General features: G+C 40.6%; 1 protein-coding gene across 1 annotated transcript; it reads right to left on the reverse strand.

The window, feature by feature from the left end:
• Window positions 1-16,999: 16,999 nt before the first annotated feature.
• timm10b (translocase of inner mitochondrial membrane 10 homolog B (yeast)) lies at window positions 17,000-41,003 on the reverse strand. The gene is made up of 3 exons (XM_039744934.1): window positions 40,680-41,003; window positions 38,353-38,448; window positions 17,000-17,378 (listed from the first exon to the last, which is right to left on the reverse strand). The coding sequence occupies exons 1-3, from the start codon at window positions 40,704-40,706 to the stop codon at window positions 17,190-17,192; spliced, it is 312 nt and encodes a 103-aa protein (XP_039600868.1). The 5' UTR covers window positions 40,707-41,003; the 3' UTR covers window positions 17,000-17,189.
• Window positions 41,004-72,089: the final 31,086 nt, after the last annotated feature.

Here is a 72,089-nt window from a genome sequence, read left to right on the forward strand (position 1 = left end):
TGTTGTCTTGCATGGACGTCCAGGTCTTTTTGCGTTGCTGAGTTCACCAGTGCTTTCTTTCTTTCTCAGGATGTAACAAACTGTAGATTTTGCCACTCGTAATATTGTAGCAATTTCTCGGTTCTGGTTTTGTAGCTTAAGGACCGCATGTTGTCTGTTCACAGCAAAATCCTCCACATGCAAGCACCATACCTCAAATCAACTCCAGGCCTTTAATCTGCTTAATTGATAATGACATAACGACAGACTTGCCCACACCTGTCCATGAAATAGCCTTTGAGTCAATTGTCCAATTACTTTTGAGCCCTTGTAATGAAGGGATTGTGTTAAAAAAATGCTTTAGTTGCCTCACATTTTTATGCAATCTTTTTGTTCAATCCACTGAATTAAAGCTGAAAGTCTGCACTTCAATTGCATCTGAGTTGTTTCATTTTGGCCGCTTTCTTCAGCCCCACCAAGTGTCGGCCAAACACTCCTCTGCATAGGTTCATCTCCCAGCTGCTTGCCTTTGCTCCATCGAATCTGCTCTCTCTCTCCTGCACTGACTTTCCTCTACCTGCTTCCTCCTCCATTAACCTCCTGTTCTTTCCTGTTCTCCCCCTAGCTGCCTCACGCTTCTATTTATCACGTGGATCAGATGTAGCAATTAGCAGTTCCCAGGAACAATTACGGATGCAGACGACTCCTCACCTGTGCACCTAAGCTAGGATCGTCCACATTACGAATTCCCCGGGAACTGATCGACCACACATACCATGCCCCTTCGCTAAGCCGCAAGTAAGATGATTATTTATTTAAAAAGTGTCCTTTTTGACTTGAGCTGTGGACCCGCTACACCACACTGTACGAGAAAAAAAACCAGTGTGCAAATTCGTGGATGAAGCATTGTGGATATGGTTTCTTCAGGAACGTCGAAGAGGTACAGTACATACCTTAGAAATATTTTTCTACATGAAAATAGGTATGCATCAGATTAACTGGCCAAAACGGTAAGCTGGCCATGGGTCCAGTCTTGAGGATGCCGGTTAAGAGTGATTGTACTGTAATCTGTCCTCTTAAGAAAGCCTTCAGGATTTCCCAGAGTATTCATGCAGAAACCTCTGAGGGTCTCTAAAAAATCGATTTGTTTGGATATAAATTCTGTACTGTTCTTTTCTGCTAATAAAAGTGGGTTAAGACGCCATCTGCGAGATGAGTATGTGGGGCATAATTATTTTAGCTCCAAGATCAAAGGGGCGTGGTCAGTCCCCAACCATTATAATTTTATGAGTGTTCACATTGGGAATGGATGCAAATAAATTTTGTATAAATTCCTTATCATCCACATTGGGTGCATAGATATTTATCAAAATCAGTTTACAATTAAATAAATTACCCATGACAATCACATAAAACATTAATTTTATTTTAATTCTTTTCATTTTTATTACTATTTAATTTAATATTGTTTCTTTGTATCAGTATACTGCTGCTGGATTATGTGAATTTCCCCTTGGGATTAATAAAGTCTATCTATCTATCTATCTATCTATCTATCTATCTATCTATCTATCTATCTATCTATCTATCTATCTATCTATCTATCTATCTATCTATCTATCTATCTATCTATCTAATTCTCTTCAGGATCAGATATTACATCTGATACTACAAATGAGACTGTTCTATGTATAAGAATTCCCACACCTCTAGTTTTCTTTGTAAAGCTGGAATGGAATATTTGGCCAGACCAGTCTCTGTGCAGCTGAAACTGATCCCTGCTTAAAAGGCTTGATTCTCTGGGGTTGAAAATGGCAGGAGAACATAGACTAATGCAAGCATTTTTAAATGAAAGCACAGTACTATGGAGGGGACCATGGGGGCTATGGGAATAATACCTTTCAAAAGTCCCAGGGTTGAACAGGACAGCTGTTGTGCTGCTCCTGTATGTCTAGGGATAAATGATTGTGAGGATCTTTTCCAAGTGCAATTGTGATGGTAATGCTTTTTTGTAACGTTAAGATAATATTGCTTTAATACATTAAAATAACCAGTCTCTAACTAGGAGCTTCACCCACCTCTTGCTTGTAATCTCTGGAAACAAAGAACTTCCCTCCAGCATGGTAATGAAAACAAAAAGCAAGAATGGATAAGAAAAAAGGAAAAACAGGCAAAGTAACACCATAATGAAATGCAAATACCAATCTCACTGGTAATACTTCTATTAATAATAATAATATTACAGAAATAAAATACATATTGTGTATGAACCCATAACATTTGCTCAGCAGGTTATATATAAATGATAAAAAACTCATTATTTATTGAACTGGAATGCTGATTTCCTTCATATTTTTCAGCTCTTTTTCATTACGTACAGAAGTTTATAGACTCCTTTTTGGTGGATAAAGCCCCATGAAGTATTTGAGGCTTCTTCCTGAATGTTTCTAAAGAGATCTGAAAGTTCAAATCTTTGAAAAGACTGAAATCTGGCGGTTTATAAAAATCTTTACAGCCATTAGATAGATAGATAGATAGATAGATAGATAGATAGATACTTTATTAATCCCAAGGGGAAATTCACATAATCCAGCAGCAGTATACTGATACAAAGAAACAATATTAAATTAAATAGTAATAAAATTTAAAAAAATAAAAATAAAATTAATGTTAGCATTTACTCCCCCGGGTGGAATTGAAGAGTCGCATAGTGTTGGGGAGGAACGATCTCCTCAGTCTGTCAGTGGAGCAGGACAGTGACAAAAGTCTGTCATTGAAGCTACTCCTCTGCCTGGAGATGATCCTGTTAAGTGGATGCAGTGGATTCTTCATGATTGACAGGAGTTTGCTTAGTGCCCGTCGCTCTGCCACAGATGTTAAACTGTCCAACTTTAATCCTACAATAGAGCCTGCCTTCTTAACAAGTTTGTCCAGGCGTGAGGCGTCTTTCATCTTTATGCTGCCACCCCAGCACACCACCACGTAGAAGAGGGCACTCGCCACAACCGTCTGGTAGAACATCTGCAGCATCTTACTGCAGATGTTGAAGGATGCCAACCTTCTCAGAAAGTATAGTCTGCTCTGACCTTTCTTACATAGAGCATCAGTATTAGCAGTCCAGTCCAATTTGTCATCCAGCTGCACTCCCAGATATTTATAGGTCTGCACCCTCTGCACACAGTCACCTCTGATGATCACAGGGTCCATGAGGGCCTGGGCCTCCTAAAATCCACCACCAGCTCCTTGGTCTTGCTGGTGTTAAGGTGTAAGTGGTTTGAGTCGCACCATTTAACAAAGTCTTTGATTAACTTTCTGTACTCCTCCTCCTGCCCACTCCTGATGCAGCCCACAATAGCAGTGTCATCAGCGAACTTTTGCACGTGGCAGGACTCCGAGTCATATTGGAAGTCTGATGTATATAGATTGAACAGGACCGAGAAAGTACAGTCCCTCGCGCGCCCTGTATTGCTGCACACAATGTCAGACCTGCAGTTCCCAAGACGCACATATTGAGGTCTGTCTGTAAAAAAGTCCACAATCCATGCCACCAGGTGTGAGTCTACTTCCATCTCAGTCAGCTTGTCTCTAAGGAGCAGAGGTTGGATGGTGTTGAAGGCGCTAGAGAAGTCCAAAAACATAATTCTTACAGCACCACTGCCTCCAGGTGGGAGAGGGATCGGTGAAGCATATAGATGATGGCATCCTCCGCTCCCACCTTCAGTCATTAGCTAAACAGACTAGTGCAGGAATCACACAAGCGCTTGCTGATCATCCATCCATCCATCTTCTTCCACTTATCCAAGATCGGGTCATGGGGACAGCAGCTTGAACAGAGATGCCCAGACTTCCCTCTCCCCGGCCACTTCTTCCAGCTCTTCCAGGGGAATCCCTAGACGTTCCTAGGCCAGCCGGGAGTCATAGTCCCTCCAGCATTTCCTGGGTCTTCCCAACGGTCTCTCCTCCCGCGTAGACGTGCCTGGAACACCTCACCAGGGAGGCGTCCAGGAGGCATCCTGATCAGATGCCTGAGCCACCTCATCTGACTCCTCTCAATGCGGAGGAGTAGTGGCTCTACTCTGAGCTCCTCCTGGATGACCGAGCTTCTCACCCTATCTTTAAGGGAAAGCCCAGGCACCCTGTAGAGGAAACTCATTTCAGCCGCTTGTATTTGCAATCTCATTCTTTTGGTCACTACCCATAGCTCATGACCATAGGTGAGGGTAGGAACGTAGATCGACTGGTAAATTGAGAGCTTTTCCTAATGGCTGAGCTCCTTTTTCACCACGACAGACCGATGCAGAGCCCGCATCACTGCAGACGCCGCACCAATCCACCTGTCGATCTCACGCTCCATTCTTCCCTCACTCGTGAACAAGACCCCGAAATACTTGAACTCCTCCACTTGGGACAGGATCTCTCCCCCTACCCTGAGAGGGCACTCCACCCTTTTCCGTCTGAGCAACATGGTCTCGGATTTGGAGGTGCTGATTTTCATCCCAGCCACTTCACACTCAGCTGCGAATTGATCCAGTGAAAGCTGAAGATCACGGCCTGAAGAAGCAAACAGGACAAAATCATCTGCAAAAAGCAGTGACCCAATCCTGAGCCCACCAAATTGGACCCCCTCGATGTCCAGGCTGCACCTAGAAATTCTGTCCATAAAAGTTATGAACAGAATCTGTGACAAAGGGCAGCCCTGGCAGAGTCCAACTCTCACCGGAAACAGGTTTGACTTACTGCCGGCAATGCAGAGCAAGCTCTGACACTAGTTGTAATGGGCCCGAACAGCCCTTATCAGGGGGTCCGGTACCCCATACTTCCGGCGCACCCCCACAGGATTCCCCGAAGGACACGGTCGAACACCTTTTCCATGTCCACAAAACACTTGTAGACTAGTTGGGCAAACACCCCTGCATCCTCCAGGACCCTGCCAAGGGCGTAGAGCTGGCACTCTGTTGGCGACTCATCCCCAGGCTGATGCAGTTTATTTGTGTCATTACAATAGTGATGTAAACAAGTATCCATCACCGGCATGATGCTACAATATATTATAAGCCACCACTGATTCATAATTATTTCACAGTGTTTTTCAAGTCAGGATCTTGCTGTGAGGCAATGTTAAAGATTTATATTTTTCCATCAGTGTTTGGGAAATAACTGTACTAAGGTGCAAGGAGAATCTTAACAGGGCTTAGAGAATATGCTTGTGGAAATTGGCACCTATAAGGGCTTTTAGAGGATGTGCCTATAGTAATTTAGCATATTAATGGCACATTGTAAGTTCTTGGACATAAGGATAGTATAGTAATATAGTATATTTTATAATATAAATATATATAATATATAATATAGATAATATAGTATATTTACATTTATTGTTTGTCACAAATGAGCGCATGGGAGGCAGTTGATGGGCTTGACTAAATGTGGTGTTGGGGTTGACTGAGTACTGTGTTTTGTCTTGGTAGAGTAATATTTTACTCTACTTTCCCATTTTGGATTATTAATTTGTAGCCATTGTCAGAATGCCTCAAATCTCACAGGCTTAACACTGTTTATAAGGTTATTGTACCATTCAGTCATATGAAAAAGTTTGGGAACCCCTCTTAATTCTTTGGATTTTTGTTGATCATTGGCTGAGCTTTCAAAGTAGCAACTTCCATTTAATATATGACATGCCTTATGAAAACAGTAGTATTTCAGCAGTGTATGCAATATACATCATAATAAAATTAGACAGGTGCATAAATTTGGGCACCCCAACAGAGATATTGCATCAATACTTAATTGAGCCTCCTTTTGCAAATATAACAGCCTCTAGATGCCTCCTATAACCTTTAATGAGTGATTCCGGATGACTAAATTTCTTTTGACCATTCTTCCATACAAAATCTCTCCAGTTTAGTTAAATTTGATGACGGCTGAACATGGACAGCCTGCTTCAAATCAATCCATCCATCCATCCATCCATCCATTATCCAACCTGCTATATCCTAACTACAGGATTACGGGGGTCTGCTGGAGCCAATCCCAGCCAACACAGGGCGCAAGGCAGGAACAAATCCCCGGGCAGGGCGCCAGCCCACCGCAGCCTGCTTCAAATCATCCCATAGATTTTCGATGATATTCAAGTCAGGGGACTGTGATGGCCACTCCAGAACATTGTACTTCTCCCTCTGCATGAATGCCTTTATAGATTTCGAATTGTGTTTTGGGTCATTGTCTTGTTGGAATATCCAACCCCTGCGTAACTTCAACTTTGTGACTGATACTTGAACATTATCCTGAAGAATGTCTTGATACTGGGTTGAATTCATCCGACCCTCGACTTTAACAAGAGCCCCAGTCCCTGAACTAACCACACAGCCCCACAGCTTGATGGAAACTCCACCAAATTTGACAGCAGGTAGAAGGTGTTTTTCTTGGAATGCAGTGTTCTTCCAACCATGCAAAACATTTTCTGTCATGACCAAATAACTCAATTTTTGTCACATCAGTCCACTTTGTTCTAACATGAATCTGGCTTGTCTAAATGAGCATTTGCATACAACAAGTAACTCTGTTTGTGGCGTGAGTGCTTCTTTCTCACCATCTCATCACGCTGCCATACAGATGTTCATTGTGCAAATTGTAGAACGATGCACAGATACACCATCTGCAGCAAGATGTTCTTGCAGGTCTTTGGAGGCGATCTGTGGGTTGTCTGTAACCATTCTCACAATCCTGCGCATATGCCGCTCCTTTATTTTTCTTGGCCTGCCAGACCTGAGTTTAACAGCAACTGTGCCTGTGGCCTTCCATTTCCTGATTACATTCTTTACAGTTGAAACTAACAGTTTAAACCTCTGAGATAGCTTTTTGTAGCCTTCCCCTAAACCATGATACTAAACAATCTTTGTTTTCAGATCTTTTGAGAGTTGCTTTGAGGATCCCATGCTGTCACTCTTCCGAGGAGAGTCAAAGGGATGCACAACTTGCAATTGACCACCTGAAATACGTTTTCTCATGATTGTACACACCTGTCTATGAAGTTGAAGGCTTAATGAGCTAATCCAACGAATTTGGTGTTGCAAGTAATCAGTATTGAGCAGTTACATGCATTCAAATGAGCAAAATTACAAGGGGGTACCCACATTTTTGCACAGCCAGTTTTTCACATTTGATTTAATTTCATACGAGTAAATACTGCTTCACTAAAAATCTTTGTTCGGTAAACATCCCAGTACTCAGATATTCCTAAGAAATGAAAGACATACCACTGTTATCTTTTTTGTTGTAAGTAGAATAAATTATTATGCAGACTGAGAGGGGTTCCCAAACATTTTCATATGATTGTATAACATCTCCTCACCTTCCCTTCTACATCTATAACCTCAGGCAATTAGGTGTAGTAAAAGACAAGCAGGAGTTAAGTTACACTTTAAATAATGTATTATTAGTAATATTAATAAATAATAACAAAGTGCAAGTGAACACTGGCAACCATACAACCTGATAAATGCTGATGTGTAGTTTTAGTCGGCACACAGACTTGTTAGTTACTTAAAATGTCTCTGGTTAAGGCATCATTTGTGGTCAGCTTTCTTCAGAACAGGCCGCATGCCTTTCTCAGTATGGCTGCTGAGCTGTGCTCTTTATTGTTTTATCCTCTTCAGCTCATGGTGTTTGAGATAGTCTTTCATCAGATGTTTGTGTTTGGGTAAAGCAAGCAAATTTATAGATTCTCTGGCCAAATCCTATATCCAATAGGGTGTCGTGGTACTTAAAGGCTTCTGATACAAGCCAATTCCAAACAGCCATACTTCAGACCAATGGAGGTACACAATAACATTCATACCTGCCCCCAAAACCATCTGCTAATGAAGCTTGCCAGCTAGATATTTGGCCTCCATGCAGGGGCTGACTGAGAGGGTCCTGCAGAGAATCACTTGCCAAACTTGTTTGAGGCACTTCCCCCAACCCTGTCGTAAAAATGAACTTTCCTGACATAGTCTAGGGTTAAACATGAATGCCTCTCACTAATGAAATACTACTATTACATTGCTTTGCCAAAGTTACAAATAAAGACATACAAAGTATTTATCAACTTGTATGCAAAATTTCACATCACAACATACCCTAATGTCTTTTTCCCTATCCGCAGATGTCTGAAGGAAAGCCTGCCTAAAACCAGCACTCACATAGATTCTACTTCTGGTTCCAGTCCCCACCCTACTCCTGACCTCACTTCCATCTGCGACCTGCTGGACACACCTCTTCCTCCTCTGTCCCTATAAAACCAGCCTACTCCCTTTTGTCAGTTAGTCCCATCTTGGACTTAGTGCTGTGGTATAGCGGGTCACCAGTTCAGACAAAAGGCCACTTTTTAAACGAATAATCGCCACACTTGCGGTTTAGAGAGGGGGTGTGGTAGTGTGGCCGGAGCGGTTCACGGGTGAATTTGTGATGTGGATGGTCCTCGCTGAGGAGTTGTGCGCATCCGTAATTGTTGCCGGGAGCTGCTGATTGCCACACCTGATCCACATCCCCGGAGCATATAGCAGAAGCACAAGGCAGACATGAGGGGGAGAAAAAAAAAAGAAAAAAGGAATGGAGGTTAGAAGTGAGAAGTAGGCGGCAGGAAGTAGAAAGCCGGTGCAGGAGAGTGAGAGCGAGAGCAAGCTCATTGAAAGTTTAATGCAGATGGTAGAAGAGCCCCGAATGAATGTTTGGCCAACTTTCGGAGGGGGCAGATTGAAGCGGTTGCTCCAGCTGAGCAATTTTGAGGAGCTGGAGTGACCGACAGAGGATTTGACTGGCTGTTGAAGGAAGCAGAGTTGTGGAGGCTTTGGGCATGTTGAGCCCCGGCATGAGCGCCCTGGTCGCTGGGGAAGGAACGCAAGTCTAGGTCCGGCTGGAGCACGACATAACCGGGGATCAGAGGGCTACCAGAGCAGAATTAAATTTTGTTGGTAGGATGACTAACCTGATGTGGGACCCATTAGGGTGAGAGGCAGGGGAGCCGCCAGTAAGGGAGAAGAAAGCATCAGAGTTTTAAGAAAAGACTGCTTCCAGCCATTGTTTTTAACCTCATTTTAAAAGGATTTTTCTATCGTGTTTCGGATTCACCTGTTTTATTGGATTATTTATTTAATGACTTATTTGAAGCACTGCACTATTTATTTGGACACTTTGTTTTTGATTTTGCTGTTTTTAATAAAAGCACTTAGCAATTTTTACACCATCCTCTTACTTCATGGTTGATGTCTTCACTGCCTAGCTCATTGGTGACATTATCGATGGTGTCGGGTTCAAGGGCTCCCAGAAGTAAGATGGGAGCATGGAGCAGAACCTGCATCGTCATAAGTGCTTTGTGGCTATTCTGCTGCTAAGTTCAATCCATTCTTATGGTAATATTAAGAATATACAGGGTGAAACCCCAAACATTATTCTTGTCTTTTCAGTTCTTTTCATATGTTGGAAAACAAGTTCCACACTTCTGGGCCCCATATTTAATTTAATATCATAGGGTAGTTTCACATCCCCCATTTTACAGAATGTGGGACAGTGGAAAACTTCGAAGCAAGTAGGAGTGTTTCTGGTGTTTCATGTGTTCTAGGTGTTCTTGGTTTCATGTGGTAACAAAGCTACATTATAAGCTTTGATATACTCTTTTGACACATTTCATTCTGTACATTTCATTAAAGTGATACAAACTTTGAAGCTTTGGATTCAGAGGTCCCTTCCCTTTCCTCCTCCTTTCAGACATAGTGTTCCTCTATGATTGGTGCTGAACTCAGTTCTCCCTTCTCTATACACGTTCAAAGGCACAATATCAGTTTATGTTGACAACACCACATTTATCAGCCAATCCAAGTGCAGTGTCAGACGTTTTCTGTATTAGAGAAGTGACAGGGTTGATGAATGGAAATTATTTGTAAATAACTTTACTAAGTGGTTGGTGGGAAAATAGTAAAGGAAATTTAAATTTGAAAGACAAGCTCTAGCTTAGGTAAATGCGTCCAAAGCTGTAGTTTTTATCTTTGGCACAAATTTCTAGCATTTCAAAAATTTTCTTTATTTCTGGCTTAGAAATATAAAGCAAATCTTTAGATTTGTATCAAATTGATTGTTGTTAATGTTTCATAGTTATTCTGTACAGACAATTTCCTTACTGCTCTTGAATTAATTAAAAGGATTGTAACTTATATAGCTAGCAACTGAGACCAGTCCATATAATGCCATCTCTGGCCTCCAGATCCTCTTAATGGCTGTGTTCCGGGATGTTCACTGAGATTTTAATGAAGTAATGTCTTTAAAATTTAAAGAAATTACATACTTTTCTCAGGTTTAATTCCCCAAGCTTGTCAGAGCAGGACAGCCCCTTTATTCCTGAGGGCTCCCTTGGCCACTCTCCTTTGCACAGTTTCTACTGCTGTTGTTTTCATTGCAGTGTGGTGAGCAGAGCTGGGCAGAGTACACCAATGCGGTCTCATTAAGCCTACTTGAATTAAATAAAACATTTTTACAATGAAACCTAATATTGTTTTGCCTTTTCGATTGCTTCTGCACTTTCATGATAATAATGTTGAATCAATCTAAAGCCCTCAATCCCTTTCATTTGTTCCCACCTTTGGGGGTTCACAGTCACTGATCTTGTATTTAATGTTTCCTCTGCCTAAAGTACATTTTTAATGTACACATGTAACTGTGTTTTCCTGTTTCTTTGCTAGGTTCTCATGACAGTCCAAGGGCATCATGTATAACGTCGTGCGTAGAGTTCACACTATAACATGGCGTAAGCACAAAAGCCAAAGTGTGCTTACGCACAGAAAAATCCAGATGCAGGAATCTGTGCGCATCTAACTTCCACGCTCTTCCGCTACATAAATCCCGATCAGCGTGAAAACTAACGCTCGTGCACACGCTTTATGTAACGCCCCAACTCCTCCCAGAATTACGCCGCTTTGAATATGCAAATGAATATAAATCGCCCTTAAGCTTAGCCTTCTGTGAAAAGACAATGGGAAAAGCACGGAGGAAAATATAAGAATTTCAGCGAATACCAAGTGGCAGCAAAGGAAAAACATACTATTTGTTTAAATAAACCGTGGTATAATCAACAAAAGGAAGTTGATCAAGTGACATAGCGTGTTGGAGAATCTTGAAAGCTCACGTTCACAAAATCGCACAGTGCCGGAAATAAAAAAGAAGTCACATATCAAAATCGCCGTGAAAAGGCGAGTTGTAGCCCACTGTCTGAGTGTCATATGAAAGCTTATTAGGGTACAGAGAATAAAGGCACACGGTGGGGAAAAAGCACGAAATGTCAACTTCAATCTTGACATTTCCACTTTAATCATGTAGTTTATTTTGTCATTTAGTAGAACATTATAAACTTCATCTTAAAATCGTTTAATTAACCAGTTTCTCAAATCACATCATAGTTAAAGTAGCACGTTAAATGCTTTGTTTTGTATTTGATCTTCTACTCGTATGTGATCTATGTGTGTGAATCACTACTTGCTTCTTAAACTGGCTCTCTTCCTTCAACTGGACACAGAATCAATTACATTCGTAATATTACAGTTCTCTGAATAACTAAAATACTGAGATGTATACTGTACGTGATATCATTTTCATGATGATAGGAGTTAAAGCACGTTATTAAACATGAGTTTCACGGCACAATGATTGTGTGCGACTTTCGATGAAATAATTTATTGCAGCAGTACTCAAGGGAGGCACTAGGCTTGTGGTGGCACTGGGCAGAGGAAGAATCGGTGGCTCCTTCATCCGCCAATGTCAATATGGTAGCTTATGCACGGTGGATGGTCACGTCCGTTGCGGACACTGCATAGCCGCCTCGTGCTCATGACACAAGCATTTAACTTTTGCAGAAATTTGTCGCTGCGTTTTAGCTGTGTTGTTATTTTCTCTTTCTGTTTTATATTCAATATATATTAGCGTAGCCGCTACTGCCATTCTTGCTTTTCTTTCTCCAAATACCCAATCACCACACAATCAGCTCTGTAATAGAAGTTAAGCCATCTGTAAGTTTAGAGTGCCGATTCTTCAAAACGTTTAAGGAACATTGAAATATCTTCGTAGTACTTGTTTAATTATTCTATCCTTCACAACACTCCCAGTGAAGAATATAGATTATTTAAATGAAGTTAAAGTTTTATCTGTATAATATAATAAACATATTTTGCTGCATTTCACCTTAAAAATGATGTCGTCATCATATGTAAATACGCTTTATAAAGTGGCTCAGGTTGTGCGATATTATAACTGTAGTGCAAGTTTACAGTGGGGTGATTGTACTTATAAGTCCAAACAGTTCTACAAGGAGCAATTGATTGATTGAGTGTGTTTATAGTTCTTGGGATGAAACTGTTTCTGAACCGCGAGGTCAGGAAAGGCTTTGAAACGTTTTGCAGTGGCTGAGACAGCGTGTCCTTGAAACTGTATACCGATAATTCTCTTTCCGATCAGCTGCTGCTGTGATTCACACTCAGATACAGTGATATAAATACTCCGAGTGCTGCAGTGAGAGTAATATGGAAAAAGATGATCCGCTGTGGCAACTCTTAACGGGAGCAGCTGAAAGAAGAAGGTGCAGTGAGAGTAACAATGCTAAAGCAGTTATGGTATTTGGAATACTATGGCTATTCCCTGGACCATTATATTGTTACAAGTTAATTACAATCAGATGCATTACACTAATCAACAATATGCAGTTAGTTTCAGTGTATTTAGCGGAAAACTTGCGTACGACAAGCCATGAGGTACCGTGGAAAAGTGTGTGGCTTTACGCCAAGTGTAGGTTTTATACATCGCGATTTGAACTTGGAAAAGTTCTTATGCAATATTTCTGTGCATACACACCGTTTTCACATGAGGCCCCAAGTCTTTTCGAGTTCTTTGACACCTACTGGTTATCTGCATTAGTGTTCACAAGTTTACTAACCAAACCAGAATCTGGGCCAAACAACTGGCTTGAAATCCAGTTTTTTTTATAAGTTACCACCGATGTCAATGGCTTCTAACTTCATGTTCGCTTTTTGAAATCTCCAGTAAATCATATGTTGTTTTTGGCTTTTAACTCCTACTGCACTTCCCCATTCAGAAAAATCCAACATATTAGGCTGGCAAGCTCCTCTTATAAATCCCAGTAGGCTGCTACTTAAAATATTACCTTTGTTAGTTGTCTTTGGATTTATTTCTGATTGTAATTTCCACAGTGTTAAACTGGATCAGAATGAGGTGTATTGATCCATTACAACAAGGACCCGTTTTTGACTGCTCAGGTACTTCTCCCAGATTCATTGCTGTATTATACTGCCTAAAGGCTTCTAAACAATGCAGTTCACTTTGTTGTGTCTGTTGTCAATGCACCAAGTGCCTAAATTACATTTGGCTCATCTGCTTTGAAGGCCTTAAATACCAAACCTATTTTACTTCATTCTACTTAATTAATAATCTGTCCAACCCTCATCACAACATGCTCACTCACAAGTCCACACCAAGGCCCCATTTAAAGTAACTTGCATCTTTCGGGTTGCAGCAATAAGACTGCAGTACCAATAGAAAATCTCACACATGCACAAGGAGCTCATGAAACATCCATGCAAAGGCCACACTGACATACAAGCACTGGGCTCTGGAGCTGTGAGGCAGCAGTACTAACCATGGTATTTCCATCTACTTAATTGTTTCTTTGTAAATGCTTGAAAAATATGTTACATCTATTTTTAAATTTGTATTTGTCTCCCCTTTTACTACAGTAGTATTGGAAAAATGGTTTCCTGTTTAGCTTTACCTTCACACTTTTCCCCCACATTTTCTCTTCTGATCTTATGAATGCATTATTGTTTATCCCAAATTGCAGTTTCCTGTATTCCCCTGAGCTGTGATTGGCTGGTGGCAAGTCTTTCGTCATCCTGGTGTACAGTACTGGCACATTCTGTCATCTGTGAGTGATGAAGTCGGAAAACAACGGAAAAACTTAAACCCAATTAAATTAAAAATAATTTCTTTATTCTTAATTCTTGGTGAGTAGAGAGAATGTGAGACTGCCTCTTTCCAACTCAGTCAACTGATTTTGACAGAATATCTAAAGTAAACCCGTTCTCTCTTTTATATCCTAGAAAAGAAAAAAAAAACCCTAGCAGTTCATTCTGAGATTATACATAGCTTAGGTTAAATCTTAATTTATGATATACTGGAATGTCCTAAAACATGAAACAAACAGCCATTTGAATTCCTAAGGAAAACACCTTTCTAATTATACACACTTAGAATCAATTTAAATATTCTTATAGTCCATAAAGATCTTACATTCTTCACAGGGTCTTCTGATAGTATCAGAGGTCAGCCTTTCCTATAAATGATAAAAGTTAGTCCCTTAATGCTGTGCACACAGCCCAACTCCTTTTCTGCATAAATCAGGAACAAATCATATTGCTCTCTGCAGCATGATCAACTCAAAACACAGTCCTTGATATCTGCGAGTTAAATAAAAATATTTTCTCTTCCTCACATCCCACTAGACCATGGAGCAGAACCTTAAGTTCAAGGGAGATCTGACCACCAGCACCAAATGCAGCATCGGGTCTACAGCTTACACTATGAAGATCGTGGACACTTGCTAGGCTTACGTCAAAAGGCTGTCACTTGCCTTTTATAAGCAGCTATTCTAGTCCTTAAAGAGTTTACTTTTTGCAGAAGCTGTTTAGACTGGTCTGACAGTTAGGAACTTGATCAATAAAGGGGAAAATTACAAACTAGTTGACAAGGAATATTGAAAAAGCAAAAACTACCAGTGCCATCTTACACACACTTGATAAACCTGCACCTGGCTTGTGAACAGTGCAATCCTGCAGCGTGGCCTTGTGCAGGGAACATTTCTGTTTGCTGGAACCGGTTTCTTATGTGCTTTCAGGCAGGTTTGTTGTGAATTTAAAATAATGTGCTCTTCTATAAAGAACGTGAAATTTCTCATATGCGAGTTACTTATGTTTTGACATTTTCACTGCCACTGTCAAAACAGTCCTGTTTGCAGCCCATTTTTATTTGACCAATTAACCAAATATTTGTACAATTCAAATTCTGAGTGGTTTTAGGTAATAAACTTCTCAAATAACATTTTGCTACAAGTTTTATTTGGCCAATTAAAAATGCTTAGAGATTTTGAAGGCCAGAGTATACAAGCAGCAATATACTTTATTAAGGATAAATTGAACATTACATATTTGCATGCTCTCACATATAGAATACCTTGCATAATAACTAAATGAATTTGAAAGGATGGCTAGTATGGAATCCATTTCCAAGCTCCCGATTACCGGGAGCCCGGACATTTTTCATTCCCGGGAATGAAACTCCTGTAATTCCCGGGAAACCGGGAACGGCCAAGCTCGCATATATAGCGTGTAAAAATCGATCAAGAAATAACAGAGTTATAGTTAAAAATAATTAAATGTCACGGTTTTTTGGTCCACAGTGTAGTTGTTTTGCAGATTAATTCAGTCAACCAGCAGCAGTCGTCAGTCTCCCAGCTCCCACTAAGACGGAGTACAGTGGACTGGGAAGAGTCTGCTCTCTGCAGCTCACGGATGCTGGGACAGGGCAGACTTCATTGACATTTGTCAGACAACAGCTTTGAACAGCAACTTGAAATGGCAATGTGTCAGTCTGTTGCATCCGCATTATCTGTGCCAAGAAACACACAGAATGACGACAAGAAACTGGATGCATCAGTAAAAGCTGAAATGACGGTGTTTCAGAGCAATGGCAAGCATGGACGTTGTTTAGAACAAGTGTATCAGTATCTGATCAGGTAGATCGCGTTGCATTCAAAAAAAATAATTTTTTAAACGTTAGTCTATCATATATCCTCCTTATGTCATTTGCCACTTGATTGACATACAGAGTGGCCAGTCTGAGATCTCTTTTCTTCTAACACACTGGCCATCCCGCACGCACACATACAATCAGACTGTGATTCGGATTACGAATGCAATGAATGTAATTACACTGATCCACATGCCGTGGCTTCGCCTCCGACGCTGACGTGCAGCGAGTGTGTACGCCTGATGAGCCCAGAATTAGGGCGGAACACGTATCGCATACTCTTTGCATTATTTGACAGTAAAACTTTGCAACATTCTATGATCTGCTTCTCGCAACTGAAGAGGGCAGCGTGGCGGATGTATGCCAACACAAGCGTTACCTGGTAGGTAACCATACATACAATCAGATTGCGATTCAGACTACAAATGCCATGAATGTAATTACCCCGATCTACATGCTGTCAAATAAACGAAACACTCGCTGTGGCGCAATCTAAAGGGCGAAACACGTGTCGTGTACTCTTTGCATTATTTGACAGTAAAACTATGCAATATATATATATATAGCATTTTTAATGTAGATAGATCATTTCGACCTGGTCATTTTAAAAGTAGCTGGCAAGCCAAAAACGTGTGGGCACCCCTGAACTAGATACATGTACTTGTATGACAGCATGAACTGCTTGTAGATAAGGTTAGACTTTTATTGGTGTCAACATATTGCAGTAGCTTTATTAAAAATAAGTGTCAGTCGTTCTAAAACCGTTCACATGTGAGATGCCCCTGCACTGTGTCATCCCCTGGCGCCCGGGATTCCCGAATTACCGGGAATGGATAAACCCGTCCGGGAATGGATTCCCTAGTGGCTAGCTCTACTGTCATGACTCCGAGGCCTCTGGTTTGAATCTCAGCCATCACATTCTTTATCTGCCAGTTCTACACATCTCCGCAGACTTTTTCTGAATGCACCCTTGTTTTCTATGAATGGATGGAGATATAAATTTAAACTTTACTACAAATCTAACTTGCACTGTTTATTTTGACAAAACTGTTTCTGTTTAGTATTTGCTCATACAAGTTGTACTGAACTGTGAAAGATATTTTTGGTGAAACACATTTATAAAATAGGATGCTACTCACAATATGAAAATTATCAGTTAGAATGATCCAGCATGATACAAATGTGTGACATCTTGTGCTAACAAATTAAAACTTTAATTCAATATAGAGACAATTGTATAAAACCTCAAAATGTTTCACTTATTATATAAAAGTCTTCAAAGAAGCAAACAAACAATCTTCCAAGTTATCGTTGCTAGTGAGATGCATCTGCTCCAGTTATGGAAACAAATATTCCTGCTGATGTAATTTTTCTTATTCAGAAGTAACATTTTCATGCACAGGTAGCACATTTTCCCCTGCTTGCTGCATCAACTCCTGAGTCTTGTTCTCATATTCAGTTTGTCTTCGTTGAACTATAGAGGGCATCAACTTCACATAGGCCCCCATCAAGCAGTGATTTGAGCGAATCAGCTTCCCAGCACAGTTATTCAAACAGACATCCTAAAAACAAACAAAAATGAAAAGGTTACCTTTTACGCGGACAAGAAGTTGCCTGATTTTAAGCATTCCATAAAGTATTTTTGAATATCCACCTTAGTAAAGGACAAATGTCTGTGTGTCTGCTATACTTTCTGTTATATACTATGAGATTTGTCAAAGCATTGCTAAGGTTTGTTATGTGCTACCTGTTGGAATAAAAAATGCAATGCATTTTATTACTACTGTGCAGTACATGCATCACAAAACACATTCTAATAGATGGTGGTCTGCAAACGTTAATGCTGAATACATCCAACAAAGAGTAGCTGCTGGGTGGCCAGAAACCAGCTTATTCGATTTTAAGTTGTCCCATATGGGTAGCACAGCTATTGAAAGTGATATTTCATTAGAAATCAAATGTAAAAAAATGTTAGTAAAATCTGAATTTATAACTAAAATTGAAATTAAATACAACCAACACACATTTAAAAATACTTTATCTAAGTAAACAAGTTCTACTGGGGGAAAAAAAAAAAAAACAAAATTTAAGATGCCTAAATAATTGCTCACCTGAGCAATTGGACAATAAACCAGTGATGCATGAGTGAATTCAAATTGCTTACAGTTGTGCTTGAAAGTTTGTGTACCCTTTAGAATTTCCTATATTTCTGCATAAATATGACCTAAAACATAATCAGATTTTCACTGAAGTCCTAAAAGTAGATAAAGAGAAACCAGTTAAACAAATGAGACAAAAATATTATACTTGGTCATTTATTTATTGATTAAAAATGATCGAATATTACATATTTGTGAGTGGCAAAATTATGTGAACCTCTAGGATTAGAACATTAGAACAATCTAGACGAGAACAGGCCATTCAGCCCAACAAAGCTCGCCAGTCCTATCCACTTGTTTCCTCCAAGAAAACATCAAGTCAAGTTTTGAAAGTCCCTAATGTCTTACTGTCTACCACACTACTTGGTAGCTTATTCCAAGTGTCTATCGTTCTTTGTGTAAAGAAAACTTCCTAATGTTTGTGCGAAATTTACCCTTAACAAGTTTCCAACTGTGTCCCCGTGTTCTTGATGAACTCATTTTAAAATACAAGTCTCGATCCACTGTACTAATTCCCTTCAGAATTTTAAACACTTCAATCATGTCACCTCTTAATCTTCTTTTGCTTAAACTGTAAAGGCTCAGCTCTTTTAATCTTTCCTCATAATTCAACCCCTGTAGACCTAGAATCAGCCTAGTCGCTCTTCTCTAGACCTTTTCTAGTGCTGCTATGTCCTTTTTGTAGCCTGGAGACCAAAACTGCACACAGTACTCAAGATGAGGCCTCACCAGTGCATTATAAAGGTTGAGCATAACCTCCTTGGACTTGTACTCCACAGATCGTGCTATATAACCTAACATTCTGTTAGCCTTTTTAATGGCTTCTGAACACTGTAGGGAAGTTGATAGCTTAGTGTCCACTATGACTCCTAAATCCTTCTCATAAGGTGTACTCTCGATTTTCTGACCGCCCATTGTGTATTCAAACCTAATATTTTTACTTCCTATGTGTAATACTTTACATTTACTGACATTAAATTTCATCTGCCACAAATCTGCCCAAGCCTGTATGCTATCCAAGTCCTTCTGTAATGATATAACGGATTCCAAATTATCTGCTAATCCACCTATCTTGGTATCATCTGCAAACTTAACCAGCTTGTTACTTATATTCCTATCTAAATCATTTATATATATTAAAAATAGCAGCGGCCCTAGCACTGACCCCTGTGGAACACCACTCTTAACATGGCCAGTTCTGATGAGGTTCCTCGCACCATCACCCTCTGCTTCCTGTGTCTGAGCCAATTCTGCACCCATCTAAAAACATCACCCTGAACTCCCACTTCTTTTAACTTGATGCCCAACCTCTCATGTGGCACCTTATCAAATGCTTTCTGAAAGTCCAGATAAATAATATCATAAGCTCCACTTTGATCGTATCCTTTTGTTGCCTCCTCATAGAATTCCAACATGTTAGTAAAACACGACCTCCCTCTTCTGAACCCATGCTGACTGTTCAGAATAACTCCTGTCCTTGCCATGTGTTGCTCAATCTTATCCTTAATAATTCCTTCCATTAATTTTCCTGTGATGCTTGTTGCTTACTGGCCTATAGTTGCTTGGATCTGCCCTGTCATCCTTTTTATATAATGGGATGATATTTGCCATTTTCCAGTCCTTTGGAATCTCTCCAGTGCACAGTGACTTCCTAAAAATATGTGTCAAGGGTTTATATATGTACTCACTAGCCTCCTTAAGAACACGAGGATAAATATTATCTGGGCCTGGTGATTTGTTTGATTTCATCTTATTTAATCTGAGCAGCACTTCTCCCTCTACAATTTCCAAATCCCTCAGTACCTCCTTAGTAGTTGTGTTTACCTCTGGAAGGTTGTCCACTTGCTCACTTGTAAACACCTCAGAAAAATGTAAGTTTAGGGCATCTGCTATTTCATTGTCTGTATCTTTTAATTCCCTTTACTATTCCTGATGAACTTGACCTCCTCCTTAACTGTTCTTTTACTACTAAAATACTGAAAGAATCTCTTGGGGTCTTCTTTCCTTTATCTGCTATATTCCTCTCCAACTGTCTTTTAGCCTCTCTGATATCCTTCTTAATGGTTGCCCTCATGTTCTCATATGTGCTATGATTCTCTTTGCAGTCATTAGTCTTATATGCCTTATACAGCAGTTTTTCCTTTGCAACTTCTTTTTAAATCTTTATTAATCCATCGTGGAGTGTTTTTTAGTTTCCTATTAATTCCAAATTTAGGTATGTATCTGTCCTGCATTGCATGTAAAACATTTTTAAACCTGTTCCACTGCTCCTCGACTGTCTCCACATTTAAAAAGCTTATCCCGGTCTATCCTACTTAGACTTTGTCGCATCTGCTCAAAATTAGCCCTACCAAAGTTCAACTTAACAATTTTAGTCTTTGCATCTGTACTCTTACAAAATACTGAGAATTGTATTATATTATGGTCACTTGACCCTAGTGGTTCAATCACCTCCACACCCTCAATTCTATCCTGATTATTACAGAATACTAAATCCAGACAGGCTTCACCCCATGTTGGTGCTTTAACATGCTGTGTTAAAAAACAGTCGCTGATTACTTCTAAAACTCCTGCTCTTGTGCTCCTCCATCTGTAAGGTTATCCCAGTTAATATTTGGATAATTAAAGTCCCCCATGACTATAATATCCCCCTGTAAACTTGCCTTTTTGATACAGTAATCCCTCGCTATATCGCGCTTTGACTTTCGCGGTTTCACTCGATCGCGGATTTTATATGAAAGCATAACTAAATATATAACACGGATTTTTCGCTGCTTTATGGTTCTCTTGGACAATGTGTTTTTTACTTCCTGTACATGCTTCCTCAGTTGGTTTGCCCAGTTGATTTCATACAAGGGATGCTATTGGCGGATGACTGAGAAGCTAACCAATCAGAGCACGCAGTTAAGTTCCTGCTTGCTGAATGCAGTGTTAACCAGGAAGTCTCGTCTCGCTCATTCAGCATCAACGTGTTTCGCTGTGTAAAGAGTTGTGCTCTTTTGTGTTTATCTTTGTGCATAGTCAAGCCCTTCATTATGGCTCCAAAACGATCTGCTACTGCTTCAGGGGCCGTGCCCAAGCGCAAACAGAAGATGTTAACGATTGCTGAAAAGGTAAACGTTTTGGATTTGTTGAAGGCTACGATTCTTTTTATTTAAAAAGTAGGAAAGGAATATAAGATCTACGGCCACAGTGTCCTTTTAACCAGGGTGCAAAACAAGTTGTAAGTGGATGTAATAAGGCAGTAGTCTGGATGGAATCTGCTTTAGGGATTTGGATTGAAGACTGCCAGAAGAAGCAGTGCTACACAATCGCCTGAAGTGGCTCCTTTAAGGGCTGTAACGCTCTCCTTTGTTGTGCAGTAAAATAAAACTCATTGTTATCGGACAAGTCATCGTGTCATTGTTGGTGAGTAACCATAATTATTTTTCTACTTACAGTACTTAGTACATGTACGTACGTTTAGTGTCACTGTACACACACATTTACTGTATACTATTTTTGTTGCATTGTACGTATTTATTGCTGGTGGCATGTCTATCGTAATGGCTGTAACATGTGATATCGGAGACACTCAATATCTTTAAAATAATATTTAGGTTTTACTGTATATAAACAGTGTGTTTATATACATAATTTTAATGAATCTTACCTAATATCTAAGAGAATACAAAGGGATTATGCTGTATAACTCTGCGGGGAATATTTATAAACAGTGTGGGAGAGTTTATAAGGGCTTAAAATATATAAAAATAACCATAGAAACATATGGTTTCTACTTCACGGATTTTCACCTATCGCGGGGGTCTGGAACGCAACCCCCGCGATCGAGGAGGGATTACTGTATTACTAAAAAGATGTGTGTTGAAATTACTGTCTGAATTGGGTGGTCTATAACACACTCCTAAAATAAGACCTTTTTCCCCTAATATTTTCCAGGCGAAGCCACATGTCCTCATTAAGATGGGGCTCATCATCCAACTGAAGACGACTTACATTTAAACCCTGTTTGGCATAAACAGCAACCCCACCTCCTTTTCTGTTCCGTTCTGTCTATCCTTCCTAAAAAATGTGTATCCCTCTATGTTACACTCATCCCCATCTTTGTTATTTAGTCAGGTTTCCGTTATTGCTATAATTAGCAGTTAGTTTTAAGGTGAAATTAGAGTCAGGTGTTTTCAATCAATGGGATGACAATCAGGTGTGAGTGGGCACCCTGTGTTATTTAAAAAACAGGGATCTATCAAAGTCTGCTCTTCACAATACATGTTTGTGGAAGTGTATCATGGCACGAACAAAGGAGATTTCTGAGGACTTCAGAAAAAGAGTTGTTGATGCTCATCAGGCTGGAAAAAGTTACAAAACCATCTCTAAAGAGTTTGGACTCTACCAATCCACAGTCAGAGAGATTGTGTACAAATGGAGGAAATTCAAGACCATTGTTACCATCCTCAGAAGTGGTCGACCAACAAAGATCACTCCAAAAGCAAGGAGTGTAATAGTCGGCGAGGTCACAAAGGACTTCAGCGTAACTTCTAAGCAACTGAAGGCCTCTCTCACATTGGCTAATGTTCATGTTCATGAGTCCACCATCAGGAGAACACTGAACAACAATGGTGTGCATGGCAGGGTTGCAAGGAGAAAGCCACTGCTCCCCAAAAAAAACATTGCTGCTCCTCTGCAGTTTACTAAAGATCACGTGGACAAACCAGAAGGCTATTGGAAGAATGTTTTGTGGACGGATGAGACCAAAATAGAACTTTTTGGTTTAACACTAGAATTACCGGAGCCTACGAAAAAACTCGTAGATCCGGCCCACCTTAAATCCCATCACACCTCTCCGCCAGTGTCCTTTGTCCTGTAAATGTGCCGATAAAGACAACCTGCAAGCAGCCGGCTATTCAATCCCCCCACCGACTTAGAACGTGCACGAACTTCTCCCAGCTCATGCCTTGATTGATTATCTGGGAGTGAAGTGGAGTTTTAGAGTGGAAATAATAGATCGTTATTTGGAACACACGCATTTCATGTGTGTCAGTTTCTACAGTAATCAGTGTAAACACTTTGTTAAAACAGAAATTTTTTCAAATTTTAGTAATAAATGTTACAAAATGAAGGCATCATCCTCTTTAATAAAAACCCCTGTGTGCGTCCAGGTGTCCGTGTTTGTGTGTCTTTTGGTGAAGTACGCATTCGCGAGGCTCGGTGCGACACACACGACCGGCATCATGGACGCACGCACACACACTGGAAGCTGAGCACACAGTGAATGGCGTAGCTGCAGCCGCGCATGATAAGCAAATAAAGGACAGCATTGCTGGGGAGAGTGCAGATTGGGTAGTCGCGGCTGCGCACATAAAATCCATTGCTGGGGAGACGCCACGCATACTGCCCCGAGCATGTTTACTAACTATCTACTAACATGCTACCCAAAAAAAAAAGGACACGTCAAGTAGGACAAAAGACACAGACACTCAAATCGTATATAAGCAACATCTCCTGGAAGACCGGTCAGCTCAGCAAGTAAACATCAACAAAAGAAAGGCTGAAAGACAAAGAAAAATATGAGCAAATAGATCGATTGTAAAAAAAGAAAATGAGCATCAGAATATTCCCCATATTGATTTGGCTCTATCCTCTACTAATTTACCCTTTACCATAAGAAGGCAACAATTTCCAGTTACATTAGCCTTTGCCATAACAATTAATAAAGCTCAAGGGCAAACCTTAGAAAAAGTTGCCATTTACTTGCCAGAACCAGTATTCAGTCACAGTCAGTTATATGTTGCATTATCAAGAGTTAGAAGTTTTACAGATGTTGTTGTCAACGTTGTAGATGGTCCTGAACAAGAGTGTTTACAAAAAATGTTGTCTATAATGAAATTTTATTGAAATATTTCTTTAGGTAAAAAAATAAACATTTTCCTAAATATCTTCTTCAGATATTGTGTATTACAGATTGTTATAAAGTTTTACACTAAGGCAATATTAATTATACTTACTGTATTGTCATATACGTTTCTATTTTTAATATTATTTTACTTTAGGCTTCTTGCAAAAATATTTTTAACAAAAAAATTAAGACAACAAACAGAATGAGGTCAAGGTCCCTTGCCATTTAATATAGACTGTTCCTAATAATGTTTATGCAATACTGTTCTAGCGCCCATTATTGTAACGGGCTTAATGTCTAGTAAACTATAAAATGTGTGAAGCCTGAAGTCCAAACATCAAATAAACATTTTCACAAAAGGTTCAAGAATGATACAACAGCTTCTGTGGCTTAGTGGTAAGATTTGCTGAGTTGAGGGCAGCAGGTCGTGCTGTGCCTCAGAGGCTAGAGTTTGATTCCCTGTTGGGGGGGAAATGTTTTGTTTTTTTAACTTCAAACGGACATAAAATTTATAAATTGGTATGCACTGTCAGTTAATGAAATCATTATATTTTCATGCGAGATGCTCCTTTTAAAATATTTTTTAACAATTGAGACTGCAACTAACATGAACAAGTGTCCTTAAGATTTTTAAGATCCATAACACAGACTGCGTAATAGAGAGGCAGACAGGCAGAGAAGTCACTAGATATATAAACAGGGAAAGCACATGTACTGAAAGAAAAAAAAGATTAACATGTCCGTTGATCCTGCTGCACAATGCACATGTACACGCCCCCGCCCCCCCCTCCCATCTGACTCTAAGTAACAGCGCAAGTACAGATGCAAACCAAGTGTATGTGTGTACTGCATAATATTAACAAAAACAGCAGCTCACTACTGAAAACGGCAAATACAGGAGTGAGTGGGGATTAAACCAGGGACTCTTGATTACACTTGGTTTGCATCTGTACTTGTGCCGCTAATTAGAGTCAGATTGGGGGCTGGGGGGTCCGGTGTTAGAGTGCGTGAGCTTATTCAGTGCAGCAGGATCAACGTACATGTTGATCTTTTTTTTTTTCTTTCAGTACAAGTGCACTGTGCAGCAGGATCAACACACATGTTGATCTTTTTTTTCTTTCAGTACATGTGCCTTCCCTGTTTATTTATATATCTAGTGACTTCTCTGCCTGTCTGTCTCTCTCTATATAAAATCATTCCCGAATATATATAAAATTTCCGTCCTTGTCATTTCACTCTTTGGTAAACTTTGACAGAAGCCACTCGATTGGGCTTGGGTCGATTGGGCTTGTGAGCTTCGTCCAAAAATGTGCCCATACAAAAACAGTAAATAAATATAGTGTTCAAAATACCGGGCACATACATCATTTTGAATGAATTAACTGAACAGTGGGTTTTTTAAAATATTTTTCTGAAGATGTTTTTATTAATTTAGTTCATTATGTTGTATTAGGAACTCATTGAGTTTACTAAAAATGTGCCCGAGTCATTTCAATCAATATCAATATAATCTGACTTTAAATTGATATATTCAGGAATGAGGTTATATATTCCGACACTGACTTTATATATTCAGTATTGACTTTATATATATTCTAACTCGGACTTTATATATTCCAATGCTGAGTTTATACAGTGCATCCAGAAAGTATTCACAGCGCATCACTTTTTCCACATTTTGTTATGTTACAGCCTTATTCCACAATGGATTAAATTCATTTTTTTCCTCAGAATTCTACGCACAACACCCCATAATGACAACGTGAAAAAGTTTACTTGAGGTTTTTGCAAATTTATTAAAAATAAAAAAATTGAGAAATCACATGTACATAAGTATTCACAGCCTTTGCCATGAAGCTCAAAATTGAGCTCAGGTGCATCCTGTTTCCCCTGATCATCCTTGAGATGTTTCTGCAGCTTAATTGGAGTCCACTTGTGGTAAATTCAGTTGATTGGACAGGATCTGGAAAGGCACACAGCTGTCTATATAAGGTCCAACAGTTGACAGTTCATGTCAGAGCACAAACCAAGCATGAAGTCAAAGGAATTGTCTGTAGACCTCCAAGACAGGATTTTCTCGAGGCGCAAATCTGGGGAAGGTTACAGGAAAATTTCTGCTGCTTTGAAGGTCCCAATGAGCACAGTGGCCTCCATCATCCGTAAGTGGAAGAAGTTCCAAACCACCAGGACTCTTCCTAGAGCTGGCCGGTCATCTAAACTGAGCGATCGGGGGAGAAGGGCCTTAGTCAGGGAGGTGACTAAGAACCCAATGGTCACTCTGTCAGAGCTCCAGAGGTCCTCTGTGGAGAGAGGAGAACCTTGCAGAAGGACAACCATCTCTGCAGCACCCCACCAATCAGGCCTGTATGGTAGAGTGGCCAGACGGAAGCCACTCCTTAGTAGAAGGCACATGGCAGCCCACCTGGAGTTTGCCAAAAGGCACCTGAAGGACTCTCAGACCATGAGAAACAAAATTCTCTGGTCTGATGAGACAAAGTTAGAACTCTTTGGTGTGAATGCCAGGCGTCACATTTGGAGGAAACCAGGCACTGCTCATCACCAGGCCAATACCATCCCTACAGTGAAGCATGGTGGTGGCAGCATCATGCTGTGGGGATGTTTTTCAGCGGCAGGAACTGGGAGACTAGTCAGGATAAAGGGAAAGATGACTGCAGCTATGTACAGAGACATCCTGGATGAAAACCAGCTCCAGAGCGCTCTTGACCTCAGACTGGGGCGACGGTTCATCTAACAGCAGGACAACGACCCTAAGCACACAGCCAAGATATCAAAGGAGTGGCTTCAGGACAACTCTGTGAATGTCTTTGAGTGGCCCAGCCAGAGCTCAGACTTGAATCCGATTGAACATCTCTGGAGAGATCTTAAAATGGCTGTGCACCGATGCTTCCCATCCAACCTGATGGAGCTTGAGAGGTGCTGCAAAGAGGAATGGGTGAAACTGGCCAAGGACAGGTGTGCCAAGCTTGTGGCATCATATTCAAAAAGACTTGAGGCTGTAATTGCTGCCAAAGGTGCATCGACAAAATATTGAGCAAAGGATGTGAATACTTATGTACATGTGATTTCTCAGTTTTTTTTATTTTTAATAAATTAGCAAAAACCTCAAGTAAACTTTTTTCACGTTGTCATTATGGGGTGTTGCATGTAGAATTCTGAGGGAAAAAAAAGAATTTAATCCATTTTGGAATAAGGCTGTAACATAACAAAATGTGGAAAAAGTGATGCGATGTGAATACGTTCCGGATGCACTGTATATTCAGGAATGACTTTATATATTCCGACACTGACTTTATATATTCAGGAATGATTTTATACATTCCAACGCTGACTTTATATATTCAGGAATGACTTTATATATTCCAAAAATCATTGTAAATGCCTGTTTGGCACCCCATAGGCACTGTATAATAGATATCTAAAAAAACAGCCAAGGGGATAGATATATAGATAGATAGGAAGGAAAGACACTATATGATAGACAGACAGGGAAAAGCTATATAATAATAAAATTATTATTACTATATAGATAGACAGGGAGTTCAGGCAGGCAGGCAGAGTGGCGAAGGTTAAAAAGAAAAAAAAAAACATTTTCTCTCCAGAGGGGAATCAAACTTGGGTCTCTGAGGCACAGTAAGCCTACTGCGCTCTAAAACAGCAAATCTTAACAGTAAGCCACGGAAGCGGTTGTATCGTTCTTGAACCTTTTGTGAAAGTGTTTATTTGATGTTTGGACTTCAAGCTTCACACATTTTATAGTTTATGCCTACATTTTGTAACATTTACTACTAAAATATGAAAAAGTTTGTTTTTTTATTAAAGTGTTTACACAGATTATTGTAGAAATGGAACACACATTAAATGCATGTTCCAAATAGCAATCTATAATTTCCACTCTAAAACTCCACTTCACTCCCAGATAATCAATCAAGGCATGAGCTGGGAGAAGTTCGTGCACGTTCTAAGTCGGTGGGGGGATGGAATAGCCGGCTGCTTTCAGCTTGTCTTTATCAGCACATTTAGATGACAAAAGACGCTGGCGGAGAGGTGTGAACGGATTTAAGAAGCGATTTAAGGTGGGACGGATCTACGAGTTTTTTTGTAGGCTCTGGTAATTCTAGTGTTAAATGAAAAGCGTTATGTTTGGAGAAGAGAAACAACTGCATTCCAGCATAAGAACCTTATCCCATCTGTGAAACATGGTGGTGAAATAGTATCATGGTTTGGGCCTGTTTTGCTACATCTGGGCCAGGACGGCTTGCCTTCATTGATGAAACAATGAATTCTGAATTATATCAGAGAATTTAAAGAAAAATGTCAGGACATCTGTCCATGAACTGAATCTCGTTAGAAGGTGGGTCATGCAGCAAGACAACGACCCTAAGCACACAAGTCGTTCTACCAAAGAATGGTTAAAGAAGAATAAAGTTAAATGTTTTGGAATGGCCAAGTCAAAGTCCTGACCTTAATCCAATCAAAATGTTGTGGAAGGACCTGAAGCGAGCAGTTCATGTGAGGAAACCCACCAACATCCCAGAGTTGAAGCTGTTCTTTACGGAGGAATGGGCTAAAATTCCTCCAAGCTGGTGTGCAGGAATGAGCAAATGTTACAGGAAACTTTTAGTTGCAGTTATTGCTGCAAAGGGGCATCACACCAGATACTGAAAGCAAAGGCTCACAAACTTTTGCCACTCACAAATATGTAATATTCGATCATTTTTCGTCAATAAATAAATGACCAAGTATAATATTTTTGTCTCATTTGTTTAACTGGTTTCTCTTTATCTACTTTTAGGACTTGAGTGAGATGTTTAGGTCATATTTATGCAGAAATAGAAAATTCTAAAGGGTTCACACACTTTCAAGCACAACTGTAAATCATTGCAGATCCTCCCATAAAATGCCATATTCATAATTTTACAATGGACAAGACAGTGTAAATATGGAATATGGAAACACTTTCTTGGGTTATTGTTTAAAAAAAAAAAAAAACACAACACACCATTTTGACTACATATCTTTTTTTTTAATATTTGGGAGGATAAGCTTATGCACGCTTCTTTTTCTGGACTGATTAGTTCAATTCCCTGCCTAGTCACTGTCATGGCCCAATTGATCCACTCTGAAGCTTTCTTGGATGTGGGGGGCCAGAATGATAATGTTGTTGCCGCAGCAGCTTGCAGTGATTTCTTCAGACCAAAAATGGTGCTCTTTCATACTATTTTGTCTCTTAGCCCGACCTTCAGTGGTAAATGAACTTCGGAACGACTGGTGTTCATATCAGTCATCAGCAGACACTTTTGATGCACAGAAATTGCCCATAATTCAGCCCAAAAGACGATCTGCTGGAGAAATGATATCACCTCAGACTGCTGCGAAGTCCAGGCCTTCAGTTCTTGGCATCACCCGATACCAATGGCCAGAGGACATGAAAGCAAATGGGAGTCCGTGCGAGGCGTAGCCGGCCAGCTCAGGGACAGGGTGTGTGTTTACATCAACAGAGAAAGGTGTAAGAACTCCGTGCTAGTGTCCAGTTACTGCTCACTGCTGGAGGAGTTTGTGAACGTTAGATGCAGACCTTTTCATTTACCACAGGAATTCACTACTGTGCTTATAGTCAAGAGTTAATATTCACCCCAGCGTAAATGCCAAGTAAGTGCTCTGGGAACTGTACAGTGCTATCAGTGAAGTGCAGAATCCTCACCCAGATGGACTGTTTATATTTGCCGGAGATTTCAACAATGCAAATCTCAAGTCAGTGCTCCCTAAATTCCATCAGTATGTGGACTTTACAACAAGAGGAGAGAACATGCTGGATCTTGTTTACACAAACATTCTTGACACATACTGTATCAGGTGATGCTCCTTCGCCATATGGGCTATTCAGACCACATCTCTGTTATGCTAATTCCAGCATATAGACCACTTGTCAAGAGATCCCAACTAGCTCTGAGGCAGGTGAAAACCTGGCTAACAAGAGCTCCCTCTACTCTTAAAGACTGCTTTGAGCACACTCACTGAGACATGTTCAGAGAAGCTGCAATTGATGGTGCCTGCAAAAGCTTGGAGGAGTACACAACATCAGTAACCAGCTACATCAGCCAGTACATTGAGGTGATTACTGTCTTCAAGTTCTTCACCTCATGCCCTAACCAGAAGCCGTGGATTACTGCATAGGTAATTAGAGTAGCAAACCGTGCACATGCCCAGAGAATCCACAGCCACTTCCAAGACAGTGGTGATAAACACTGCATGTGGCAGGGCATTAAGACTCTCACTAATTACAGGATAACACCACTGGTCTGCAATGGCAATACCTCCCTTCCAGAGGCTCTAAACAACTTCTACACAAACTCTGATAAACAGAACAACGTGGTGGCGAGGAATACCACCCCTCCTCCCAACAATCAAGTACTGTGTCTGACCACAGCTGACGTAAGAAAACTATGTATAGTCTACCCACAAAAGGATGCTGGACCAGACAATATCCCTGGTAGGGTGCTTGTGATATAACAGGTTCACGGCTCAGAAGGAAAGGCCAGTTTTTAAATAAATAATTGCAGCACTCGCGGCTTAAAGAGGAAGCGTGGTAGTGTAGCTGGAGCGGTTCCTGGGAGCGATAAGGGCTTGGGTGGTTCAAAGGTGTGAGATCACCCATGTCTATAATTGATGCCGGGAACTGCTAATTGGCGCACCTGTGCCATGTCCCCATTATAAATAGTAGGAGTGAGTGTTGTCGGAGATGGCTGGGGTGGCAACCCGGCCGGGACGCCTAGGAAGACCAGAGGAGGGCTTACGCCTTCCCCAGACCATATGGGGGCAACCGCCCTGGTTCCTTTGGGGGCCACGGGTACAGAGCTTAGGGAGATTGCCGGGAAGCACCTGAAGCACATCCGGGTGTATATAAAAGGGGCCGCCTCCCTTCATACGATGGCAAGAGTCGGGAGTGGACGGAGCTCTGGAGGAGAGAAAGAGGTGGCCTGAAGGAGTGTGGCACTGTGTTGTGGCCAGGACTTTTGGGGATTTTGGGGTTTTATGTGGCACTTTTGAAAATATGGCACTTCATAATAAATGTGTTGTGGGTGACATTGACATGTCTACCTGTCTGTGGCCGGGCCAGCTTCCACTGTGGCATCCCAGATGGGCCGATCCACCTGGTTCAAGGCTGGGAATCCCTGATACAAATAATTTTGTGGACGGCCCGGCACAGCAGGTGCGCCCAGACACGTGCCGTGGGTGCGGTGTGTCCACAGCCCCGAGACTAAGAGTTGCCCAGCAGGCCGCTACCGGAACGCAGAGGGGTGTTTCTCACCTGGTGCGGAAGAGAGACAACGTCCAGGGCAAGAGAGCAGTGGGCTCCGACGTGCCTGCCGGTGCTGGAGGTGCCCGGGACGGCGTGTCACCCAGTGAAGCCATGCCGGGGACGTTTCCTCATGCAGACGAGATCCGGGAGGTAAGTTCCCATGCTTGTCGGCAACTGGCCCTGCTGGGCTGCGTGCGTTTTCTGTTTACAGAGCAGGGCCTGCCTGGATCCGTGTCAGTGGCGGGGGCATGTCGGTTTACGGGGCTCCAGTGGCGCGGCAGCAGCTATTAGAGCTGCAGGGAGAGAGCCACTGCAGCTCATGAAAGCCCAAAAACGCCACCGCACCAGGAAGAGGAGAGCCAAGATGGCCACGGATCGGAAGTCCCTCCCTGAGCCAGGCACAGGATTGGACGGTGTGTGTCTTGAGTGCCCGTCAATAACTGTATATAGGCGGGTCCAAGGAATGTCCGTCTTGTGCCGGGGACAGACCCGATTGGGCCAGAGGAAGAGGCCCACAGGAAGTCGCCGGCGTGTGTTGCTGACAGACAGGTAGGCTCACCACCGTCTAACTTCCTGTCCTTGCAGGCTGCTCCATTTGAGCTGGAGGCCTGCCTTCAGCCTGCGAAGCAGCAGTTGTTACAGGTGCTGAGTGCCCTCTGTGCGGAGTTGCAGAAGCTGAGGTGGACGGCAGTCGTGTCGGTGCAGACGCTGCATACATCAGCAAAACGGCACGACGCTGGAGCCTTTGGCTGGAGAGGTACGGTGGGAACTGCGAATACACCTGACCCCATAAAGCATAAAGGAGAGCCCACCGAAAATGGCCATGATTTGAATGATCGGAACCGAGTGGGGGGTTCTCTGACAATGGATGCGACGATGATTGCTGTGCACGAGGTGAGGGGAGGATGATCACAGGGGCTGGCTGGAAGAGGGCTGATGAGTGCCCTGGGTCCTAACACCCTACCCTCCGAGCTCGAGGCAGTCTCCCGTCGCTTTGTATGGACGCAGATGGGGTTGGATCTGAGCGTTTGCCATGCACAGACCCCGACTGTCACGGCGCCCAACAGTAAAAGGAGGAATCAAGGGAAGAATGCCGGTTCCGCCAATAAGCGAGGAAGTGAGGCAGGCGGATCACATCCAGTTGCTGGCCACTCTCTGCGGGGGCAGAGGGAACCCGGGAAGTCAGCGGAGAGGAAAGGAGTGCAGGCAGTCCCGTCTGTTGCATCAACAGGAAGGACATGGAACCCGTGGAGGGAGTGCCGAACAGGCAAGTTCTGGGGTGCCGGTCGGAGGGGGAAGTGCTGCCGGTGCGCGGCATGAAGGGACACCAGGAAAGGGTGTCCAGGCAGCGGCTCTGCCCCCTTGTTTCTGTGTGTTGCAGGACCTGACCCTGGACGAGCAGTAGGACCTGCCCTCGTTGGACGGGCCGTCTGGCCAGAGGACTCTTTGCTGGCGACGGGGTGCTGCACCTCCGTAGCCTCCACCAGCTGTGGTGAGTGGCTCTTTCCAAAGGGGCACGAAAACCTCAGAGGGGGTGTCAAAGGAGTAGGCCCCGGGGTGCCGAATTGGACCCCGGCGTCTCAGGAGCAGGATCCACTTTGGGGGTGAGCTGCCTTCGCGGGATGTGCCGCTCCGCCCGACGGGTCTTCACTGGCGGTAGGGCACGGTCGGAGATGGCTGGGGTGGCAACCCGGCCGGGGCGCCTAGGAAGACCAGAGGAGGGCTTACGCCTTCCCCAGACCATGTGGGGGCAACCGCCCTGGTTCCTTTGGGGGCCACAGGTACAGAGCTTAGAAGCTTAACCCTGTAGGGGCCTGTGGTCACCGCCAGGGGGCGACCCTGTGCCTTTGTAGCCCTGGACCTCGGCACTATCGCCAGACCCAGATGGGCCGTTGGGATTGGGGGCTTTGGTGGTGGGGGGTAAGACGACTGGGGACACCTGGAATGCTTCCGGGTATGCAGCCGGCACTTCCTCCACACTGGGGCGTGTCGGTGGGAGATTGCTGGGAAGCACCTGGAGCACATCCGGGTGTGTATAAAGGGGCCGCCTCCTTTCATATGATGGCAAGAGTTGGGAGTGGAGTGGACAGAGCTCTGGATGAGAGAAAGAGGCGGCCTGAAGAAGTGAGGCACTGTGATTAGGCCAGGACTTTTGGGGACTTTGGGGTTTTGTGTGGCACTTTTGTAAATATGGCACTTCGTAATAAACATGTTGTGGGCGACATTGACGTGTCTGCCTGTCTGTGGCTGGGCCAGCTTCCACAGTGTACGGGTTGGAAGATCGGAAAAGACAGCAGAGGTTGGAGGAGGAAGAAGGGGAAGCTGGAGGCTGAGAGCCAGTGCGGGTGTGAGCGAGCAGGAAGAGCAGGCTCACTGGTAGTTGCAGGCAGCTGGGAAGTGAGCCCTAGCAGGGTGTTTGGTAGGCACTCGGGGGCAGATGGATTGGGTCACTCCTGCCAAGTTTTTCAGAGGGGCAGGACTGACCAGGATTGTGGACAGCTCGCTGCAAAAGGCAGCGGGAGTCGTTGAGGCTTGGGAGAGAGTGTCCCAACATGAGCACCCTGGTCATTGGGTGTAATCAGAATATAAGTTTAATATGTCACTTTTGTCTGTGCAAATATTTTAAATCTGCTTTTCTTTTCTTCTCACATGTACAGCTAACTTAAAGCCAGATTTAGTAAAAGGGCCCAGCATTTAGAATTGCTAAGCAAGCATCTTAAGACAAGACAAGTTAAGGACAAATGCGAAATGGGCAACGTGCACTATTTCTGTGTGCTAGAGTCAGCATTATACTGGATCTTCTTTTCCTTGTTTGGAATGGCATGATTTACTTAAGTGGGGGCCTGCACATGGAGAAAGACTGTAAAGCCTTGGAACTTTGCCCTGAACACCTTTGAAGCCGATGGATAGATGGGAGATGCCGTCATCCGATCTGGAAAATCCTTCCAATGCAGTGACGAAAATGGTAGACTCTACACAAGGTCTTGTCATGGCTTCCTGTCTGCTATGCCGCATAAACCGTCATTAAAGAAAGCCAAGTTATTTCTCCTATGTGATTTCTTACCGCCGTATAACTGAGGGAGGGGTATCGTCTTTTTATATCTATATTATTTCAGGTTATATAATGTGCTGCAATTAAAAAGAACTTATTCCAACTAGCGCTGGATTGATTGGGTAACTCAAGTCTCAGTCCGGCAGATTAGCCATATAGAGCCAGGGGTCGGAAGGCTACTAGACCAAAAAGAAAGTCTGCTGCACCACCAGGTTGGAGAATCCCCTGTTGCAGGGCCCGTATGGGAGAAGCAGGGGAACTGCCAGTTAAATGAAGAAGGCACCGGGTTTTTAAAGAAGGGACTGCTTCCAGCCAGTATAGCGTGGTCCAGATCTAATTATGCAATTTTCATTATGCTATAACTTAAGTTTATTACATAGAAAATCACCTGAAAAATCCCAGACCATCGATAACTGAGGATATGAAGAGTTGTCTTCACGTAGAACTGGAATCGTCCCCGCATAAATCAAAGTAATCCAGACGATCTGAATCTGTATAATTAGATCTGGACCACCCTATATTTTAACCTTGGTTTTAAATGGAGTTATTTATTGGGATTTTAACCTCCATATTTTCACCGTTTTAAATTAATTATTTACTTATTGACTTTTGGAGAAATGCACTTTATATGGACACCGTTTTGGTTTTGTTTTAAATAAAACCACTGTTTGCACTTTACACCTTGCCCTTGTTTTGATTGTTGTCCTCATTGTCCAGCTTATCCGGTTACATCACCGATGGTGTCGGGTTCAAGAGTCTCCCAAAGGTGTCTGGTTTACAAGTATTTAGAAAGACATGAGACTATGTCAAAAGATTACTCATTTGAACAAAGGAAAAGAAAAATTAAAATGTTTCCCATTGTATAGTATGCACTTGCATGCAGACTGTACACTTAGTGTGGAATGGTGCCTAGGGGTTGCTATTTATGTGTTTGCACCCTCTCCAGCAGGACATTTAATCTGCCAGTGCTTCAACCACATACACAAAAAAACAACTGGACCATAAACATCACTTCATTTTAAAATTAGATTATGTTATTGTACATATCATTTGCACTTTTACATTTTTTTTTTTGTATTTCAAGTGAATTTTATTTAAAATTCTCAAATCTACTTAATCCAACTCTCCCAGCAGTATCAGCTCAAGGAAAAAAGCTATACTGGATGGAGACCCAGTCCATTGCTGGGCACACTCAAGTGATACTACACAGGGTATCAGAGCACAAGTTCAAATGTAGACACAATAGCACAAATATATTCCTTACTACATAACAAGCGTACAAAACTGAACTCAAACTTCAAATCATTTGACGATAAATCAGACAAGCTAATGACTCCCTACTACCACTATCGAGGTGAGAAGAGTAGAGAACAGATTTCCTTTTGAAGAAAGTGGACTTGGATTGTTGTTTGTAACTGTGGCTTTTGTAAGCAAAGTATATAAACAAAATGTTCTAGTATGCAATTCTGGAATTATAACCTGAAACAGAGGAATAAACTATATTCTTCCCAAATAGCTCTAATCATAAGCTATTAGAAGCATTTGGTTATTTTTGCTAAATGAACTATTAAAAGTACAGCGTTCACACTTGTTTTCCATGTTGGACTATAAATATTTAGACAGTTTCAAAAAAATGTGATTTTTGTTTGATCAAGCTGTTTCTATCAATTATGATTTACATGAAGGTCTGTTCACATTTTAGGCATCATTCATACATGCATTAAATGCAGAACATTCCAAAATGTTCAACAACTTGCTATTGTAAATACAAGCTGGGAGGACCATATCCCCCACTTTTTTTTTTTAACCTTGCAGTTAATAGCTTTTGTAACATTACCAATGTATAAGAATGAGAAACAAATCTAGCCAATCATTTGACAAAGATGAAGAAAGTTATATCATCCTATTTACTTTACCTTTCTATCTGAATAGTAAGTGTTAGAAAATCTCCATATTTCATTCACTGGACTTGCATATACCACCTTGAAGTATTTAAATTAATCTATTAATTGTGAATTTCCCCTTGGGATTAATAAAGTATCTATCTATCTATCCATCTAAAACGACATTATACAATTTTTCCAGTGCTTTCCAAGCAGCCCAGCTGATCAAGCTGTTATTAGGAGACTGTGCTTGGATACCACTACTACATGCTCTGACAGCCACCTTGAGTTAATTAAGATCACAATTGTCTTAGTCTGAGGTTCTCATTTTTCTACTTGAAAATAATGTATCTGTGCCAAAGAGGTCTATTTCAAGAAAATTAGATTAAAAAAAAGACAATCTTAATTAATCCTGTGGGGAAATTCAGTAATTACCATTGCATTTTGTCAGCAAAACTTTAGTTCTCAGGTTTGAAACATGTGCCACTTTATTAATTGGCTACACATAGATAAAAAAATACTTCACAATATTATTTACAGATGGTATGCATAGTACAAAGGTCTATTTACATATTGTTTTGTTTACACTAAGACTTGCAGTGAGATGTTGAAATAATTGCTCAAGATGTTGTACATACAAATGAGCTCTCTTTGTTCATATTTATCCTGGAGTTATTCTCCAAAGTTATCTGTCATCATTGATTATAAGATAAGATTAAATATGTACTTAGATATATAAAAGCACAAAATTGTAGCTTGGCTGGGAGATGCATCACTATTAGTGATTAAGCAGAATAAAAAGGCTTACATCAATAGCTCCGTTTTGTGCCTTGTGATTTATTTGATGAAAAGTATATAAAAAAATATATGCGGATATGTTTCAAATACAAGTTAAATCACTTAACATGAAGGACTTTGCCACAACAGTTTTATAGAAAATTGCCAGTTTAACCTGCATTAGGAGAGCTTCCCTCACCAACCTCCCAACTGTACAATGCCATGCCATGCTCACTGCCTGCATCTGCAATTACATGGTGCAGCTTAGGACGTAAATCATTCAGAGATAGAGAGATAGATAGATACTTTATTAATCCCAAGGGGAAATTCATATACTCAGTCAAATACAGCTTACAGTTAACATAGAGGACATGTGTTTAAATATAATTTTGTCATGTCCACCATTTTGTAAGCTATGATGACTGGAAGCCTAAAATCTATCCAGCAAAACACTATTTACACCAGACATACAAAGACATCACAAAATTTTGGGGGTTTAAACTTGGTGGCAACTGTTTTTTGTGTAGTCGGTCACTTGTTATGGTCAACTATACTATGTCGGTTAAACGACAGACATGGTTGACTTTGAAAGAGCAGCTCTCAATCTTAATATTGTCAAATTCTTGGAAAAACTAAATTTTCTGTTTTGCATGACCACTGTCTTATTTATTTAAAATTACAACTATTTAAAAAAAAAAATAATAATAATTTTTCCATACTCTTAAAAAAAAAAAAAAGTGAAATTGACAACTAATACCATAATTGAAGGAACACCTGAAAATCATTAAGATATTATTTTCTGACCTTTTATCCCATACTAAAGTGTACAATTTCTGCCATCCTTTCTTAGCAAACCTGTGTCCAGTCCTTGTAGTTTTTCAATCTTCATCTCTCCTGGCTTTCTTTTTTTAAAATCACATACCCAATGAGGTCTACAATTCCCCGCAAGATGATGCACAAACTTTTGCAAATTCCACATTTACTCTTATTTTTTTACTTCAAATAAATCATAACTGTAAACTAACCTTTTCATAAAAAGGCCAAAAGGTTATGTTTAGTTACTGTCACATAACAAAATGTAATATGGTCAGGGATGTCCACATTTTTGCATGGAACTGTATATATGTAGCAGAAACACTGTCTCCCCAATCATCTATTTTTATTGTGCCAGGGCTAAAATAACCATTACCATTTTTTTTATGGTGCTCACCAATGGAGCTCTTCATCAATGTCTTATCAGATAACTGCAGAGAAACAACGTCTCTAGATTGGATGAAGAAAATACGTTTGAATATATTAAGAGCATAAAGAAACACATATGCAATTCAGGTTAATTAAGTATGTATGACTATGCATAATGAACAGGGATTCAATTCAGGGGAAAAAAAAAATTATAGAAGTAAAATGGAACTTAAACAATCGCAAATATATCTGCAGTCAAAGCAGCTCACCTCATCAATTGTTAGAGTCCTATAGTTTAGGTTACTTGCACAGCGACTGAAGCATATTTCAGTCATCTTGTTATAAACTAGAAGAAAATCCCGAAGCTAAAAAAAAAAAAAAAAACATAATTTAGACTCCCTGCACCTGTATTGTCATACTAGCAAATCAATTAGACAAATATCAATGAGCAAGCATTTATTTAATAAAAATACTACTTTCTGGTGGTTTTATAACATTAAAGTTAAACATTACATTTACAAACATACCTCTTCTTCGCTCTGCAAGAATCTTTAACTACAATTACTATATAATCATAGGTAAATAAGAAGAGCAACTTGTATTGATGTAATCTGAAGGTTAGTACATATCCAGGAACGATTGTATTAATACATTATTTACAGGCTTTAAAACACATTAATAAATGGCTTAACAAACAAAACACTTATTTTCTACTTACTTTCTACCACAAGTCACCAAAAAACACTATATTTTTAAAACAAAACCATAATTTCAGATGAAATATTCAAAGTTTCTACCCTGGACAGAAATCACTTACTCATTTCAAGTCACTTTACATATGCTACAGCAGCATCCCTAATGTTGTTGCGTTGAACAGCTATCTTTAGATTGTATTATTAATAACAACTTAAAAAAATAAAAAGGTCAGATTTCTGTTATTTCTACCTAAATAAAGGCTGAAAATGAAACTTTCATTTGCCAAAACTTATATGAGAGTTCATTACTTAATATCATAAGCTATAATATGACCACCTAACCGTAGATTTACCAACAATTGCACTGCAAGACGTCTTACAAGAATTTACTTCTTCTAATGTGCCAATTCAATTCAATTGAACATTTGTCCAAAAAAGTGTAATTTCACTTTCATTGAATATATTTTAGTACAGTGATCCCTCCTCGACTGCGGGGGTTGCGTTCCAGAACCCCTCGCGAAAGGTGAAAATCCGCAAAGTAAAAACCATACGTTTATACTGTTATTTTTATATTGTCACACTTTGATCACAGATTTGCACAGAAACACAGGAAGTTGTAGAGACAGGGACTTTAAAACACTGCAAACAAACATGTGTCTCTTTTTCAAAAGTTTAAACTGTGCTCCATGACAAGACAAAGATGACAGTTCCGTCTCACAATTAAAAGAATGCAAACATATCTTCCACTTCAAAGGAGTGCGCGCCTGGAGCAGAGAATGTCAGAGAGAGAAAAGCAAACAATCAAAAATCAATACACAGTTTAAACTTTTGAAAAAAAGACGTAAATGTTTGTTTGCAGTGTTTTAAAGTCCCTGTCTCTACAACCTCCTGTGTAAATCTGTGACCCCAGCGTGACAATATAAAAATAACAATATAAATGTATGGTTTTTACTTCGGGGATTTTCACCTTTCGCGAGGGGTTCTGGAAGGCAACCCCCGCGATCGAGGAGGGATCACTGTAATACTAGTAGAGAACTCACATGAAGCGAGTTCTTAAATAACAAAATAGGTAAAAATTGAAAATTACAACAAAGGATCCTCAAATTTCAAATGCTAACCAAATGCTTGGATGAAATGGCAGGTTTAGAGAAAACACTGAGGATCCCACCTTCCAATTCTTGTTTTGAATATCACTGAAGAGAATTCCAGTGTCAAACCAATTATCAAGACTACTTTAACTATTTATAAAAATCGTAATTCAGGCTTCTCTTAAACTGCTTCTGGAATACATCCTTGTTTCCCACAACTAAGTAATGGGTACAAGAAAGATTCCAAAACCGGATTACTGTATACTCAAAAATGAAAGGATGGTTAATGAAATATTTCAGCATTAGTTCAGTTTTACCTAAACAAGTGAAAAGTAGAGAGTAGAGAGCATACACTAATCATTGAAAAAAAGGCGATTGATTAGAACAAATACATCATAAACACATTACCTGTCATTTGATAATTTTATAGATTAAAAAAAATAAACAAATATTTAGACCGTGAATGTATAATGTAATCATATACATTTAAATACACCTATTACATAAACAGGAAAGAAACGTACAACGCTGATGGGGTATGCCTACAAGAGATAACATTATATAGATATATTTATTTGTAAGAAACAAACAATAGTTAAATAACAAATGCATTGAAAGATTATTTCTAGGAAACGCCTAACGAAAACAAGAATACTCCGAGTCTGAATGTACTGTATGTAAACGTGACACTCAGGTGACCTTCGTCCTGAGCTCTTTCCACTAGTCTGTCGCATGCAGTCACAGCACAAAAACTAGAAACACCTAACTAGAACTGGAAATAAACATTAATGAGGATGGGTGAAAAATACTTACATTTCTAATCTGCTGGTCTGCCTCCATCCTGAATTCTATTTCAAAAATGAATCGTCATTATGGTTTTAAGATATATACATATATTAAAAAAACACTTCAGTATTCGGAAATAAAAAAAAATACGTAAAGTTATCTTCCTCAATCAATTAATGCAGTTTTCTATTACGCTATAGCCGCTAAATGAAACTGCTACTTAATCTTGATTCAGTATTACGGATACCACATACCATAATTATTTGATAACTACAACGTACTTGGACTAGCAAGTAACTTAATGTTACCCAAGGTAGTTTTAAAGCAAGTCAATTTAGTACGGTGAAGCGGGAAGCAGTAAGCAACAAAAAAGAAGTGCTTCCGGTAGCCAATGGAATGAAATGATTCAAAATAAAAGTCCCATGTACGTACAAGATACAAGATACAAGAAGTCTATTGTCATATACTGTACACAGTAAAAACACGTTAAAACCATGTAATGAAATTCTTACATTGCTTGCTCACCTTCATATGCAAAGACAGAAAGTCAAAGAAGTATAAAAACAAATAGCAATTACAATTATAAGATTACAAAATAAGGTGCACAGTGCCTGATGACATACCGCAGCAGTCAGTACCATTTATGACGCTATAAGTTGTAGTTTGGATTGACTTTAACTTTTAGCATTGTTGAGAAGTCTAATTGATTGTGGAAAAAAACTATGTGTCAGTCTTATGGTGCGTGATTTCACACTCTTGTAGCATCTCCCTGAGGGAAGCAGCGTGAAAAGTGTGTGTTGAGAATGAGTATTGTCTTTAATTATGTTGCGCGCTGTCCTGATGACCCTACTAGTGTAGATGCCCTGTAGGAAGGAGAAGGTTGCTCCAGAAATGTGCTGTGCAGTTTTAATTACACGCTGGAGTGCCTTCTTTTCCTGCAAGGAGCAGTTACCGTGCCATGCAATAACACTGCAGGTGATAACACTCTATTGTACCCCTGTAGAAATTGTTGAGAATTTTGGTTGGCATGACAAATTTCTTCAACATCCTAAGAAAAAACAGTCTTTTTTGTGCTTGGTTAATGAGGTGTTGTGTATTGTAAGACCAAGTAATGTCCTCGCTGATGTGGGTTTAAAGGAGTTTGAAGATTTTTACTCTCTCCACCTCAGCCTCACCGATGTAAATGGAAGTGTTCTGCAGCTTCCTCTTCCTTGGATTGATAATCATCTCCTTGGTTTTATCTGTATTCAGGGAGAGGCTGTTTTCCTGATGCCAGGCCACAACTCCTGCCACCTCTATCCTATAGTCTGTCTCCCCCCCAAGTAATCAACCCTATGACTGTAGTTTCATCAGCAAATTTAATGATGCTGGTGTTGTTCTGAGAGGTCACACAGTCATAGGTAAACAGGGTGTAGAGCAGCAGACTTAGCACACAGACTTGGGGACAGCTGGTGCTGATTATTCTTGTGCCTGATGTCTGGTTTCCCACTCTGACAGACTGGGTCTGTAAGGGACTTACAGCTGCAGAGGGATGATGTCAGTCCAAGGGAGACTTGCACAGTTTCCATGGAACAACTGTATTGAATGCTGAGCTTTAGTCAATAAACAGCATTCTTACATATGTGTCCATGCTCTCCAGGTGTGTGAGGATTGTGTGGATGGCAGCATTGACTGCATCATCAGTCGACCGATTTTGGCGGCAAGTATACCTGTAGGGGGTCAAGGGTTGCTGGAATTCACTTCTGAATGTGTGCCATGACTAGTCTCTCAAAGCATTTCATCAAAATAGGGGTGAGTGCAATGGGATGATAGCCATTTAGACAGCTCACCTGGGATTTCTTTGGAAAGGGCACGATGGTAGTGGTCTTGAGGCATGAGGGCACAGATGCCTGTGCCAGGGACAGATTGAAAATGTCCGTGAGGACCCCAGTCAACTCCGATGAGCAGGCTCTGAGTGTATGCCCCAGGATGGAGTCAGGGCTTGCTGCCTTATGGGGATTGATTAGACTCAGGACCTGACACACCTTCGCTGGTGTTAATGACAACTATGCATCATGCGGGCCTCCAGTGACTGGCGGCCCCCCATGGCAATGTTACTTCTATGATGGTAGTTTTAAATCCTACCTGACAGGGAGAGAATTCTTTGTTAGTTGTGGTAATTACAACTCAAAGACACATGATATCCAATATGGTGTTCCACAAGGCTCTATCCTGGGTCCCCTGCTCTTCTCAATCTATATGCTTCCGTTAGGTCAGATTATCTCAGGGCACAACGTGAGCTACCACAGCTATGCTGATGACACACAGTTGTACTTATCAATAGTACCTGATGACCCCGATTCTCTTGATTCACTAACACAATGTCTGACTTGTATCTCAGAATGGATGAATAGTAACTTTCTCAAGTTAAATAAAGAGAAAACTGAAATCTTAGTGATTGGCAATAATGGATACAATGAGGCTATTAGAAATAAACCGGATACATTAGGATTAAAAGTCAAGACGGAGGTAAAAAGCTTAGGGGTAATTGTTGACTGTAATCTGAATTTTAAATCACATATTAATCAGATCACTAGGACAAAATTTTTTCACTTAAGAAACATAGCTAAAGTTAACGCACTCTTCTCAGACTACCCAAAAAAGACATAAATCATTTGCACTAGTGCAGAATGCAGCTGCTAGAATCCTAACTAGGAAAAGAAAATCCGAACACATTTCTTCAGTTTTGATGTCACTACACTGGTTACCTGTGTCTTTCAGAATTGACTTTAAAATTCTGCTTATGGTTTATAAAGCCTTAAATAATCTCGCCCCATTTCATATATTGGAATGTCTGACACCTTATATTCCAAATCGTAACCTCAGATCCTCAAATGAGTATCTCCTTAGAATTCCAAGAACAAAATTTAAAAGAAGTGGTGAGGCGGCCTTCTGCTGCTGTGCACCTAAAATCTGGAATAGCCTGCCAATAGGAATTCGCCAGGCTAATACAGTAGAGCACTTTAAAACACTGCTGAAAACACATTACTTTAACATGGCCTTCTCATAACTTCACTTTAACTTAATCCTGATACTCTGTATGTTCAATTCATCATAATAACTATTCATGGTGGCTCTAAAATTCGTACTGACCCCTACGCTCTCTTCTGTTTCTTTTTCCGGTTTCTTTGTGGTGGCGGTCTGCAGCTACTCAAAGCATTATGATGCTCCAACAATGATGGATGGATCAAAAGCCAGAAGTCTACATGACCATCATCATCAAGTCCTTCCGTGAGAACTCTGAATCCAAAGAGGACTGTTTCATTTATGTTAGGTAGAATGCCCAGAGGGAACTGGGCAGTCTAATGGTCTGGAATCCCTACAGATTTAATTTTTTTCTCCAGCCGTCTGGAGTTTTTTTTTGTTTTTTCTGTCCACCCTGGCCATCGGACCTTACTCTTATTCTATGTTAATTAATGTTGACTTATTTTATTTTTCTTACTGTGTCTTTTATTTTTCTATTCTTCATTATGTAAAGCACTTTGAGTTACTTTTTGTATGAAAATGTGCTATATAAATAAATGTTGTTGTTGTTGTTGATGGTAGTAAGGATTTTTCATTTTTACACAGAGAAACCAGCAATGGAAAGCCGGGAAAGCATCAATTACTTTACAACAGTCAAACAAGTAAGATTTTTGATGCGTTTTGAGATATTTGGGAATAGCATAATTATTCTTCTTGTTTGAATATCTCAAAAGCTAATTATTGTGTCAACATCAAACAAGGGTGGACTGTATTCTAGAGGACATCCTCAAATAATAACTGGACTCCGACATTTAAGACTAATGTGACTGCAACAGCAACATTAACTGCTGCCCATTCTACACACAGATACGAGGACCTAAATAGGCACACTTCTCATCTGAATATCTCAGAAGTAATATCAGAAAAAGAATTCATGGTGACATGCACAAGAGAAGAATTCCATTACAGAGACTGCAGAGACCACAAGGTGGCTGCAGCTGGCATTGAAGTAACAGGCCAGTCATAAAAGGCAGAGAAAGAGCTGAGGGTAGTAGAGTCACACCTGAGTCAAAAAACATTGGTGGACATAGTGATAACAGGGAGAGCAGGCCTTAGCCTCTTCTCAAAGATCCAGGTGGTCATGGCACTGAGTAAAGAAAGATATCATTTAATTCAGACAAAAGTAAAGGCAGGTGTGGAGGAACTAACAGCCACCAGCTCAAGCAGCAAGGCACATGGACAAAGTGGGAGAGTGCATTGCACTGAAGACTCACCTAGGTGAACATCTCTGGCAGTTTAAATTTCCATCAGGTTCATTTCCTGGTTCAAACTGTGTATAACACCTTACTGAGTCCGGCTAACCATGATGTTTAGGGAAAAGTCAATTACCTACCTGCCCTCTTTGCACTGGGAGAGGATCCTTGGAATGCCTTCTGAGCAGCAGCCCAAAAAGTCCTTTGAGAAGGGTGCTAACTGGTGGCATCAAGATCAGGTGCTAAAGGCAGTTGCAGATCATGTTGCCACCACTGCCAATCAATGCCACTAAGCATTGCCATCCTGCAAGGAACATTATCACCTTTGTCAAGGCCAGCCACAAGCCTAGAACAAGGGCAGGCATCATAAGCACAGTTTCCGACTGTCAGGTGAGTATGGAATGTGAATGAATAATTTAGAGGTAACAACAGGCAAGTATTTTGGTCTGAAGTGTATATTGAAATATATAAGAATTGGTTTTGGAAAACTACTGAGACAGTCAAGTAAACAAAGGCTGTACTAGAAGAAGGTTGGTGTAATACACAAAATGTACTAAAAGATGGCTAAGAGATGACTAAAAGATCAACAGATGTCCTGTAAACAACTAGACTGAACAGTTGTTACATACACAGAAATTTCAAGGGTGGTGGATCAAATCGAAGGATATGACAAGAACAACAATATAATAAAATGGACATTTATTTTAAATAAGTAATTTGGGTGTAAACTGACAAACCAGCTAGATTATATATGATTGACACTGTATGTAAATTCAATAGTTTATAAAATTAACCACTGCCCTTTGTTTCTTTGCTCATTCTGTAACAGAGTGCTGTGATGAATGCTTCTTCTTCATGAAGTGATATTAAAGACACATAGAACAAATCTCTTCCTGCCTGATTTTCTAATAGAGATTTTAATTTAAAGATCAGATTTCTTTCTTTAATATATATTCAAATTAAGTTTTTTTCCACAGGATATGGGCAAGCAATTGGAGATTCCTGGAAAACATAATGCTTACTTTCCACCCAGACATGATCATCTTCTCAGAGGCATCCAAACAAATGGCCATGGTGGAGCACACAGTGCCTTGGAAAGAGTGCTTGGAGGGAGGCAAAGAAAGGAAATGCACAAAGCATTAAAGTTAAAGGGGCAATGGCAGAGGCAAGACTAGTAAACATAGTTTGAGACCACAGAGGTATGGCCATCATGGATTTGCAGGGCAATCACTATGCTAAGATTTAAAAGTCCTTCCTGGCATCATGGGTGAGTATCATGGGAAAAGGAAGGTTACCAGATCCACTACTGAAATCATAAGGACTCTTTGTCACGTTCCCAAACTTATTCTGTAATGACACATGATATGGTGCACTATCATCCAGACTGGCAGCACCACATCTTCCACACAGGCCCTCGATACTGCACACTACCCTACTCCATCATTTAATTTGCTGTTGTTATCACTATCATAAGCCTAGGAAGTGACTGTCACTGACAACCTGAAGTGTACATAGCACATTTCAGCCCTTGTCAAGAAGCCTTACAATGCAACCAGTTCCTTATACATGTCAGGAAAACTCAATTTCTCCATTTGTTCTCATGAACATTTGTATATGTCCAGTTGTATCCATCCTCACTGTCTGTAGCACATCTTGGTACAGCACCTGCTCCCCTTAATATCGTAAGGATAGGGGTGAAGGCAGCACAGTGTTTTACTGGCACTCAGCTGACTTCTGTTTAGGACACATACATATGACTCAGGCGTTGTCGCGAGTGGCAGCCTTTCCAGCAACTCCGTGTATGACTTTATCTTTCTACCTTTTTCTCTATTTGTCTCTATTTCACTGATCACTTCTACCACATTCTTTTATGTGGACTCATTCCCTGGACACTTTTTACTACTTGGACATGGATTTTTACACACCAAGACTCATCTATTCAGGTAGTCAACTTAAAGCGCTGAGAACAAAGGCTTGTGCTGGTGTGGTTCCCTATTTACCTGACGAGGTAAGAAGGTCATATCGTGGCAACAGAGCTGGCGCTAAGATAAAAGCCAAGCGGCTAGCGAGAAAGTGGTGTTACAAAACATTGGTGCCTTCTGTGATCCTGGCAAATGTGAACAAGGTCTCGTCTGTTGCAAGAGATGGACGTCTGAAGCGGAGCTCCGCTAGCTGCGGTGTTACTTTTCATATTATCTTCTTATTATCCTGAGATATCCTGTATTTATCCAACCTGAGGACACTACTACAGTATATGCAAGCATATATTAACATGGTCAACAAGAAAGGGGTTCAGAAAGAAACGAAAACTAAAGCTACATCCAAGCTCAGATTGGCAAGCCCAAGTTCAAGGTATGGCCTTTCAGAGACTAACCTGGATCAGATAGGTGAAAGCCCGGACTCTTCAGGACCACGGTTCGCTACATCGTCTCCGGCTGAGAATGAAATGGGGAGCGAATGTACGAGCGTGAGTGATGTAGGTCACAATAGCTCGCCGATGGGAGAAGGTCATCTGAAACTGGAAAAGGCCTCGCAGTCTGTGCTTTCAACTACTCCACGCAAGCCGGGAACGCCAGCTACAATAGAGCCCACCACCTTACCTACGGTGCACAAAAGCAGAATTGATCTGTCTGAACTGAAGGTGATGATCGCTGAGCTGATGCAACAGATAAAGAAAGATAAAAAGAAAAGTGAGAAGACAAATGAGAAGGCAAGGGAAAAGGCAAATGAGAAGCTGGAGCTGCGACAGGTGCTGGGTAATTTGAAGAGCACATTCAGGAAACCTTGTTTAAACTGAGCACACTTGCTGATCAACTGGAGGATGTCAAGGAGACATTCATGACTCGGATTGAAACAGCTGAAAATCTAGCTGCCAGTGCTGAAGAAAAAGCAACAACTGCCAACTCCGAATGCAAAAAACTCGGAGACAGACTTGCTGCTTTGGAAGATGGAAGCAGAAGGAATAATATTAGAATCGAAGGCCTACCTAAGAATCGAGAAAGTCTAAACCCAGTGAAATTCACAGCTGAACTATTTTCTAAAATAATTGGAGAGGACTTTAAAGCAAATTCTGAGATAGCAGCGGCTTATCGCGTACACGGATCATATACCGTTACACCTAGATCTTTTATTATTCGCTCCGAGAAATTATTATTTAAGCTAGAAGTGATGGCACTCCTCAGACACAAACAAGAGATTATATATGAAAATAATCACATTCGTATCTTCCCTGATTTCTCTCCAGCAACAGCTACTAAACGTGCAGCCTTCTATAACATCAAACAAGCCAATATCGGCAAGCCAATATCAAATACAGCCTCTTGTATCCTGCCAAACTGAAAGTGGAATTGCCAGGTCAATTCTATATCTTCGCCAGCAAAGAAGAAGCAGAAAAGGAATTAAGAAAGCTGATCCTGACACTATTCTGAAACACAATAGTGAGTCGTAGCCTATTATAACATGGCAAGGATAAATAACCTACTGCTTGATCTATTTGCTAAGATATGGATTTTTATAATTATATATCTTTTTTATTACTCGGACGCTATCTGTTTATGTTTTAATTACAGTTATAGACGTTTGTGCTTAATTTCTTTTCTTACTTTTTTTCTACCCTAAAGGAGACTGTTTAAAATCATACCCTTGGTTTATTGTTATTGTTATTACTGCATTAAGACTTACTATGCTTATTCTGCACCACTTTCTAACACCATTCCCCGGGTTTATTATTCCAGGTTTATTATCTTAATACATTAAGATTGCTAATGATTATATACATTTTAGGTTCATAGTTTGTCAATGATTATATTTTAGGCATGTAGTATTTATACTATATTGGCAATAGATATCTCTATTTTTTAATCCTAAAACGCCGCTGCATGGAGGCTTGTTTTGCTTTAGACGTGCTCTGTCTCTGGGTATGTCAGAGGACCGGGACTGCGTGAAGTGGGGTCCAGCCTCACGTGGGGAGGCAATATCAAAGGGGGGAGAGAAAGAGAGCAGGCTATATCTATATCTAATCTATCCTTTTAATCTTTATAATTATAACTACCGACGTAACAATAAGCTGCATGGCAATAACTCTTGGGGAAATAGGAAATTAAGGTTAAAGCTGTTTCACTTCCAGTTAAGACTACAAAATGACATCAAAAATTCAGAATCAATGTCTCCAGTATTGGATCCTGAAGGGAGATATGTGATGGTCATGGGCAACTTATCTAACTGTAAAATGATTTTGATAAATGCTTATGCACCTAATGTCGATGATAAGGAATTTATAAAAAATTTATTTGCATCCATTCACAATGTGAACACTCATAAAATTATAATGGCTGGGGACTTTAATTGTGTTTTAAATCCTCTCTTAGATAGGACTTCTATCACAGGGGGATGACATCTAACACTGCAAAGATAATTACAAAGTTTATAACTGATCACAACTTATCAGACCCCTGGAGGTTTTTAAACCCAAACTCAAGAACATATTCTTTCTACTCACCAGTACATCATTGCTACTCAAGAATTGATTATTTCTTTATAGATAACAATTTCTTGCCTACGATTAAATCTTGCAAATACGATGCTATTGTTATTTCTGACCATGCACCTCTGATCTTGGAGCTAAAGTCACTATGCCCTGCATACTCGTTTCGCAGATGGCGTCTCAACCCACTTCAATTAGCAGACGAGAATTGTACAGAATTCATATCCAAACAAATCAGTTTCTTCCTAGAGATAAATACATCCTCAGAGATGCAGGAATACTCTGGGAAACTCTTAAGGCCTTCTTAAGAGGGCAGATTATCTCATATCTTTCCCACAGAAATAAATTAGAAACCAAGAAAGTAATAGACGGAGGTGTGACCACGGGGGGGCTGGGGTGGGCACTGCCCCAGAGACAAGCCATGCCCACCCTGCGAACTGCTCTGTCTGTCCAATGAAAACTCTGGAGAAGAATAACATTTGATTTTCACAGTTCACTTCGCGGAACATTTTGCAGCACGTTTTGAACCTTTTGAACCCTATTGTGGAAATGGAGACAAGATTCTCTCAGAGAAATGTTGAATTATTGAGGGCCACATCACTTCTCCTGCCAAAATCAGAATTATTGCTTGATCATTCTCTCCTGAAACCATTTCAGGCACTTGCAGGCACAGAGTAAAACAGCATGAGCTTGCAAAATGAAATTGCTGTGGCAAAAGCAATGTTGATTAATAAACTAAAAGCTGATGCTAATCTCACTGAAGCATGCAAATGCATTCAGCAGTACAAAAAGGCCTTCCCTATGTTGCATTCGCTATATATCTCACAACACTCATCATTGGTGTGTCTTCAACTGCATGTGAAAGCTCTTTCTCTACTTTGAACTGCATTCTCACTCCACTCCACCGAACAATGCTGCATTCAAGAAAGAGAAATTCAGTCATTCTGGCACATGAGAAAAACATCACAGAAAATCTAGACATGAATGAATTTATTTCAGAATTTGCCAAGAGTAACTGCAGACCGGTCCTGTAGATAATATCCAGGTTAAACACTGGAAACTGATATCCTATAGCCTCCCTAATGACTACAATGAGCCGTGTTTCTGTTCTTGCTCTCATATGTTGTACACATTTGACTTTATTGATATTTACCTTGTAGATATAGTTCTATATTTGTTCACAAAAAATAATACAAGTTCCATTGCCTCTGCTAATTTTATTGAACAATAGGTTATGATTTATGCCACAATGTTTGCTTTTATATGTTATATAAAACTATGTTGTTATTATTATTTGCCCCCGCTACAAAAGTGAGGATGGATGGATAGATGGATGGATATTTTTTGCCCCCCCAGACAAGCCAAATGCCCACCCACACATGATGTTCTGGTCACACCTCTGGTAGCAGAGCTAAAAAGCGAAATTACTAGAATAGATGAAGAACATGCCAGGCTCCCAAGCGAGGCTCTACATAGGAAAAGGCAGGCTCTGCATTCAGAACTAAACCTCTTGACAACTAAAGAAACTGAACAACTAATTTATAAATCCAGACATCATTACTATGAACACGGAGAGAAAGCTAATAAGCTTTTAGCTCAATAAATTCACAAGCAAGAAGTCCGCAACGTAATCCCAGTAATCACCAACACGAACGGACACAAAATCATCGACCACAAAAATATAATGCACACATTTAGAGACTACTATATTCTACTGAGTTTAAAGAAGACAGCACACAATCTAATACATTTCTGGATACATTACAGATACCACAAATAGATACTCCTAGTGTGGAGGAACCGGATAAACCTCTAGCGTTATCAGAATTACTAGATGCTATAAAGTCACTTCAAGGCGAGAAAGTAGCAGGCCCTGATGGCTACCCTGTAGAATTTTATAAGAAATTCTCCGCTCAGCTAGCTCCCCTCCTATTAGCAACATTTACAGAAGCCAGAGACAATCAAACTCTTCCTCAAACTTTTCACCAAGCATTAATCATCGTTTTCCTAAACAAAATAAGGACTTATTACAATGTGCATCATACAGACCAATTTCACTTTTGAATAATGACGTTAAAATACTCTCAAAAATCATAGCTAGAAGGATGGAGAAAGTGCTCCCTCGGTAATATCACAAGATCAAACTGGATTTATCAAGGGTCAACACAAATCTTCGATGCCTGTTTAATGTAATATACTCACCAACTAAGTCAAACACCCCAGAAATATTATTATCATTGGATGCAGAAAAAGCATTTGACATGATTGAATGGAAATACCTTTTTACTACATTGGAGAAATTTGGGTTTGGCCCGAACATTTGTGCATGGATCAAACTACTGTATACCAATCCAGAAGCTTCAGTTTGTATCAACAACATTTGTTCAGACTACTTTAAACTAGAACGTGGTACCAGACAAGGATGCCCCTTGTCACTGCTGCTGTTTGCAATCGCCATTGAACCACTGGCAATACACTGTCGAAATGCTGATCAGATAAAGGGGATTATCAGAGAAGGACTGGAACAGAAAATTTCTATATGCAGATGATATGGTACTGTATATATCAGACCACAAAATTCTGTGCCTGCAGTCTTAACAGCACTCACAGAATTTCAAAAGATCTCTGGTCTCAGAATTAATCTGAATAAAAGTGTACTCTTTCCAGTGAATTCTCAAGCATATAATATTAGATTAGACACCCTACCTTTTATCATTGCAGAACAGTTTAAATGCCTAGGGTAAACATCACAAGTAAACATAAAGCTCTTTATCAACAAAATTTTGCCGTCTGCATGGAAAAAATTAAGCAAGACTTGCATAGATGGTCAACCCTTCATCTCACTCTAGCTGGAAGAATTAACACTGTTAAGATGAATATTCTTCCTAAGCTCCTTTTTTATTTCAAAACATTCCAATATATCAATAAATCATTTTTAAGCAATTAGATTCAACAATAACCTCATTTATTTGGAACTCAAAACATCCACGTATCCAAAGAGCACCCTACAAAGACAAAAGGCAGAAGGTGGCATGGCTCTACCTAACTTCCAGTTTTATTACTGGGCAGCAAACATACAAGCTATAAAAACCTGGACACAAATAGATGAACATACACAGGCCTGGTCCGCAATAGAAGTAAAATCCTGCAGTACTTCTTTATATTCCCTGCTCTGTGCTCCAATAAATGCAAGTTATCGCAATATACTAATAACCCAATTGTGCTTCACTCACTCAGAATATGGAACCAATGTAGAAAGCATTTTAAGATGGAGAAGCTTTTATCTGTGGCACCTCTGCAAGAGAACCACCTCTTTCAACCTTCAAACATATGCAGTTTTAATATCTGGAAAAATTTGGGATTAACTTGCTTAGAGATCTTTATATAGACAACGTCTTTGCATCCTATGAACAATTACATTCCAAATTTAACATTCCAGCTACACATTTCTTTCACTATCTTCAAATTAGGAACTTTGTTAAACAGAACCTTCCGATTTTCCTCATCTTGCACCCTTGTCCATGCTGGAAAAAACATTGCTCAATCTCAAGGACTCAGACACCATTTCTGCAATATATAAAATTATTTTACAGTCCCTCCCTTTCAAAGATCCAAGAGGACACTGGGAAAAAGATCTCTTAATCAATATATCAGAAAAGGAGTGGAAAATAGCAATGCAGAGAATTCACTTGAGCTCCATATGCAAAGCATACAATTATTCAACTCAAAATTATATATCAAGCACATCTGTCTCACCTAAAACTCTACAAAATGTTTCTAGGGCAAGATCCAACCTGAAGCTGCAATCAAGTCCCAGCCTCACTGGGTCACATGTTTTGGTCCTGCACCAAATTAACATCATTCTGGACCAAAATTTTTAATTACCTTTCAGACAGCCTTGGTCTCACAAACCCTGCGAACCCATTAACAGCTGTGTTTGGGGTTCTTCCATATGGGTTTAAAGTGGAGAAAGACAAACAAACTGTGATTGCATTCACTACACTTTTGGCACGCAAATTGATTTTGCTAAACTGGAAGAATCCTAACTCACCCACTAAGTCAGTGGGAAACCGATGTTTTATACTATTTGAAATTGGAAAAAATCAAATACTCAGTTAGAGGATCTGTACAGATTTTTTTCAAAACATGACAGGATCTAATCAGTAATATTTTAGAATAAGCTCTTAAAGTACAGAGGAAGCAATTATTTCTGTATTTCTTTTTCTTCTCCATTCATCTCTATTGGCTTATCAAACTCATCAATTTAGGCGTGTTTACATGCCTTAAGTTTTACTTCATTGGTCTTGCTCTCTCTCTCAGGGGTGGGGGTCGACTTGTTCTTAATCCAACTTTTTGTAAAAATTGATTGATTTGTATGGAATGATTGCAATAAAATTAATGAAATTAAAAAAAGTGTGAACTTACTACCAAATAAGATCGACGAACAGGCTGCGCTGGTGAAAAATGTCAGGACCTACAGAAAATGCAGTTTGTTGTGTTTTTGTGAAACGTGACTAACATCCCAGATGCTAACGTGGAGCTACCCAGGTTTAGCACAGTTAGAGCGGACAGAGACGCAAGTACCTGCGGGAAGCGGAAAGGAGGAGGACTTGCTCTCTATGTGAATACAAGATGGTGCAATTCTGGACATATAAACGTTAAAATCTCCACTTGCTGCAGGGACATCAAACTGTTGGCGCTTGTGCTAATCTCTGGAGATTTTAACCATGTGACACTGGACAAAACATTACCTGCCTTCTCCCAGTATGTGGATTGCAACACCTGGGAAAATAGGACTATTGACCTACTGTATGCAAATTTTAAAGACGCATACAGCAGCACCCCACTGCCTGCGCTTGGGAAAGCAGATCATAACCTGGTTCTGCTTCAGCCTCACTACAAAACCAAGAGTGAGGGAGCTACCTACAACCACATGCTGATCAGAAGTGGTCCCCTGAAGCAGAGCAGGCTCTGAGAGACTGCTTTGGAACTACAGACTGGGATATCCTGCAGGGATCGTATAGTGAGAACATTGAGGAGGTTGTTGACTGCACTACTGACTACATCAACTTCTGTATGGACACTATAGTTCCAGTAAGAACAGTATGCTGCTATGCTAACAACAAGCCATGGATTACAAGTGACATAAAGGGCCTTTTGGACCAGAAGAAAATGGTTTTTAAAGGCACATGCAGAAGGATCTCCAGGTCCAGCTCAGGGTGGCGAAGGAGCAGTCCAGGAGAAAGTTGGAGCAGAAGTTGCAGAATAACAGCATGAAGGAAGTGTGGGATGGGATTAAGATCATCACTGGCTGCAGTTCGAAGTGGGGTGCCACCATCGAGAGAGACGTGGAGAGAGCAAACCAGATGAACAACTTCTTTAACAGGTTTGACCACCCTAACCCACTCTCACCTCGGAATACTGCACCCTCCACCCATCCTTCTGGTGATACCAGCATAGGAAATAGTTTCCCCCCACCCACAATTACAGCAGCCCAGGTAAGCAGAGAGCTGAGGAGACTTCATGCCAGCAAAGCAGTGGGTCCAGATTGAGTAGCGCCACGACTGCTGAAGGCCTGTGTGTTGGAGCTGGGGAGTCCTCTACAGCGCATCTTGAACCTGAGCCTGGAACAGGGGAGAGTCCCGAGGTTTTGGAAAACATTTTGCATCACCCCAGTCCCAAAGGTATCACGTCCTAGTGAGCTGAATGACTTCAGGCCTGTTGCTCTGACATAACATATGATGAAGACCATGGAGCGGCTGCTGCTTCACCACCTGAGGCCACAGGTCCGCCACGCCCTCGACCCTCTGCAGTTTGCATACCAGGAGAAGGTGGGAGCAGAGGATGCCATCATCTGTATGCTACACTGATCCCTCTCCCACTTGGACAGAGGCAGTGGTGCTGTAAGAATTATGTTTCTGGACTTCTCTATCACCTTCAACACCATCCAACCTCTGTTCTTTAGGGACAAGCTGACAGAGATTGGAGTAGATTCATACCTGGTGGCATGGATCATGGACTATCTTACAGACAGACCTCAGTATGTGCGTCTCGGGAACTGCAGGTCTGACATTGTGGTCAGCAATACAGGGGACTGTACTTTCTCCGGTCCTGTTCAACCTACAGTATATACATTGGACTTCAAATACAACTCGGAGTCCTGCCACGTGCAAACGTTCACTGACGACACTGCTATTGTGGGCTGTAATAGGAGTGGGCAGGAGGAGGAGTATAGGAACCTAGTCAAGGACTTTGTTAAATGGTGTGACTCAAACCACCTACACCTGAACACCAACAAAACCAAGGAGCTGGTGGTGAATTTTTGGAGGACTATGCCCCTCATGGACCCCATGATCATCAGAGGTGACTGTGTGCAAAGAGTGAAGACCTATAAATACCTGGGAGTGCAGCTGGATGATAAATTGGAATGGATTACCAATACTGATGCTCTGTATAAGAAAGGACAGAGCTGACTATACTTCCTTAGAAGGCTGGCGTCTTTCAACATCTGCAATAAGATACTGAAGATGTTCTATCAAACGGTTGTGGTGAACACCCTCTTCTACGCGGTGGTGTGCTGGGGAGGCAGCATAAAGAAGAGGGATGCCTCATGCCTGGACAAACTGGTGAGGAAGGCAGGCTCTATTGTAGGCACGGAGCTAAACAGTTTGACATCCGTGGCAGAGCAACGGGCACTGAGCAAGCTCCTGTCAATCATGGAGAATCCACTGCATCCACTGAATAGGATCATCTCCAGACAGAAGAGCAGCTTCAGCGACAGACTGCTGTCACAGTCCTGCTCCAATGATAAACTGAGGAGATCGTTCCTCCCCCACACTATGCGATTCTTCAGTTCCACCCGGGGGGTTAAACGTTAACATTATACAAAGTTAGTGTCTGTTATACCTGCATTTTTATCACTCTTTAATTTAATATTGTTCTTTATGTATGATGCTGCTGGAGTATGTGAATTCCCCTTGGGATTAATAAAGATTAATAATAACAAAATCTTAAAAGAAATACTGTAATATAAAAACACTATATATATATATATATATATATATATATATATATATATATATATATATCAAAAGAATTAAAGGACCACTTTTTAATCAGTGTATAGCATAAAGTCAATGAAACTTATGGGATATTAATCTGGTCAGTTAAGTAGCAGAGGGGTTGTTAATCAGTTTCAGCTGCTGTGGTGTTAATGAAATTAACAACAGATGCACTAGAGGGGCAACAATGAGATGACCCCTAAAACAGGAATGGTTTAACAGGTGGAGGCCACTGACATTATTCCCTCCTCATCTTTTCTGACTGTTTCTTCACTAGTTTTGCATTTGGCTGCAGTCAGTGTCACTACTGGTAGCATGAGGTGATACCTGGACCCTACAGAGGTTGCACAGGTAGTCCAACTTCTCCAGGATGGCACATCAATACGTGTCATTGCCAGAAGGTTTGCTGTGTCTCCCTGCACAGTCTCAAGGGCATGGAGGAGACTCTAGGAGACAAGCAGTTACTCTAGGAGAGCTGGAGAGGGCCATAGAAGGTCCATAACCCATCAGCAGGACCAGTATCTGCTCCTTTGGACAAGGAGGAACAGGATGAGCACTGCCAGAGCCCTACAAAATGACCTCCAGCAGGCCACTGGTGTGAACGTCTCTGACCAAACAACCAGAAAGACTTCATGAGGGTGACCCAAGGGCCCCATGTCCTCTAATGGGCCCTGAGCTCACTGCCCAGCAGCATGCAGCTCGATTGGCATTCGCCATAGAATACCAGAATTGGCAGATGCACCACTGGTGCCCTGTGCTTTTTACAGATGAGAGCAGGTTCACCCTGAGCACGTGACAGAAGTGAAAGGGTCTGGAGAAGCCATGGAGAACATTATGCTGCCTGTAACATCATTCAGCATGAGCAGTTTGGTGGTGGGTTAATGATTGTCTGGGGAGGCATATCCATGGAGGGTCACACAGACCTCTACAGGCTTGACAAAGGCACCTTGGCTGCCATTAGGTATCAGGATGAAATCCTTGGACCCATTGTCAGACCCTATGCTGGTACAGTGGCTCCTGGTGCACAACAATTCCTGGCCTCATGTGGTCAGAGTATGGAGGCAGTTCCTGGAGGATGAAGGAATTGATACCATTGACTGGCCACCACACTTTCCTGACCTATATCCAATAGAACACCTTTGGGACATTATGTTTTGGTCCATCCAATGCCACCAGGTTGCACCTCAGACTGTCCAGGAGCACAGTGATGCCCTGGTCCAGATCTGGGAGGAGATCCCCACAACACCATCTGTCATCTCATTAGAAGCATGCACCGATGTTGTCAGGCATGTATACAAGAACACAGGGGCCATACAAAGTGCTGCGTACAATTTTGAGTTGCTGCAATTAAATTTTGGCAAAATGGACTAGCCTGCCACATAATTTTTTTACTCTGATTTTTGGGGCGTCTTTGAATTCAGGGATCTGTAGGTTGATCATTTTCATTTCCATCAAACGATGTGGCATCCTTTCGTTCCTAACACATTACCCAGTCTATATCAGTATAGATATCCAGGAGGATTTCTTTTTCCCATTGAGATTTGATGTGTTTTCAAAGTGTTCCTTTAATTTTTTTTGAGCAGTTTATATATATATATATATATATATATATATATATATATATATATATATATATATATATATATATATTGTGAAAAGGAACAGACTCGAAACACATAAAAAGGATTGGGGCAGCCACCCATATAATATTCCTGGCTGCAAATGGTTTTATGCAATAGCACAGAGCGTGTGACAATACAGAATCCACGACAGAACTGGCGAGGGCTGGAAAAGATGGCGGCTTTAAGGGATCAGATCAGAAGTGATGTAGGGGAACTGGAAGTGATGTTCTTCTGACGTCAGCCTGTGCGCCGAAAGTAACCTTCTTCTGAGTGCCAGAACTGGCATCGTCAGCACTGAATCAGATAGGTTTTCCAGCTGCTGGGAAATAGCGCTCCCCACATGAATAAAAACATGTGCTCTCATTCAACTCATGTCTTTGCCTGTCTATGTTGGTTTAGGGCGGCTGTACATGACCCTGGTGTCCACAACACACATATATATTGTAAAAGAGGACAAAGACAAAGTTAAAGATTTGTGACTATTGTGACTTTGTATCGTAAAGGCAAAAATAATAAAGCTTTTAAGCAAAAGGAACATCTCAGAGGATGCAAGTCTCAAATTAGACTATTCAAAATGGCGACACTTCAACTTAAATACAAGCCAGGTAGGAAAAGGTGGGTTCAGATGGACGGACAACAGAGGAGATGTTAGAGGTGGTGAGGTTGTCAAACATCCGTTCTGCAGAGGTGTTAGAATACAGTACCACTCTGTGGATCGACAAGGAATTACCATCACCAGAGCCCTTAAGCTGCCCCCATGGCACAGTACCCCTCAGGCAGAGCAAACCGTGAACTTGAGAACAAGGCATCAACATTGGCATGGAGAGAGCCCCATTGATGAAGGACTTTAATCCTGTAAGGCTGGAGGTCTAAAATCACCAGGTGATGTGCAGATTCAACATCTCATGCACAGCCATGAACATGGTTTGTAACCAAAGTGAACTTACGGCTAAACAAGTAGCACCCAGTTGGCTAATAGCTCATTTGATTGCCAAGGCTTCACGTCTGTTTTAGGTCACAGAATGTGGTTTCTGTTTCAGTACTCCATACCAGAGAATTAGAAGCCCACTTCTTTGTAAGGTCTGTCAAGGGTGCTGCCCTCTTAGAGAAATGTCGAACAAACTGGCGGTAGTACCCCACTAACCCCAAGAAGGCTTCCATTTACCGGCCTCAGGATAGAGCCATTTCATTATGACATCAACCTTGGCACACTGTGGACGTACTATACCTCTGCCAACTAAGTAGCCCGAGTACTTGGCCACCATCAATCCAAAGTAACATTTCTGTGGATTGTTCTAAAGGCCAGCTTCACTTAGTGACAGAAACATGGTACACAAATGCTGTACATGTTTGTCCCAGGTGCCAGAATAGATGAAAACATTATGCAGGTAGGCAGCATTGCAGGAATTGTTGGGGCATAGCACTTCATCCATCAAACATTAGCAAGTTGATGTGGCCCTGTGCAATCCAAATTGGAGGGCGTGATACTGCCAGTACCCACTGGGGGTGCTGAATGCAGTCTTTTCTTTTGCAGATTCTGTTAAAGGAATTTTCCAGTACCCTTTCGTCATGTCAAGAGTGGTCAAGCATTGTGCTTTACCAAGTCATTCGAGGAGTTCGCCCACAGCAATCAGCAATCAGCAATTTGGTTGTTTCACCAAGTAATTGATCAGTCCCTTTCTTTCCTTAATTTCATTTGGGTTTTTTCAATGTGCCAATAATTTAGAATGGGAAGTGAGATTGAGTACCATAATGTGGTCCCCTGGATGAAACTCATGAAGCATCATGCCAGGATCGTAATAGTGGGTCTGTGCTGCTTGCACAAATTTTCCTTTAGTATAGGTCGAATTTTACCAAATTTATTGCATAATTGTGTGATATATTCAAGAATATTTGTAGAAAGGAGTGTGTCATCTTCTCAACCTTCTTTTAGAATGTCCAAAAATCCCCTTGACTGTTTTTTGTATAATTGTGCAAAAGATGAGAAACCCATAGTGGTTTGTGGGACCTCCCAGTAAGCAAACGGAATGAGGGGGAGTATCTAATTCCTGTTCTTTCAACCCTTGCAGACAACCTTGCACAGCACCTATCTGAGCATTTGATTGAACTGCTCTACTAGACTACCATTTTGAGGATGATATACTTAGGTCTTCAAGTACTTAATTTTGAGTAATTTGGCAACATCCCTGAACATCTCAGGGGTGAAGGTAATTCCCTGGTCTGTTAAGACTGCTTTAGGTATACAAACATGCGCAATGTCCCCTACCATTTCTAGGGCAACATTTTTGAAATTGGAAACTCTCAAGGGGATTGCCTCTAGATATCATGTAATATAATCCACAAGCACAGATATATATTTATGGCCATGGGCTGAAGGCTCAGGAGGTCCTAAAATGTCAAGCCCAATACGATCAAAAGGAAATATCAGTGAGTGGTTCAGTAATCAGAGAAGCAAGGTCCTTTCAAGGAATCTGCCATAACTGACATTCCAGGCAAGATGCACAAAACCAGTGGGCCTCCTCGTTTATTGATGGCCAAAAGAATTTGAGTTTAATCCACTCTAGTTTCTTCTCGGCACCCAGATGGTGGGCCAGAATTAGTTCACAGACCTGCTGCCGGTATATTCTGGGAACTAGCAGCAGCAGCATCCTCACCTTGCCTTCAAGTTCCACTACACAATATAACAAATCATTGTTTATTACAAAGTGTGGACCAGGTGGCATGGGTCGAGATGTGTGTTGTTTGTCAACCTAAACAACTGCATTCTTAGAAAAATTCTGGGCATCATCATTCCATTGTTCTGTTTTAAAGGAAGCTAGTGTTTGCCAAAATTGAAAATGTAAATTTAATAGAGGATCAGTGGAGACCTCAACAGGCATGGCAACGGGCTGTAATGACTAGACTTTGTCTCTGTAGACACCATGCCACCTACATCATACTAAGTAACCACGTCTCCTTGTGCAACTGGTTGAGAATATAACGTAGAGACAGCTTGAGATGGACTTTCACCATGTATAACATATGTTTTATCTGGAGTGGTTTGTCCTTCGCTTTTACTTTATGACTGAACTTGCCCCAGTATCACAAGGCAGGGAGGATTGCTCATATCAGGCACCCTGATCTTATGAGTTATTTCCTGATATGTGATTATACAAGAGGCGGATCTGTACCAACAGATTTCCCTGTGAATGCAGGTTGGGCTGGTATACCTGTTTCCCACTGTTGCAGGAATACAAAATGGTGAGCAACAACAGAAATGTTACTGTCAGAATCTATCATTGCTGTGACATTGTGCCTGTTAATAACCACAACCCCAACATAGGGAAGGGACAAGGGATTGATGGCAAAACAATACTTCTCTCCTCTCTCCCAGCTACAATCTATGGGCACACTGAAGCTGGGGAATGATGGTGTGATGTGGCCCACAGTGATGATGGGTAGTGATACACGCATCCATCCATCCATCCATTATCCAACCTGCTATATCCTAACTACAGGGGTCTGCTGGAGCCAATCCCAGCCAACACAGCACGCAAGACAGGAAACAAACCCCGGGCAGGGCACCAGCCCACCACAAACTACCTGAAATTCAAAGCAAAAACCCATCTTCACATCTATTAGCACAGCACAGTTGATGTTCAAATAATTTTTAACTAATCAATTTAAAACTCATTAAAAGCATGACACTTAGTGCTGTAAACTGAAGCAAATTGTTTGTAAAAGTTATCAACTGTGTCCGTTGCTTGGCTGCCAAATATACAATCAGCCTAGTGGATTATATGATTTGAGTTTATTTTGCTGCACTGCAATGGCACGTGGTCATTTATAACAACTGTTCCTGCTATGCAGGAGCAAACAGGGAGAGACAGCAAGAAATGATTTCTAGCAAACAGGGAGTGGCACCAAGAAATGATTTTTAACTTTGCAACTTATTAGAAGACTTTTTTTTTTAAATATAAGAAAATATGTTTCAACATCATAAATAGGATGTAAAGGTAACAATACCTATGAGAGTCCCAATAGCCGTTCCAGCTGGATGGCCCTACTTGCACAATTATGAACCTCTGTCTCTGCAAGCTGAGTCCTTTGTTCTCCCATCTGGATTCTGTGTGTAACTCCACTGCTATGGCAGTGATAGGTATCACAACATCCTGGGACAATTCTTCATAATCCTGCCAACTACACCACTGTAAAAGAGAACAAAGACAAATACTGTATAAAGATTTGGGGCAACACTGTGACCGAGTATATTGTACAGGCAAAAATAATAAAGCTAATAAGAATAAATAGTACTGAAAAGAGTGTCTCTGATGACACAAGTCTCAAATTAGACTATACAAGATGATGACATTTCTGGTTAAATAAAGGTAAGGCAGGAAAAGGCAAATCCAAGTGGATGGACACCAGAGGTTATGTCAGAGGTGGTGAAGTCCTCAATCATCTGTTCTGCAGAGGGAGGAAGAGAAAAGCCATTAGAATACAGTGCCATCCTGTAGATCAGTGACCAATTACCACCATCAGAGCCTTTAAGCTGTCCCCAAGGCACACGTGTGTGACAATATATATATAGTAATTGCCCAAGTAACTTGACAGCATCCCAGGGAATACTCTGGGAGATAATTGGGCAACTCCATTTAATTTGTAAACTCCAATAAACAAGTACACAATGGCACTGCATAAAACCTGAACAGAAAATGCTGTCTCAGGCTTCTTTGTTTTAGCGCCTCTTAAACCAGTCTTTACAATACTGCTCCTCCTAAAAGCAGGTCAATTTTTGGGAGCTCTGTTTTTGTAGGCTTGAGTACAAGGAATGATGTCTCCTTTCAGGGTTGGCTGACTTTTAAAAGGCCGTGATCTTCAGCTCTCTCTGGAATGGTTCGCAGCTGAGTGTGAAGTGGCTGGGATGAAAATCAGCACCTCCAAATCCGAGACCATGGTCCTCAGCCGGAAAAAGGTGGAGAGCCCTCTCAGGCTTGGTGGCGAGATCCTGCCCCAAGTGGAGGAGTTCAAGTATCTCGGTGTCTTGTTCACGAGTGAGGGAAGAATGGACCGTGAGATCGACAGGCAGATCGGTGCAGCATCCGCAGTGATGCGGGCTCTGCATCGGTCTGTTGTGGTGAAAAAGGAGCTGAGCCATAAGGCAAAGCTCTCAATTTACCAGTCGATTTACGTTCCTACCCTCACCTATGGTCATGAGCTATGGGTAGTGACCGAAAGAATGAGATCGTGAATACAAGCGGCTGAAATGAGTTTCCTCCGCAGGGTGTCTGGGCTTTCCCTTAAAGATAGGGTGAGAAGCTCAGTCATCCGGGAGGGGCTCAGAGTAGAGCCCCTACTCCTCCGCATCGAGAGGAGTCAGATGAGGTGGCTCAGGCATCTGATCAGGATGCTTCCTGGACACCTCCCTGGTAAGGTGTTCCGGGCATGTCCAACCGGGAGGAGGCCCTGGGGAAGACCCAGGACATGCTGGAGGGACTATGTCTCCCGGCTGGCCTGGGAACGTCTTGGGATTCTCCCGGAAGAGCTGGAAGAAGTGGCCGGGGAGAGGGAAGTCTGGGCCTCTTTACTTAAGCTGCTGCCACCGCGACCTGACTCCGGATAAGCGGAAAAGGATGGATGGATGGATGGATGGGATCGGAAAGGGCAGGGCCTTCTTTGAATGCATCAATTGCCCTCACCAGGTAACCTCTGGGAACTGCAGGAGGAAGAGACAGAACAGTTAGTGACAGCACCCCCTCGTGTCCCAGAGTGGTAACACCTGCTTGGTCTGAGCCCTGAAGGTGATATATATATACAGTACTGTCTTACACTACAGAGCAGCATGATATCACAGTGGTAGCATGGCTGCATCACAAAAATTAAAAAATTAATAACTTCAGTACATGTACACTGCAAATTATGTATATACTGTAATTAATATTTTCTATGCTTGACAAATACTTACATTTTAATCCACTAAGGGGCTTCACCCCCTGCTCGCTTCGCTCGCCAACCTGTGTTTGGTTAATCGGATATACAATTTAATTTTTTTTTTCTTTGGAATTGTTTCAATTTCATTATTTACATTTTTACTTTAATGCTTCATTAAAAAACAATATTTTTTGGAGACACATTGTGACAACGCAACGTATAACTGGCCGTGAGTGACTATTGTTTCTGTTTCTCTAATAAATAATCCAACTTTTTCTAATGTTTGTCCCTGTGATGTATCGATTGTCATAGAAAAAGCTATTTTCACAGTAAACTGTAAACATTTTAATATGAATGGCATATCACGATCTCCTTTGGTGTCTAATGTTATTCCCGGAATATATACATTACATTTGCATCGCTTCTCCGTGATCATCAATATACACCTGACCGAATTGTGTATTCTTTGAAATTCAACTTGTCATTGCTTTATCAGTTGTGACATTCTTCATATGGTCTACAACATTGTGATACTGGGCCATTAACATCACTTCAGGAGAGGCCCATCAAATTAACAACTGGTAAAGAAGCTCTGCTCAGTTATGGGACACACTCTCAAACCCCTGGAGGTGTTAGTGAACATGAGAATGAAAACAAAACTGAGTGCCATTATGATAAAAAGCTACACATCCTCTGTCTGACACACTAACATATAAGACTTTCAGCCAACAAATTATTCAGCAGATGGGTGTCAAGAAATGCTGCTGGGGCTCATTTATACCAATGGAAATATGCCTGTTTAGTGTTTTTACTGTAATTGCCAAGTCATCAGTTTTTCTTTCTTATTAATTTTCATTTTTTTCAGTCTTTATGATGTCTGTTCAGACCATACTCTGCATCTGTATGTGTGTGTGTGTTTGCGTGTGTGCGTGTTTATTTAATGAACTTCTGTAAAAAAGCCAAATTTCTTCCTAGAGGATAAATAAAATGCTATCTATCTATCTAGTCTGTTATATAGATAGCTATATACTGTATGTATATATATATATATATATATATATATATATATATATATATATAAATAATAACTTTTTCTCACATGCACACCTGTTTTCCACCTTCCAGCGCTGATGAGGTAAGCAATACCACACTTGGATGAGAGAGGGCACTGGTGCCAAATGCATCTTCTCTTTCCCTTGTAGCTCTGAGAAGATGCCCAAGCAGGATGCCTATCCTTGTCCACAATGCCCTGAGATGGCTGCACCTCTTCTCATCCAGATACCATAAACATATATATTAAGATTTTGTTGGTCTTGTGTGACAAAAAATAAAATCGTGGGGTGCCAGTAAATGAATTAATTTAATTCAATTAATATGCATATATTAATTAAAGTAAAATTTCTAACCAGCCTATCTATAGAAAAAAAATGACACATCATATAAAATTTGATTAAAGTATGTAGGATAATGGTTATAATTGGAGAAATGTTCAAAATTGTATGACTTATTTTTTTGGAATCATTTAAGGAATCTTGAATTGGGTGGGAAGGTGATTTGACAGAAATGACATTCGTTCATGTTCATTTCTCATTTCAGAAAATCTTAATTACGATGAAACCTTACACGTGTGAAGTGCTGGATATGAATGTTTGTCTATTGGAGAATTGAACCTTCAGTCTTTCTTAGAAAAGCCCAACACTTTATCCACTGAGGCAATATCACCAAATCACTGAAAAAAGTATTTTGCCAATTTTTTTATATAAATGATTGAACGTCCAACACGTGAACCACTTGACCAATGCTGCTATGTTGGCTAATAGCAGTATACAGGTATATGTCTGCTGTCACTAAAAATATAATATAAGGAAATAAGAAATTTAAATTTGACATAATTAACATACAGGTCCCAGGTCAAAACTAATGAAATATTGCGTTGTCACCGGAGATCAGCATGCATGCAAAGTTTGAAGGAAATCTGTTCCGTAAGAGTGGCTAAAAAATTGACTGCAAAATTTGAACCAGACAACCAGAAATGTCAATTTGAATAAAATTGTGTAATAATAATAATAATAATAATGAGCAGTCGGGTGGTGCAACATTTTGACCAAGCAGTCATTGCTAAGAGTTCCTGTTGGTGCCACACATTTTATTCTGGCATCCCTTGATCTGTTCACCTGGTCAAAACTTACAGGACACATACCCATTTCCACATATTAATTCTTTATGGTTAATATACAAAACAGGCATATTAAGATTAATTAATGACAGTTTAATGTGGGCACAGTTATTTCCTAAGATACTAAAACTAGAAGGTGACTGTGTCAGTTCAAATGTGGATGGAGAGAATAGGTACAACTGATTTACTTTTGTAAATCCCATTGTAAACCTTAAATGATCAAAACCTATGCCAATTGGAGGAGTGTCTGCAGATGACATTGCCACAACCCTTAGAATCTGAAATATTCAAAATAAAACCAACCTATTCAGGCCCTTGTGCTCATGGAAGAAAAGGAATGTTTGGGTTAGTGGTACTAGCACAGTGACGTCAATCTTCAATGGCTGACCCCGTTTCTATTAGAAGAGAGTCTCTAGATTATAGGCCATCCAGGTTTCATTTTGACACAATACTTAGCTTTTAAGATATTCAAACGAGAAGAGTGTCTGTACAGTTCTTTATGCCTTCAGCTTACTGCAGTTGTTTTTCTGAAGAACTGAACTGAAGAAAAATATTTAAGCTTGATCTCACTGTTTAATAAAATTGCACACATCCTTACACAGCAAACTATACAAATAAAGGAAAAAGGTGTATAAAAATGTCTGTATTTGTCAGTTAGTTTGGCTAGCTATCATTGCATTGTTTAGATTTAAACCATTTTGAAAAGCTTTGTGTTCATTAGTAGTATTTTTAATTCTAAATGTGTAAGACAAAATATAATATACAGTAAATTATATGAAACAAATATTTTGGCATGAGTTAATTCCATTTTTGCATTACTATTTGTTTATTTTATATTAACTGTAATTTATAAGTGTACAAAACACTATATTTGTCAGTGGGAAAGACTGCTTAAAATTCTACGCGTTACATTAATAAATATGGTAAAACAACCCAGTGATACTTATTTAATAACTTACAACCATTTTGAAAAACATTCTTTAGCTTTTTTAAAAACTTGTCATTAAAAACCTTTTTAAAAAGTTTCATGTCATGTATCACTGAAATGGTTAATCGAATTAGAATTGATGGATTTCATCAATTCAAGGGTTAAATGTTTATTTTCATAATCGTAACGCTAGGGAGTTGTACCGTGTTAGCCATTATGAATGTAGCGAGAAGTCAAGCAAAATGACACCTTTTATTTAGTTAGCCAATAAAAGGTGTCATTTTGCTTGACTTCTCACTGTAATCGTAACACAATTTAAATGCTCACAGGAATCGTTGATTAAAAATTAACTTCACAAAAACGCCACTTGTATTAAAAATGGAATAAAGTAAACTGAAAAATAGGGTGGTTTTATTGTGTTGGATTTCAGGCTGAGCGAAAGTGGGCGTTTCAGTGTTACAAGTATCGTATTTCGCAGCCCGATCAACGTCACATGGCGTGCGCTTCAAGGTTATGACGTGAAGTCGGAGTCAACGATTAATTCAGCCTGTGGCAAAAGGGTCTGGCTACAGACCGTGCACTCTCAGCCACATGCACACTCAGCCACAACAGGAAGTGCAACCGGGGAGTCGTTTCCCGATTGCTAAGTTGGTATGTTTTCTAGTTATAGTCTTACAATTTATGAACAATATGGAATAGTCTTAATATACAGGCTGGCCTGTGTTGGTTTATTAACAATTTTCCCATTTTAACAGATCAAGTTAGCCAAGGTAAATGCTTGCCTGTTATTGTAATTACTAGCATCATGGCCGTGTTAGCGTAGCGAGAGCGCTGATGTTTAGAGCGTGCTAGTTTAGTGTTCCCGCTGTTATCCCAAGGAAAAAACAATTATGCAACCATCATAACTTGCTAACATTATTTCAACTTAATGTATACAGTATTTACCTGTGAATAAAGAGTAAAATGAAAATAAAACAAATAGAACAATTCTGTGTCGTTAATAATCTTATATATCACAACTGTAATACGTACTATACTTTACTGTGAGGATGCGTCAATACCGCCAGAAGTACAATTAAATTTTTTTGATCAGTTTTTTATATATCAATAATAATTGCATAAAACACATTTACATAAATACACCAAATTTTTATTCCTGTCAAAGGTATCTGTCCTTGGACACGCAAAAACAGCCAGTCAGTGGTGCAGTGACAGCCAACACCAATTCATTGGTCTGGTCCAGTTGCCCCAGATACTGACTATGAAAGAGGAAGATGCTGGGAAGGCTCTGCAGGAGTACAAAGCAATGAATGCAGAGGAAGATTCACTAGTTAATAGAGTAGGGGGGGTTGGGTTTGGTATTTTCGTACGTCGCTTAAATCATCCGAGATCAGATGCCTCATCTTGGATAAGTTAATGCCGGTGAAGTTCATCCGGGATGTCAGTTTTTCAAACGTAGCCGTGTAGCAGATTAGTCGAGCTGAATCTAATCATCCGAGATGAATGCGCACGCCCGCGCTGATTGAAAATCCCATATATATTGAGTCTAGAAAACATGATCAGCAAGTCTTTGATAGGCTGCAACAAAATGACGAAAGAACGGGTGCATTTTTTTTTTACACAAGCAGAGCAGGACCTTTTATTCGAAGGATATGAAGAATTTCAAGATTTAATATGCACAAGGGGTAACACTGCAAAAGCAGCCCAAACCAGAAAAGACAGCTGGCAAAAGGTGGCTGACAAATTAAACGCTAAGTAGTGTGCATTGTACTTACTGAATGCAGCGTTTAATTTCCTATGTGTCAGATTAATTATTATTTAATGTCATAATTCCAGATCAGACGTGAGCACAAGGAGAACATGGGAAAGAATCATATATAATATAAGAAACATTAATTTTAAAGCTAATAAGAAGGCAGACAAGAAAAAAACAGATGGAGGTCCACGCGGTCCAGACCTAACCCCTGCAGAAGAGTTGGCTTTCCAGCAAAATGCTCATCGCCCTGTTTCTGAGGGCATTTTTTTTTTTGTTGCAGGGAATGTCATATCCCTACAACCGGTGTCTGACCAACGAGATATTGACAAAGGTCACATATTTGATGAAGACACTGTGTCTGATTATTTATCAGGAGGAGAGGTACATTTTCCAAATAATGTTTGATCAAACTCCACTCTGATCAGTCCCATGTGCCCCAATTACATTTGGAAATCCTGGGTAATGAGAATGTTAGGCTGATTGTGAGATTCTTTATGGAGCGGTGGGTGTTTTTGCCTGTGCATTACCTACCTGCAATGGCATGAAACGCATCTTTTATTGTAACACTAAGAAACCCCAAAGGAAATATTTCACAGCCAAACAGACTTTACGAATTGCCTGACAAACTGCACTTTTAGACAGATTTTCCGCATTGCCTACAGTATATAAAAAGTGCCACTTGCAAAAAACCTCTAAGCAATGCATACTGTCTGTGTGGTTATGAGAGCACGACTTCGCCTTGTTTGACTTCGAATATAAGGTTCTAATAAATCTTTGAGTTACAATATTCCCCCTCGACTAAAGCGATATCTGTATCTTTCGAAAAGAATTTCCTCCAGGAGCAATAAAGGATCTTGCCGATTGCGCAAAACCCTCTCTATATGAAATTCTCTTATAATTTTGCGCACCGATATCAATTAGTAGCTCATTCATGAACGGCAAAGCCATGACTGAATGAATTCCATACACAGAAACTGATTAAGTGTGTGAGCTAATCCTTATATACATAAATCAAACCTGGAGGATTTGGATCTGCTGCTATCACAACACATCCAGCGAGATTTACGAAAAACAGACAGACCCAGGTAAATGCAAAATCGTCAACAATTACATCCGGTTAAACGAGTAATCCACGTACGAAAAATACCCCCATGATGTTCTGGCCCTATTTTGTTTTGGGTTTAGCCATGTGCAAGACATGGACAGATTTTTAGAAGAAATGGTGGATTGCAGGAAGTTAACTATGTACTGCTGCCTCCTTAACTAAATTAATGTTTTTTATTGGTATGTGTTTTGTTGTTGTTGGGGTTTTTGAGGGGTTCCTTATGTTTATATTAATATATAAACATTTGATTACTGATGTGTCCAATGTCCTTTTCCCCCTACCATGTATTAATCACAGTTTGGTACCTCATGACATGTAAAGTATAGTACATATTACAGTTCTGACATATAAGATTATTAACGACACAGAATTGTTCTATTTGTTTTATTTTCATTTTACTCTTTATTCACACGTAAATACTGTATACATTAAATTTAAATAATGTTAGTAAGTTATGGTGGTTGCATAATTGTTTTTTTCCTTGGGATAACAGCGGGAACACTAAACTAGCACGTTCTAAACATCAGCGCTCTCGCTACGCTACCAAGGCCATGATGCTAGTAATTACAATAACAGGCCAGCATTTACCTTGGCTAACTTGATCTGTTAAAATTGTAAACATGTTAATAAACCAACACAGGCCAGCCTGTATATTAAGAATATTCCATATTGTTCATAAATGGTAAGACTATAACTAGCAAACGTACCAACTTAGCAATCGGGAAACGATTTCCCGGTTGCACTTCCTTTTGTGGCTGAGCGTGCATGTGGCTGAGAGTGCACGGTCTGCAGCCACTGCCAGACCCTTCTCGCCTGTGGTGCATATCACCATAAACATAGAATTACTAGACGCCGCATGACCAGCAGCATCGTACGTCAGCGTCGTCGCCATATTGCGAGTGACACTGCTGTAGAGTGAAGTAATGATGCACGTGCTACTTAGGATTGTGCAAACCGCTGTACGCTCCAAACCAGATCCCGGGGGATTACATTTCATAGGTAAGGCTGAACAATTGTTTTGGTTATATTTGGCCATTAGAAAATCCCGTTTTATAATCTTAACTTTAGCTACGCCAGGCTACGCTAGCAAAGCTATGCATTTATGTGCTCAAGTGAGCCTCCAAACAACGTTTTGGCTAAGCGTATTTAGTCACTATGTAGATTGTTGTTAGCTGTTAACATTTCTCAAACTTTGAAGGTTTCCCAAAGAAATCCACCTCAGGAAGCAGTGGGAGGTAGCCCTTAGATGGGATTTTGAGAAATTTTGCGATGTGTGCCGTGCTAGTTTGGTAACTGATGCTGTACCGGCATCATGTGATCAAAGCTACCACTTGCTCACATTAAAAAAACAAAGAAGGTCTGATGATTCCTTCTGAGGGAACAGTCAAGGTGGTCAAAGTAGCTGAGCATGTTATCCGACAGTCGACATTAGGACAAGCTGTCAGTGTATCTTTGATCAATCAGTTTGTTCGGGCTGAGATTGGTTCAGATGATATGTTTTTTCTCAAGGAGCACATTGAGGAAAAACAGTTTGAAATTGAGGAAAAACAGTTTGATTTTATGCTCACGTGTCTGCCTTCCACAAACTAAGACTGCACCATATTGCCAGACTGAATACTCTCAAATTACAGGATCTGAGTGAGCGAGAGAAGTGTAAGTCTGTAGGAGATCGGTAAGGTAGGGGGGAGCGAGACTGTGGAGAGCTTTAAATATTAAGAGCAGTATTTTGTATTGTATTTGGTAGTTAACCGGGAGCCAGTGAAGTTCAGAGAGAGAACAGGTGTACTATGTTCAGTGGATTTAGAACAGCAGGTTATTATCCTGGCAGCAGAATTTTGTAGAAGTTGTAAGCGATGGATAAGATTTTGTGGGATGCCAGATAGAATAGCATTAACCAATACTTCAGTACTGTGTTGCGTAAGAACAGGACGAAGTCTAGAAATGTTTCGGAGATGGAGAAGGCAGTCCGAGAAATGTTACTTATTTGGGAGGAATTATTTAATAATAATTATGATTATTTAATAATTGCCATTATTTATGTATACATAGATATAAATAATTGCATTTAAACGATTCGCTAAAATCTGTTGTATGTAAACGATACTGTTTTAAATGTTTCTTTATCAGAAAACCCGGTTTC

The sequence above is a fragment of the Polypterus senegalus genome, chromosome 2 (genome assembly GCF_016835505.1).
Source record: "Polypterus senegalus isolate Bchr_013 chromosome 2, ASM1683550v1, whole genome shotgun sequence".
Taxonomy (NCBI): Eukaryota; Metazoa; Chordata; class Cladistia; order Polypteriformes; family Polypteridae; genus Polypterus; species Polypterus senegalus.

Coding starts and splice junctions, on each gene's coding strand:
- timm10b (XM_039744934.1), bottom strand. CDS start 40,706: ATGGAGGCAGACCAGCAGATTAGAAAT. Junction 38,449..40,679: donor CAGACCAGCAGATTAGAAAT/GTAAGTATTTTT, acceptor TTTTTTTTTTAG/CTTCGGGATTTTCTTCTAGT. Junction 17,379..38,352: donor GGACTCTAACAATTGATGAG/GTGAGCTGCTTT, acceptor GTTTGTTTTTAG/GATGTCTGTTTGAATAACTG.